This window comes from Schistocerca piceifrons, chromosome 5 (assembly GCF_021461385.2).
Source record: "Schistocerca piceifrons isolate TAMUIC-IGC-003096 chromosome 5, iqSchPice1.1, whole genome shotgun sequence".
Taxonomy (NCBI): Eukaryota; Metazoa; Arthropoda; class Insecta; order Orthoptera; family Acrididae; genus Schistocerca; species Schistocerca piceifrons.
This window is the reverse complement of record NC_060142.1, coordinates 637,313,488-637,385,576: the sequence shown is the minus strand read 5'-3', so window position 1 is coordinate 637,385,576 and position 72,089 is coordinate 637,313,488. Positions and strand designations below refer to the sequence as shown.

Below are 72,089 nucleotides of genomic sequence, written 5' to 3'. Positions count from 1 at the left end.
ATCAGCAGTAGCTTGTATCTGATAAGCCAGCTGGCAAAAACAATCCCAAGCGAAACACTAAAAATTGTTTACTATGGACCAGTTTATCCATTTCCTAATTATGATATCGAACCTTACGGTTGTGCAGCAGCCCTGCACCTGCATAGAATATTAGAACTACAGAAAAGAGCCGTTAGGTTATTGCATGGACTAAAGTCCAGAGAGTCATCTCCTGAAACCTGTCCAACATACATATCTAACAGTAAATTCCTTGTATTTCTATAAACTTATTATACATTTTCTGAATATTAAAAACAAAGTTTCCTCCATTCTGCCCTCTCCAGTGCAGTTCTCCGCTATCCTCAGACTACAAGAGATTTTATATCTTCTTCCACATCAACTATCCACCGTTTTTGTGGCCTTCCTCTCTGTCTTATTCCAGCTGGCCTCCATTCAAAAATCTTTTTAGTTGTTCTTCTGGTATCCATCCTGAGGACATGCCCAAGCCAGGCTACTCTTCTACTTCTTATAATGCTCATGATGTCAGCTTCTTGTATGAGGCGGTCCAGCTCAGTATTCGTCCTAGATCTCTACAGACCATATTATCCTGAATTGCCCTATAGATATTATGCAGCACTCTACATTCAAATATCCTGAGCTTCTGCTCACCAACACTCATTTTCATCCATGTTTCTCACCTGTAGGTTACAACTGACCCAATCATCACCTTATATAGCTGCAGCTTCAGCTGCCTATTTAATAACCTAGAGGGAAACTATTTCTTAATGTGTGGAAGCATCTATTACCACTTAGGATGCGCAGTTTTATTTCAGTTGATATGGAATTTGTGCTGTTAATATTAGAGCTCAGATATTCAAAGTTCTTCACATGTTCAAAATTGAAACCATCTGCTGATGGTCTAGCAAAGTTGTTACTTTCCTTCTTGGTGACATTTGTGTACTCATAATATTAAGATGAATTTATGTACCACACCTGTATGTAAGTGTTTCTGTATTAATCTACTGAACCTATGTATGATGTTTACGAAAGTCAAAAGCTTGATGGTGTACACACAAAAAAATGTAAATAAATAAATAATTACATCACGAGAGGTTCTGTGGCTGTACTCCTTTCAAGAATTAACATTTGTTTCGGCACTGAACACAGCGAATAAAGAAGTGGATGTCAAACATAGTGCGAGTGAACAAAGACAGAATGCAAAGCCAAAGAAAGTAATCAAAGAAGTGTCACTTCAGGTCAGAGACGCCACAATTTTGAACTTTCTGATAAATGTTAAAATGATTTTATTTGTTGATATGTCTATGTAATAAGCTTCAACATAATCAACACAATGCTTATTTAGTTCTCAAAGTGTTGAATCCATACTTCCATACTAATACCGATATTATTAAATGTAAAAGTAACTCTGCATGTTACGTTTTTACAACTCTGACACTGAACCGATTCTGATGAAATTTGGTATGAGGCAGGTTGAACCCCAAGGAAGATCACTGGCTACATTAGAATGTTGTATCTTTTTGATTATTATTAGCATTTCTAAATATGGTCTACGTGAGGGGGATTCAGACAATGCTGGGGTGATGGCTGGCGACTCTTAATGTTCATAGATTATTCTGTGACACTGCAAATCCAATTTTATTGTTTTTGTGGAGCTACAACAATAAAATCTGACAGCAAATGAAAGTTTGCTTTAGCACATAGTTCTAAGAGAGCTCAGGCTGTGGAAGTTACTCAGATCCAACAATCTTCAGAGCAATCTAATGCTCTCTAGAACTCGGATACAAAACGTTAGATGGACATGAGAACTACACAGACTTTAAAACAGTTAAACCCATCTCACAATAGATACTGAGTGTCACACATCTCTCTCAGCTTCCAAGATGCTTGTAGACTCACGACGGCACCATTTGAAGGCTGTACCTTGTGTGGAACATGGGAGGGTTTTGGTGAGGTTGCATTTGATTGTGAACTATTAATTGACTATGTTAATCATAAATTGACCACCTTAGGGAGGCTAGATTAAAAGTGTAGGTGCTGTAATGCAGTACAATATATTTGTACAGTTACTGTGCAACATGTGGTCACTGTAGCCGGTGTCAAAGTTTTCTAATGTACACTTGTCCATATTCACACATTCAAATACATAAAACCCTATTTGTTGCTGTTGTGGTCTTCAGTCCAAAGACTGGTTTGATTCAGCTCTCCATGTTACTCAATCCTGTACAAGACTCATCATCTCCGACATCCTTCTGAATCTGCTTAGTGTATTCATCTTTTGGTCTCCCTCTACGATTTTTTCCCCCCACTCTTCCCTCCAATACTACACTGGTGATCCCTTGATGCCTCAGAACGTATCCTATCAACCGATCCCTTCTTCTAGTCAAGTTGTGCCACAAATTCTTCTTCTCCCCATTTCTGTTCAGTACCTCCTGATTAATTACGTCATCTACCCATCTGATCTTCAACATTTTTCTGTACAACCACATTTCAAAACCTTCTATTCTTTTTTGCCTAAACTGTTTATTGTTCACATTTCACTTTCATACATGGCTACACTCCATACAAATACTTTTAGAACGGACTTCCTGACACTTAAATCTATACTCGATGTTAACAAATTGCTCTTCTTCAGAAACGCTTATCTTGCCATTGCTAGTCTACGTTTTATATCCTCTGTATTTCGACAATCATCAGTTAGTTTGCTCCCCACATAGCAGAACTCATCTACTTGAAGTGTCTCATATCCTAATCTAATTCCCTCAGCACCATCTGATTTAATTTGACTACATTCCATTATCCTTGTTTTGCTTTTGTTGATGTTCATCTTATATCATCCTTTCAAGACTGTCCCTACCGTTCAGTTGCTCTTCCAAGCCCTTGCTGTCTCTGATAGCATTACAATGTAACTGGCAAATTTCAGAGTTTTTATTTCTTCACCCTGGACTTTAATTCCTACTCCAAATTTTTCTTTTGCTTCCTTTACTGCTTGCCCAATATACAGATTGAATAACATCAGTGATAGGTTATAAACCTGTCTCACTCCATTCTCAACCACTGCTTCCCTTTTGTGCCCCTTGACTCTTACAACTGCAGTCTGGTTTCTGTACAAATTGTAAATAGCCTTTCATTCCCTATATTTTACTCCTGAAAGAGAGTATTCCAGTCAATATTGTCAAAAGGTTTCTCTAAGTCTACAAATGCTATAAACATTGGTTTGCCTTTCCTTAGTCTATCTTCTATGAGACGTTGTAGGGTGAGTATTGCCTCAAATGTTTCTACATTTCTTTGAAATTCAAACTGATCTTCCCTGAGGGCAGCTTCTACCAGCTTTTCCATTCTTCTGGAAAGGATTTATGGTAGAACTGATAGTTCGGTAATTTTCACATCTGTCAACACCTGCTTTTTTGGGCTTGAAATAATTATATCCTTCTTGAAGTCTGAGGGTATTTCACCTGTCTCATACATCTTTCTCACCAGGTGGAAGAGTTTTGTTATGGCTGGCTTTCCCAAGGCTATCAGTAGCTCTGACGAAATGTTGCCTACTCCCAGGACCTTGTTTTGACTCAATTCTTTCAGTGCTTTGTTAAATTCTTCATGCAGCATCATATCTCCCTTCTGATCTCCATCTATGTCCTCTTCCACTTCTATAATATTGCCCTCAAGTACTTCTCCCTTGTATAGTCCCACTATATACTCCTTCCACATTTCTGCTTTTCCTTCTTTGCTTAGGACTGGTTTTCCATCTGACCTCTTGATACTCATATCGGTGGTTCTGTTTTCTCCAAAGGTCTTTTTAACTTCCCTTTAGACAGCATCTATCTTACCCCTAGTGATATATGCTTCTACATCCTTACATTTGTCCTCTAGCCATTCCTGTTTAGCCATTTTGCACTTCCTGTCAATCTCATATTTTAGATATTTGTTGTCTATTTCGCATGCTTCATTTGTTGCATTTTTATATTTTCTCCTTTCATCGATTAAATTCAGTATCTCTTCTGATACCCAAGGGCACAAATTACCGAGCACTTGGGTCCCTTCACGTTTGAAGATTAATTATGTTAGCCAAGGATTCGTACCAGCCCTCGTCCTTTTACCCACTTGATCCTCTGCTGCCTTCACTATTTCATCTCTCAAAGCTATCCATTCTACTTCTACAGTATTCATTTCCCCTCTTCTTGTCAATCGTTCCCTAATGTTCCCTCTGAAGCTCTCTACAGCCTCAGGTTCCTTCTGTTTATCCAGGTCCCATCTCCTTAAATTCCTGCCTTTTTGTGGTTTCTTCAGTTTTAATCTGCAGTTCATAACCAATAAATTGTGGTCAGAGTCAACATCTGACCCTGGAAATGTCTTATAATTTAAAACCTGGTTCCGAAATCCCTGTCTTACCATTATATAATCAATCTGAAACCTTCAGGTGTCTCCAGGTCTCTTCCATGTATACAACTTTCTTTCATGATTCTTAAACCAAGTGTTAGCTATGATTAAATTGTGCTCTGTGCAAAATTCTACCAGAGGTTTCCTCTTTCATTCCTTTCCCCCAGTTCATATTCACCTACTATTTTTTCTTCTCTTCATTTTCCTACTATCAAATTCCAGTGCCCCATTATGATTAAATTTTCATGTCCTGTAACTATCCTAACAATTTCTTTTATCTCATCATACATTTCCTCAATCTCCTCGTCATCTGTAGAAGTAGTTGGCATATAAACTTGTACTACTTTGTTGGTGTCGGCTTCCTATCTATCTAGGCTACAATAAGGCATTCACTATGCTGTTCATAGTGACTTATCTGCATTCCTATTTTGTTTATTCATTATTTAACCTACTTGTGCATTACCTCTATTTGATTTTGTATTTACAACCCTGTATTCACCTGACCAGGAGTCCTCTTCCTCCTGGCACTGAACTTCACTAATTCTCACTATATCCAACATTAGCCTATCCATTTCCCCTTTTCAGTTTTCTATCCTACCTGCCAAATTAAGGGATCTGACATTCTATGCTCCGATCCATAGAAGGCCAATTTTCTTTCTCCTGATAATGATGTCCTCCTGAGTAGCCCCCGCTTGGAGATCCGAATGGGGGACTATTTTATCTCCAGAATTTTGCTCTAGCAACTACTGAGAAGGCTGCTGCCCCTCTTCAGGAATCACGTGTTGGTCTGTCCTCTTAACAGATACCCCTCCGTTGTGGTTGCACCTACGGTACGGTTACCAGTATCGCTGAGGCATGGAAGCCTCCCCGCTGATGGCAAGGTCCATGGTCCAATATTTATAAGGGAATAAATAGAACCTATGTATCTCATCCATTAAGATTTTTCCTTACATAAGTAATAGCCTCATAAACAACTGCATTTATCTCATATATCACAGCTTACCTTTTCGCTTAAAACGTTATTTGATGAAAATTGCTTCGTCAAGTTATGTTCTTATTTATATACAGCAGTGATGTCAGCTCTGATCTGTTATTGTAACACCTAATTAATTTTTCACTTTCAGATACATTACCTCGCTTGTGGAAGAGTGCTACAGAAAAATATCCAAGTTGTCACTGAACATTTGCAATTTGCCACATAAGCAAAGCACAATTATAAAATACTGATTAAGAAAACATTAAAGCACAAAATCGACTACTATATAAAGAGTGAGCATGGCAAAAAAGGTTGAATTCTGATGTTAGATGACAACACTGTCGAAACATTCTTTCCAAGAAAGCTTGATGTAACAGCCTGTGTGAATGCTACTACTTAAAATAAATTCTGGAATGTTTTGATATGATGTGACATCACAGCAATGACATCCATATGTCTTCATCGACAGTTTTAAGTGTAGTTTCACAAACAAGTATAATCTACTTCCATTTAATATATTTATGCAACACTTATATCAGTATTGGCAGTGTCCAGAAGGATGAAAAGAAATAAAATCTATAACATTCTCTTTTATTAATTAATATTTGACTAATTACATCAGATTTGCAACCCCGAATATCCTATGATGTTGTCCCATTGTAAAAATCAAGTTCTTTATGATTTCAGTCGTGTGTGTGTGTGTGTGTGTGTGTGTGTGTGTGTGTGTAGTGAGTGAAGTGATATGAAACAATATGTGTATAGTGTGTGCAGTGACATAGTGAGATATGAGTGAAGAATGTGACATTACATTATTTAATAAGTTATTTGTAAACAAAAAAAAGTATTGTATACCAGGAGTAAATCTAATGATTGCCTCTAACTAGAAGTCTGTAAATATATGTGTATACGAATTAGCTTATTTTAAATTGATCTAAATTTGTAAATATGATGTGACTTACCAAACGAAAGCGCTGGCAGGTCGAAAGACACACAAACAAACACAAACATACACACAAAATTCAAGCTTTCGCAACAAACTGTTGCCTCATCAGGAAAGAGGGAAGGAGAGGGAAAGACGAAAGGATGTGGGTTTTAAGGGAGAGGGTAAGGAGTCATTCCAATCCCGGGAGCGGAAAGACTTACCTTAGGGGGAAAAAAGGACGGGTATACACTCGCGCGCGCACACACACACACACACACACACACACACACACACACACACACACACACACACACACACACATACGGACACAAGCAGACATATTTAAAGACAAAGAGTTTGGGCAGAGATGTCAGTCGAGGTGGAAGTGCAGAGGCAAAGATGTTGTTGAATGACAGGTGAGGTATGAGTAGCGGCAACTTGAAATTAGTGGAGATTGAGACCTGGTGGGTAACGGGAAGAGAGGATATATTGAAGAGCAAGTTCCCATCTCCGGAGTTCGGATAGGTTGGTGTTGGTGGGAAGTATCCAGATAACCCGGACGGTGCAACACTGTGCCAAGATGTGCTGGCCGTGCACCAAGGCATGTTTAGCCACAGGGTGATCCTCATTACCAACAAACACTGTCTGCCTGTGTCCATTCATGCGAATGGACAGTTTGTTGCTGGTCATTCCCACATATAATGCATCACAGTGTAGGCAGGTCAGTTGGTAAATCACGTGGGTGCTTTCACACATGGCTCTGCCTTTGGTCGTGTACACCAATTTTGATAAATTTTTCCCACGTGGATTGTTTCCCTCTATTATATTAAATTTGTAAATACTTTGACATGTCCTATATCCTTGTAAAAAGAGATCTACGGATGAACAAAGCTACTACTACTACTACTACTAAAATAATAGCAACCATAAAAAGGAGTCAGCTGAAGTACAGAAAAAAAACATACCTAATTGCAAGATGGAATGTTCTTGAAGTCTCCAATATATGTAGAGGATTAGTTTATCACATTGTTGAGTGACTCCTCGAGCCCTCGGTGAAGAGCAAAATCCTGGATTTAGCAATTTAGCGTAATGAAGTCACTGTAGACTAAAAGGGCTACTTCTGAGCAAGTTACTCACTTGTGGGGGGTGTGTCAACAGGTAAGAGCCCCACACACGAGCAAAAGGTTGCAGGCAGTACTGCCAGGTACATAGCCTTGCAATTGGTTGCTTGCTTTAATTTTGCCACACGAGTGATTTACCAAGCAATTTCATCCAATACTTTGAAAGCCACTGTGTCATGGAGCTCTGCTATGGAAAATGAAGTGCAATGTTTAGAAACAGTGGTAGTTGATTTCCATTTCGAATAATATTGTACATCCAAAAAAATTTAAAATTTACCGAATTTGTTTTGAAATGCTATTCTCAGCACAGCATGCCACTCCTACCCCTCCAACACACACACACACACACACACACACACACGACCCTTGCTGTGCCAGCTGGCCAAATGATGGGACTGCATTTCTGCAGGTGGGCTAGGGTGGGGTGGACGTTGTGTCGGGTGGGTTGGACAATGACAGAGATGCAGGAAGCAAAAGCATTGGGGATTGATAGATAGCAGTCACAGAGAGGCAGCAGGTTTAATGACTAGAAATGCAGGAGGGAGTGATGGCAGGTGCTCAAGCTTGGCATGTGATGTACACGTAATGGCATCAGTGAGGTGAAGCACACAATGATGACGATGTGAGACTTCGACTGGGAGTTGACAGGGCAGAGGCAGGGGTAACTGTAAGATGAGGGTGTGGAGACAGTGGGTTAGTAGAAATTGAAGCCAGCAGGAATGTGGGAGCAAAGGATACTTTGCAAGGGTAACTCCCATCTGCGTAATTCAGAGAGGCTTGTGCTTGAGGGAAAGATCCATATGGCACATGTTGTGGAAGCATGTGAGTTCAAGCATACTGTGTTCAGCTGCATGTTGTGCCAATGGGTGGTCAACTCTGCTCTTGGCCGCTGTTTGGCGGTGGCCATTCATTATAGGGGACAGCTGGTTCATTGTCACACCAATATAAAAAGCTGTCCAGTGATTGCAACAGAGTTGGTATATGACATGCTTGCACTTACAGGTGGCCTTGCCACTAATGGGACTCGATAAGCCTGTGACAGGACTTGAGTGAGAAGTTCTGGTAGGGTGTATTGAGCAGGCCTTGCACCTGGGTCTTCCACAGGGTTACGACACTATTGGCAAGGGGTTGGGAGAGGGATAGGGATAGACCTGGTCGTTGTATAGGTTAGGTGGATGATGGAATACAACTTTAGGATGAGTGGGAAGAGATCTTGGGTAGGATGTCCTTCATTTCTGGGCAGGATGATAGATAAACAAAGCCTTGGCAAAGAATATGATTCAGTTGTTAACAGCCATGTGACAGGTGGTTGCTTTTTTATAGCTCATTCTTGGTAGCGGTGGGAGGATTAGCAATGTGGGAGGATATGGTCAAGAAATTGTTTTCGTACTAGACTTGGGGGAGAGGGGAGGGGGTTAGTGACTATCTGTAAATGTCTTATGAGACCTTCAGTATACTGGGCAAGGGCATTCTCATCACTGGAGGTACACCATCCATGAATGGCCAGGCTATACTGGAGCAATTTTTTGGTGTGGAAGGGATGACAGCTGTTGAAATGCAAATACTGTTTGTGGTTGGTGGGCTTATATGGACAGCAGTGTGGATGGAGCCATCAGAGAGGTGGAAGCCAACGTCCATGAAAGTGGCATGTTGGGTTGAGGAGGACCAGGTGCAGCGGATGGGGGAGATGGCATTGAGGTTGTGGAGGAATGAGGATAGGGTATCTTGGCCCTGTGTCCAGATCATGAAGATATCATCAATGAACCTGAACCAGACAAAAGGTTTGGGATTTTAGGGGGATAGGTGGGGCTTCTCTAGATGGCTCATAAAAAACTTGGCATAGGAGGGTCTCATGCAGGGGCCCATGGCTTTGCCAAAGGTTTTTTTGTATACAGTACCTTTAAAACAATAGTAGTTGTCTGTAAAGATTTAGCTAGTAAGTTGTATGAGGAATGAGCTTGTAGATTTGAAGTCTGAAGTACACTGAGAGATCTGCACCATGGAAATGAGGGATTTTGATGTACAGAAGGTGGCATCAGTGGTGATGAGCAAGGATTCGGGTGGTACAGGAATGGGAACGTTGGAGAGTCGGTGAAGGAAATGGATTTTGTCTTTGACATGAGAGACTACTTTTCAGGCAATTGGTTGACAGCATTGGTCAAGAACATCTACATCCATACTCCACAAGCCACCTGGCGGTGTGTGGCGGAGGGAACCTTGAGTAAATTGAGAAATTCTTTCAGTAGGAGCACAACAACCAGCTGCCTAGTTGACTTTCAGTTTACCATATCCTCCAAAACTCTTGCCAAATTCCAGAACCCAAACAACCCCGACTCACTGTTTTTAATCTTTCTGCCAAAAACCTCAATTCCCCAGGAATTGCAGTCCTATCCAACCACCTCAACTTCAGCCCTACACCCAAGTGTAACCATGTTGGGCTTGTCAAAGACCTGCTCTCCTTCTCCCAATCCCTACAGCAGAAACACAATACTTCTTTGCCACAAGTGCCTCCAACCAAAGCCAATATAAGCCCAACACAGAACCTTGCCTCTTCCAGTTCATACCACCATCCAACCATGACCTTCACCCCCTCCCGCCTAACCACCCTCTTGTCATCTTCCAGGAATTCCTTAGCTCCACCTTGACCTCACCATCCTTTGCTAGATCCTTTCTTATAAACACCAACCTCCCAACTGAAAGGACAGCCATCCACAACCTTAAAACCGACCCGGACCTAATTACCTTCCCTGCAGACAAAGGCTCCACCACTGTCGTGATAAAACATTATGACTACCTGACATAAGGTTTCTGCCAATTGTGTGATTCCTCCAACTATGAATATTGCCATAGTGATCCCATCCCAGAAGTCCAACATAACCCCCATCTTTACTGAAATCCGTAGGCCAATCCCATAAACACATCCCTAGTCCATATCTCTCATCACCCCAACATCTGATCTCACAAACCCATCTTCTACACGCTCTCAAAAAATCCTGGACACCAAATTGTGGCTACAGTAGTTATTGTGTTCCTTCTGAAAAAATTTCCACTCCTGTTGACCAAAATCTCCAGCCGATTGCCCAAAGCTTAGCCTCTCACATCAATGATACTATTTCCTTCACTGACTCCCATGGGGAGATGCTTGATAAGAAATAAGAAGGTACAGGTAAACTAAAATGATGGATAATTACGACCATAGAGGAGAGATTTAATAACAAAGGAAAAGTCTTCAATAAAAATAATTCAACTTCTCAGGCACTAACAGGCAAACATCTGGAACACACAGTGAATAAACACAGTGACACAGGAAGACTGTGCGACTGATAATCATTTAAGTACAGAGCTTGAGCATTTGGTGTAATCGGTTGACAGGCATATCACAGGATATCACTGGAAAGTCCTAGGTCCCAATGCGGTGGCTTCTCACTGGGATCTGACAGATGGGCTGCTATAACCCAGCACATGATTTGGAGCTAACTGCTGACATGTTAGCTTGTGTCACCCTATACAGCCGGACCACAGAGGAATTTGTGCTGCTCCACTTCTGTACACATGACATGGATGAGGAAACAGGTCCTTGGCATGGAGGACCTCTGGTGGTGCTGCTTGTCCTCCCATCTGTCGTCTTCTTATGGTTGATGCATGATGGGGAGGCGACTTGTACATATGCAACCCTGCGATGCTCCAGTATCTGAGGGGCTGCCGATCCCTTTTAAGTGAATGGCAGGAACTTGGCACCTACTCCGCACTTTTGATGCCACCACCTATCCTGTACAACATACCCTCATGCCATAGTTTTGCCACCGTTGAAGACTACCCCTCTCAACACCATTCAGACTTCAAATCCACTACCTCATTTCTCAGATGCCTTATCAACTAGATCCTTACACATGACTACTTATCCTTAGAGGAGAAAGTATATAAACAAATCTGTGCACAGCCATGGGCTCTTTCAAGGCACCCTCCTACATCAAGTTTTTTTTTTTTGTCTGGTTCAGGTTCATTGATGATATCTTCATGATCTGGACTCAGGGCCATGGCACCAAGCCCTCATTCCTCCACAACCTCGATACCTTCTCCCCCATCTGCTTCACGTGCTCCTTTTCAACCCAACGTGCCATTTGCCTGGAAGTTGACCTCCACCTCTCTGACAGCTCCATCCACACTACTGTCCATATTAAGCCCACTAATCACAAACAGTACCTGCATTTCAGCAGCTGTCATCTCTTCAACACCAAAAAATTGCTCAGTACAGGCTGGCCGTTCATGGATGGTGTACAGTGACAAGGATGTCCTCACCCTGTATGTTGAAGGTACTACCCCAAAATCTAGTCTGCAAACAGTTTTCTGTGTCATACCTTCCCTCACCACTAATCCTCCCACCACCCACAAGAATCAATGAAGAAGAGGAAATCCCCTCATTACCCAGTACCACCCCTGACTGTAACAATTGAGCCATATTCTTTGCCTGGGCTTTGATTATGAGGGACATCCTACCCAAGATCCTTCCCACTCCTCCTAAAGTGGTATTTCATCACCCACCCACTCTATATGACATCCAGGGTTCTCCCTATCCCTACCCTACTCTCAATCCCAACCCCTTGCCAAGGGGGTCATATCCCTGTGGAGCACCCAGGTGCAAAACCTGCCCAATCCTCCCACCCAGCACTTCCTACTCCAGTCCTGTCACAGGCTAATCCTATCCCATTAGTGACTAGGCCATCTGTGAGTGCAAGCATGTCATATACCAACTACGCTGCAATTACTTTACAGCTTTTTATATTGGTGTGACAACAACACACTGTCCACCAGAATAAATGGAGCCCTTACTGCCATATGGACATAATGAAATCAAATAAAACTCAACAGCTATACTTAATAGCTAGACAAGTGAGTCACAGCTGTACTGTGATATGTGAACAGTCTGTCATACGCTGCTCATCAGGTTACATGGAACCAGTGACCAATCTCTCTAACATGAACTTGCCCATACACATGCAGTCTATGGACAGACGGTGTGAGTAGAGGATTGTAGTATATTCCTCACTTAAAGCTGCTTCTTGAAACTTATAAGCAGATTTTAATGGGGGTAGTTCACATCTGCCAGTACAACTGTGTTGCGTCTCCGTGATGCTCTCCCATATTGTCAAGATGTCACTTCATATTTTAATTAAGACCTACTTGCATGTATAGCTGCTACTATTAGTTGTATATGATGAAAGCCACCTTGCAATCCTTGGAGATAATGGGACATATAAGAAAGGAAAGCCACTGTGGCAAATGGCTTGATGTTTCCGCAAGCATCTGGAAGATCAATATCAAAATTTAAGAACTTGCCTGGTTGCAACATACCTAATAGCTTAGTTGAACACTTATGGCCATTTAGGGGCAGCAAAATTTTAGAGGCGGCAGTGGGGAGAAAAAATTAATTTCAAATCAAACAGTGAAAAACTGAGCAAATGAGGATAAAAAATGAAAAAGAGAAATAATTAAAACACCGAATTGTTTTAAAAAATGTACTGAACAGTTACTAACCTTAGCAATACCGAAGCATTTTCCACAATGTGTGGTCCCAATTATTTTGGGAAATTTCTAAAATTGGGGATAAAAGATAAGAAATTGAGGACATTTGTTGTCCTCAAACAGTTTTCGAGGAACTGAGGATAAAACACGAAAACTGAGAAGTTTCCCAGAAAATGAGAAAGCCTGTCACCTTAGTTTAATGATTAAAAGTATAATACAAGATTTGCATTGTTCTGCTATTGGATGTTGGTGGTGGTGGGGTAGGTTTATTGCGGAGACTGATGGTAGTAAAACAGAGGGATATCACATTTTTCAATTCTCAGCTATGGCGGTAAAACACCTAGCAATAGCCCTGTGAACATTCATCAGAGTACCTCTATTGTGGTATCAACAATTTAGATCCTCTGCATTGTACCTTCCAATAGGTGTATCAAGCACTGAAAGGAGCATCATTATGTGTCAGTATGTGGTCAACTGGTCAAATTGCACGGTATACAAGTATTCCAGCTGAGATGGAGAAGCAAAGAGACAAGTGTGTGGAGCAAAGGGTGTGATAGATTACCTGCCAGTGGAACTTCATCTATTAGCAGCCTCATAGGCCCCCCATGTATTCCAGCATAGCCTACTACATATATGGACTTGGAATGGACACAAGTGATGAAGAGGGGCTTGTGAATGCAGGGCAGCACTGTTGACAGGTGTTGGAGGAAGTGTGGAAGCGTTAAGAAGTGGTTGGCAACACTGAAGAATACTAGAATGTGACGAGTGAGGTAGCACACTTACTGCCTTTCTGTAAGCACAGTGCTGCCTCAGAGAAGCTCATCAAAGCAGTGTTTAAATGTTAATTGCACTGTGCTAACTCTGAGCACCTTAAAGAAGTGTTTGAGGACATTGGATTTGAGGTGCATTCAGTAGTGTGCATAAAGTCATCCTAAACATACAGTGTGTCCCCAGTCTCTCCTAGTTATCATAACTGATAACCTGGGGAACAGGAAATTCTTTCAGGTGATGCAGGTGACTTACAGTCATCACTGTTGAGCACCTGAGGCACGGTAGGGAGCCATCTTGAGCTCCTGAGGCACTGTAGGGGGGCATCTAAGTGTTTCTGCTGCCGCAGGCTGGGAGACATGGCACATCACTGCTCACACCTGAGGCATTCGTGAGGGGTGTAGGCTACCATGGGAGCACAATCCTTGCATCTGATGACACACGTCCCAAACTGCAAGAAGTGAGGCAGTGAGCACACTGTGAGCTACTGTGGCCGTGAGAAGTTCAAGCTGGTGGTAACACGCCACTGTGGCACACCATATAAGCTGAAAACCGATCTCTCCATTCTATATCTTCACTCAGGTGCACTGACAGCAGGGAGACTGACCAACACTGCCAGCATCACACTGATGTCTGTACTCAAAGAGGCTACAACTGTCTTCACTCCTGGAGACAACAGAAGATGGCACATTTGTGACAAGAAGATTGCTGGGGATTAGGAGTAGTGAGATGATCCTTCCAGGGAGAATACCTGCCACCCAACAAATAGAGAAGACATAAACATCATGGCAAGCAGTATAACTGCCATCCATGCTGAAGCAGTGTCCTGCCATGCTACATAGCAGCTGCTTGCAACCAGTGGCAACTTGGCTTCATTAGTCACCTGGCAGACTGCAGCTCTTGACAAACTTTCACACCTTGCTGTCCTGCACCAGGTCTCTGAGGCCACGATGTAGGCAGCACAAGCAGGTGAGCCGACTTTCCACAGCCATCCACAGAAACACACTCCCGACACAGTCTGTGCCTGGAGTGGTGAAGACAGGCCAGCATGCTGGCCTCCAAAGAGCTGTCAGCCCCACTGCCAGCGACGGAAGAAAAAATCTGAAAGGCGGGAAAAGATGACAACGCAACAAGGAAAGGTAATTTTTCTTACATTTACAGACCCTGGAAGCATAGTGCTATGCGCTCAGACTCCAGTGATATTAGGGAGAGAATCATTCACAGAAGTAAGAGTCTCAGTTGTACAGTATCCAGGCATGATAATTATAGATAAAATCAGGTGTAATACCTATAGATACCATCACCACCCGCTCGAGTCATTTCCAGCTCATGTAGTTAATGCATTTTGCAAAAAATGAAAATTACTCTGAATATCAGCTTGTGGTATTATGACTCAGGAATGATTTAAGAATGGCATGACCAGTTTACAGCTGTACACTGTAGGCAGACCTAAGAATGTAATACGTGACTATGCAAAACTGCCTGATTAATTATTTAACCGAATCTTATATTGGATAGAAAAGGAATTAAATCTTTCTATATCTTAGCATAAAAACAAATTTCATTTATTTACATGTTTTTCAAAGTACGTATGCATCATACAAATTATAAAGCAAAATCATTCATAAATTCTCTGTAATATTAATTTACAACAAAACCTGATTACACATGATATTTTTAATTTCACCTCCAGATTCAAGAATAAATAAATTCTTATATAACACAACTCGCTAGATGCCTAGAGCTGTCTGTGGGTGAAACATGGTAATCTCACACCCATTCCACAATTCTAAGTACTCTGTCCCTGTGATTTATTGACTATGACTGAGAATACAAGTCCCAATGTAAATTGCATTGTCTTGGTATTTAAAAGGACATCCAGCAGAACGAGTGATATCTAAAGAGTAAAAATAGTATCATATTCTTTCTTTTCTGTTAAGATTTTCACATAATTTTAATTCCACAAAATCTGTGTATCATCCATTCCCTCTAAACAGGTTTGCACAGTGTGTGAAACATTTACTACACTGGGTGACCTTGCCTGGACTACTGTAAAATTTTGAAAGAATGGATGTCCAACCTGGATGCATGGTCTATACAGTCAGAGATGTGCCATTAGTGCATATCACACTGTTATTACCTCTTTCATTAGTCTTGTTGTCATCTGTCACAATGACATCAGTCAATTCAAAATGTCTTTTCTGAAAAATATCACTCTTCTTTCCTTCATTCAGAAGCATTCACTTAAAGTTCTTTGAGAAAACCACAACAAGTGTGAGCTAAGAAAACATAAAAGAAATGAATATGGTAGGGGTGTGTAACAGTACTTTGACAATAAGATATGTGATCATATATTACACAGTAATATGTCAGTAAACATCTTGTGACAATGAAAATTAGGAAATATTGCACATAAAGCCCAGTTCTAGAATGAACATAAAAATAATGCGCTATCACTCATCTGTATAAAAGGAAAAAGGAATTTATCATTTGTCCTACACAAACAATTTTTGCATTCAGTTGTTCACACGGATATTTAAATTATGAGCTTTACATTTCACTGATACAAGAATAGTTATGCTTGCTTAATTAATCAGGATGGTAATCAATTTCTGGTATGGTAAATAAGCAAACAAGAACTAACAGTTCAATACTGCCAGAAAATGTATTTGGAACATAAAATGTTTAAGACAAAAATAAAAAAAAATGCAAATGTTGCTTTCATATCAGCTGGATCCATACAGTGCTAGATTGTACACTACAATTCGTCCAAAGAAGTCTGTGCTTGAGTTGAACACAAATTTGACAACTTTTGCAGGTGTCACACGTTTTAGTGAAAATTTCTGTAAAGAATTTATATCCTCTGGATAAAATGGCTCCACATACTTCTCACTTTCAGGCCCAGGCACTATCTCTATTTGGCAGTCTTTTCCAACAAATCCTCCTTGAAACTGTATTTCAAATGCTGAAAGATTTTTCACATCTGGAAACTCAATTTCAATCCATTGTGGTGATCCCTGTAAACGTTTCGAATATGTTAGTTTGTAAACAAAATCAATAAATTGTAGGTACAGTGTAAGATGCTTTAAACATGATACACTAAAGAAATTTTAGATCTCCAGCTCCTTCTACTACTTTTCATTTATATCTTGATTAAAATAACTTTGTGACTGGCTTTAAGCAAGTTGAGTAGTTGGCACTATGTGTCAGTCAACCCAAACTCTTTCTCTTACTCCACATGCTCATTGTGTTGCCTGTTTTGTAGGTACCTTCTGAACCTTGCCAGATGAATCATGTAACCTAGTGTAAGGGAGAGGAGTGGAGCAGCTGTAAATACCATTTCCCCCTCCCCTCCTCTCCCCCCCCCCCCATCCCCACCCCAGACCATCGCCTGCCCCTGATGCCTGTCCATCACAAGTTATTTTATTTAAGATATAAAGAAAATAAATTGCAGAATAGAGAACTGAAGTGGAGTTTGAAAAGGAGCTAAATTACTTCATATGGGATATAAAAGGATTATCAAAAGTGCAGTAGCAAAATTAGGATGAAACAGAAATTAAATCAGGACATTTATTATACTCCAAGGAACAAAGTAGGTAGGAGGTTCAGATGTAATGTATCTTGTGAACCAGAGGATTAAAAACAATATTATAAATAGTTAGGGAACCTCACAGTGCATCAGGACTTGTATTAAAAACAAGAAATAGGAGTCACACACACTTCCTTCAAGCCTATGAACCAATTTGCACTGATTATGATGAGTTAACACACCCCTGTGAAAAGTTACAGAAACTGATAAATCCGCCTACAAGATGAAACTGGGGGCTTTTAATGTCAAAGATGGACAAAAATAATGAACAGTTCTTTAGTTGGAAATTGTGTGTACAATTTCATGAGTGACAGAAGTTGCTGAGAACAACATGTTTGGCCTTAATATGTTGTTCTGGACATAAAAAAGCATAAAAAAAGGACCAAATAGCCCTCACAATGAAACTGATTATTACGCATCAACTAACAAAGAAATTGTACAGGATGTATCAGTAGTAAACCACTTTTGAATTGTAAGTGATATAAGACCTGGAGTTCATGTGTTAGAAAATAACATATAGAGATTATGAGAATTTATTTAAGGAGAGAGCACTACCAAGTTAAATAAACCAACAAGTTCTGCATCTTCAAAAAACAATATCATATAGATACAGACAAAATGGAAGATTATTTTAAAAAGGAACTCATGCAAAGAGCAAGAAATTTTGCAGGGACAAAGAAAGGAAGAATGAATGAATGAATGAATGAATGAAAATCTCAAATGGAAAGAGGGAGCTATTAAATAAATGACAAAAAATTCAACAAACCAAAAACAAGAATATGCTAAATTAACCAAAACTGCTTGAAGATGTCTTTGAGAAGATACACTGAAAATCTGCAAAGAGAAAACACTGAGAACAACAAAAATATTAAGAAAACAAAACAACTTACAGGCATCACATTTCATTACTTAAGATGGCACAGAAATAATGCAAGATGAGGTATATAAAGCCATTTTGAGGTAAGAAGAAAGGAAAAACTTGCAGACAGCAGTGTTTCAGATGAGCTTATTGAAGCTGAAGGAAAATTATACAAGCAAAATTGTTTACAAAATGTTTATGAAAGAAGATAATTCATCAAAACTGGAAAAATGTTGGAATGATCCAACTTCAGGTGAAAGAAATAAAAAAAATACATAAAAAACTGTAGGCATATAAGGCTCCAACAAATAATGTTCAGTGCTTTCAGCTGCATAGAAGAACATTATACTTTTTTCCTGATACAGTTACATTCAATTTTTTTTATTTTTTGTTTGTGGTTACTAGTTTCTGACTACATTGTCCCTTCTCAAACCATAGCCAACAAACAGTATGTAACTGTTAGGGGAATCTTTGAATTTCTTCGCATTCCAGAATACTTTGACAACTCCCATTAGGATTCACACAATTAACATCACATACTATTATTGTAAATGTTAATTTACATTTCCAACATTGCATACATATACAGTAGCCATTACTAATATTTTGGTATATGCACAGAACAGTAATTCTTATTCAGAATTCAGGAACTTCACTAAGACAAGCAGTGTGAGCTCCCTCCAAATGTATGTGGTAGACTGAAGGTCCATGTTATGACCGTATCAAAGTGAGTTCGACAGAGGTCACTAGTGGCTATATGTGATATTCTTACATGCTGCAAAGCTTTACACACTTCACTTCATGCTGTTATAGTGGTAATAATCCACTGCCCATTAAATAGTACTAGTCCATGTACAAATTTCATAACCTCTAATACAATCTACTAAACAATTTTCATGAACTAATTAAAACTGTCAAAATCAGGCAGCATTTTTTTTGTTAAACTATTACAGTCTGGGCATTTAGCAATGCCATTTCCTCAGAAACATTTTCCACTTGAACCTGTAGCATTTCTGACACTGTTTGCTGGAATTTTAATGCAAAGGGTCGAGACTTAGATTCAGGGCACCTACCTTGTGTTGTTATGGTAACCAAAAATGGTGAAATTTCAAGCCATTCACAACTTTCACTGACAGTCTTTGGAAAAGGAAAGATTGCCACTCATCATGAAGATGAACCGTCCAGTTGCAGGCAGGCACAACGAAAAACACACATTCACCCAAGCAAACACAACTCATTCACACATGACTGCTACTGCTGGGAGATTATGGTCAGAGCTGCTGGTGGTACTGGTCATCTGTGCATGAGGTGTGCTTGCTTTTCTGAGGAAGGCTGTGGCCAAAAGATCAATGTAACAGTCTTTTCGTTATGCCTATCTGCAACTCAAAGTGTCACCTTTACAGTGAGTAGCAATATATCCTTTTCAGAATATTGTTGATATTCCAACAAGGACTTTCCACTGTGTTATATGAAAATAATTATGATATAAAAATGCAGATTTTCATTGGCCTACTTATTACTGACTATTTGCCACTTTTATACTTTTAATTTATGTTTTGACAACAGCTTACAGCCACTTCAGACATTTGATTACACCTCATTATGGCATTGTATTTTTAATGCTTCCTGACTTTTGACAGTTTTAATTTTAAATTATAATTGTTTAGTAGATTGTATTGAATGTCATGAATCTGCAACTGGATTAATACTATTTAATGAACAGTGGATGGTTACCACTGTAGAAGCATGAAGCATGTAAGGCTTCACAGTGCATAACAATATCACAACTAACCACAACTGAACTCTATCGAGTTCACTTCAATACGGAGTCATAACATGGACCTTCAGTATATCATGTACTTTTGGAGGGAGTGTAAACTACTTGTCTTACTGAAGTTACTAGACCCTGAATAAGCAATACTATTTAATACATATTTGAAAATAGCAGTTATGGTTACTGCATATGTGTGCACTGGTAGAAATGTATAAGGAGCGATAAAAATGTCTCCATTTGAGGGCACTGCTTCAGTGTATATGCATCATAGTGTGACTCTAAGATGAGTATACAAGCATCAACAAGCAGACAACGGAACAGATCAGTGTGGCATTCTTGTCTTTCCAATATGCCTGCAGTAAATGCAGAAGCGTAAACTATAGAAAACTTGTTACCAAATGTTTCCAAACATGACCAACATGCTGTTATTCTTTTCTTGGCTGCTTAAGAACAAACACCATTAGACTTACATTGGAGAATGATGAATGTGTATGGGGCAGCACGTCTTTTGAAAACCGCTATTGTGAAATAATTTGCCAAGGGGTGGTGCTGCTTCATGGCAATGCATGTTCCCATATCCCAAATGTTGTAATGCAGAAGTTATGCAACTCAAGCGGGAGACACTCGAGCACGCGATCTAAAGTCATGATCTCTCTCCATGCTGTTGTCACACCTTCACTCCCTTAAAAAGGCCTCGAAACGTCCACGAATCCTGTCAGATGAGGGTGTGCAGTAGGCAGTTCAGACTTCTTCATACAGCAGGACGTAGTATTTTACTGAACAGGTATCGTCAATCTAATGGCGATTTTGCATGTCTGTCACACTGATCCTAGACTGTAAGGCCTTTGAATGGGAACTTTTTGATCACCGTTTCTACGAGTATGTTAGCATTTACAATGAAGGTATGGAATGTTAATTATACTAATGGGAGTTGTCTAATTTTGTGTTGTTTGACAAACTGCCTATTGGATCCTGTCTCGGGTTATTCGGCCGACGTTCATCTAATGATTTTACTGACGTTTCACGAGCACGAGTGGCTGGCATTGTCAAAGCTTCACGCTCCATTTCCGGTGGTGAACTGGAGCCAGGCTCCAGGACGCAGACTATATGTACCTGGCGTGCCAACGTCTGAGGGCTTCTCCGCGGCCATTTCCAGTGCGTTTCTCCTCTTGCTACCTGTGACGGTTGTTCGCTGCAATATGAGAAGCCAGGATCCGTTTACCTTAAGGCTTTCCTTTTTCTTGTTGAAACTGTTCGTGTGTGATATTGCTTCTCTAAAGCCAGAACTTCCTTGTCGGCGAATTTTGTTACATGGTCGGTCTCACTCAGTGCGTGCCACGGTCGATTTCTCCACCTGCCCCAACCTGCAATGTCGCTTATGCTCTTTGATCCTGGTGTTAATTGATCGTCCAGTCATTCCAACATTGCAGGTTGGGGCAGGTGGAGAAATCGGTCACGGCAGAGCAAGCACTGAGTGAGGCCGACCACGTAATAAAATAAAATTCGCCGACACGGAAGTTCTGGCTGTAGAGAAGCACTATCACACGCGCTTGTTCAGAGAAGCTGTAGAAATACAAAACCACGCGAACAGTTTCAACAAGAAAGAGGAAAGCCTTAAGGTAAATGGATCCTGGCTTCCTGTACTGCAGCGAATGACCGTCACACGTAGCAAGAGGAGAACCGCACCGGAAATGACCGTGGAGAAGCCCTTGGACTTTGACGTGCCAGGTACATATAGTCTGCTGTCGCGAGCTCGGCTCCAGTTCACCACTGGCAATGGAGAGTGAAGCTTTGACAATGCCAGCCATTTGTGCTGGCGAAACGTCAGTAAAATCATTAGATGAACGTCGGCCGAAGAACCCGAGACAGGAACCAATAGGCAGTTTGTCAACAAGTGGCCACAAAAGCCTTAACAATTTTGTATTGTATGTTGGCTATGGTTTGAGAATGGACAATGTAGCCCAAAACTAGCAAATAAATAAATAAATAAATAAAAATTCAACTGTGACAAAGGACAGAAAATGAAGAAATAATAAAATTTATTAATCCAAGTTGCTAGTCCTTGCTCCTATATTATGCTGGAACTTCATACCTTGTACTTTATTCAAATAATGGAGCAAGCATACTTCAGAAGCAGATACAACATGAGAAACAACTTGCCAATGAATGACACTATAATTATTATCTTGCATGACATACATAGGTTTTGTGTAAGCTTCTTGACTAATTTTATTCTAAGGTTGCTTCAGATACAAGGCACTGACTGCCTCTATCACAGTGGACTGAATAATGTAAATGTCAGTTCTACTGCTTTCATAGCAGTGCGTAGTTCAGGAAGGGAATGGGCATTAGGAAATGTGATGTTATAGAATTAAAATTATTTTCAGCAGCCATACAGGAAGTTTGCAGATTCTTAAGCTGAGAAAATAAAGAAGGCATGTGTTAGTCCTGCTATTCTATAACATTGCTGTAGTGCAGCCATGTTCAAAATTTTGAAGTTCCTGCCAGCCAAGATATCTAAGGCTTTTTTCAAATATATGAACTCAAATTGAAAATAGTAAAAACAAGTCCATCCTTCTGAAAAAGATGGGTTTAGATCTTTTGAAACCATGGTCAAGGTTATTTGAAAACCATCATTTTTTGCAATTGGTTGGCTGTCCTTTACCCCTATTGAAGGCACGTGCGTTACTGAAAAGTATCTGAACCACCTTCACCTTGCTGTTGATATCGTACTGTTTGCCGCTAGTATATACAAATGAAAGAGCTTAACAGAACAAGTTTGAAAAATAGCCTCAAATTAATTGCAATAAGACAAATCATGCAAATAAATACTACAAAAAAGGAATTCGTACATACTAACAATGAAACATTTGACCAGCTGAGTTTTTGTATATAGAACAACTGAAGGCATCTGGACTGTCTGGGGGACAAAAATGGAAGAGTGAAAGTGGCCTGGAGTGCTTATGATAAACTGAAAGCTTTTCAAATTGAAGGTATCAGCATGTCTGACACTGGCACATTTGTTGAGAGGTGATGGTCTAATGGTTAATTTTGTGTTACATCATTACCATCAGCAACTATTTTTATCAAGTACCTCCTCTAGACTTTTCTCTGTGTTACAGTCTTCAGTAATATGCATTCATGGTGTTTCACAATGTTTTCTAATGCTCCCTACCTACTTTCTATTAGGTTGAAATCTCAATCTTTTCCTCTCTTTTGGAAGTGCATGAGACAGGAACATGGTGCTGCACTTCCTGCCTCTCCTGCCCAGCTGTCAGTCTCCTTTTCTTCCAACCCTCCCTCCCCCACCTCACACTCTTTCTCCCCTCACCCATTATAGCTAGTATAATACATCACCTCAGATGAACTACAGTGCAGGTAAAATGTACTATGTTCGTATAATGTATCCTGTAGTTAGCTCTCAAGAAAGATATTGACCAAATCCTTAGAAATATTCCCAGGTTTATTTATTTATTAACAGAGCTCTCAACACATCAGGTATGGTGGATTGTTACCTTTAACCCCTCCCCCAATGTATGCCAGCAATCAGTGATACCAAGTTGTATGCAACAGCAATGAGCCTCTGAGACAAGACGGTCTGTATCCAACTGAAGAAATTAATTGAAGACATAAAGTCTGAAAATGAGTCCATGATCATTTTTTTTGGCACTTTTATTTTATAGGTCCGTCTTGAGCAGCATCGAGCGCCCCAGTGGATTGGCATGTGGTCGTGTGTGCCAACCGCCAGTGACGAGTAGACTGGGCCTCCCTCTGCTAGTTCCACCGCAGGAAAACAAGAACATCATACAGAGAAGCCTCGACTTGCCACCATTGAGACCACATTCTCGATGTATTATCGACTATCGATTATTTAATTTTTAATTAATAGTCACGGCTTCATTAATTTCAAAATTTTAAACATGGCTGAAGCAGTAACTATTGAAAATCTTCACAGTAAATGATAACAGCCAAAGAGTTGCAGGACAAAGATTTATTGAAATCCTACAGAATGTGATTTTAGTGTATGTTTGCTTCTGATGAAGGTATATTTAGATATACTGAAACCGTGGTCAAGGATTTCAATAAATCTTTATCCTGCAACTGTTTGACTGTTATCATTTACCATGAAGCTTCATTAATTACCTTACAATTATGTTTATGGTAACCGATCTGTCAAGCTGGAAAATTTTATTTTATGGGTGTTTTTAATCTTATACTTTTTATACTGGATTTTATACAACTGTATGTTTTACCTTGCCAGGTTAGAAGCTTCACATTATTAATATTTACACTTTTTATGTGGATTTTAACTATGGATCCAATGCCACATGGAGTATGTGAGTGCATGGTTTATTATCAGATGCTCATTTTGCCATGTGAAGTAATTTTTAATTAATGACTATGCATACCACATTTTAACCATTACAATTGTGATACTGGTTAATCATGTAGCCTAGCTACAGTGCCCTCTGCTGGCTCAGTTTCATTGCATAAATACCAGATGCATTCTGATCATCACCAGCACTTACTATATATCTACACATTTAGTTTGACGATGATACTACATCAGAATATTTTATGGTATTTATAGCTGGTATACATGTAAACATTTTATTTTTCTTATGTAGAACCAGGACTTTTATAGATTTAGTGTCAGCAAACTAGGTCAGTTGGTTACACACTTTTTGTTTTTGCAACAGATCTGAAGATGGCAGTGGCCGAAACCGGTCATAGTGAAATGTAAAAATTTATGCGATCAAGATGGACCTGTAAAATAAAGAAGCAACTGAAGGAAGTTGAACAATAGATTTTGAGAGACATATGGGACATGAAGGAAAGGTGAAGTCTGGATACCCAGATCAAGACAGAAGCTGTATGAAAGTGGAAAAGCAATTTAATGCATGAGATGGAAGAGGTAATTGATATTTGCCAAGCACATCATTACAATAGCTGACAACATGTTGACCAAAAAGATATGGAATGCAATGTGCTTGACAGGAAACACTGAAAGGAAAGAATCAGGTAGTACTAGAACACTATTGGAATAGGTGAAAAATATCCATATGCAGCAGTGCAGGGTAGCTCCAATTTAAAAAAAACAGGGGAAAATCATATTTGGACTGATCGCAGGATCAAAATGAAGGTCATAAAAGCCGAGAGTATCAGGAAGAGTGAGAGAATGAATCAATATTATGAAGAAAGAAGACATACTAAACTATTCACTTGTGTTTTAAAGTGATTACATGAATCAGATAACAACAACAATAAAAAAATGAATAAATAACGCAACGGAGGTATCGACTTTTTATTCCACAAATAAAAATCTATTAGTGGGAGAGTAGAGAAAAACCATTACAATTTGCAGAAGGCTTAGTAAAATGATGGAAGATTTAGTAGTTCATAGTTTGGTGAGACAATGTTCATTTTGTATTAAATTTTAATTACATACCAGGTTACCAGTTTAGTGACAAAACAGGAAATGTTTTCATTTTTTCAATATGAAAGAATGATTCACAATAATCACCTGTCTGTTAAGGGAGAGCTCTAAGAATTGTAATCTTTTTATTGAGATATTTACAATTACTGCATATGATCATATTTCATTACAGAGTCTGAACTCTGAAAAAGAGGAAAGACTGGAGTTATGGAAAAAGATTGCCACAAATTTCATTACAAAAGGAGAAAAGAGAAACAATGACAGAAATCAACAAAATAAGGAACTCTTCCATTCATGTCTTTCTTTCCTCAAGAAGTCATCAGTTATTAAAATGGTCTTATTTGTTTTCCATCTTTTCTGTGTTTTGCCAATTTTTTCATCTCTGAATATATACTACACTTAATCTCCTTCTTCACAAAACAAACGTCACTGTGAGTGTATGAGAGGGGGTAGAGGGGGATCAGCACAACAGGGAACAGAAAGGGAAAGATAAGGGAAGGTTGGGTCCTTTTCATTCTGGGGTCTGAATCATATGCCCTTCCTCCACAACCTTCCCCAATATATCTCTCCCCATCCTGAGGAGCTAGGTTAGTTCATGTACTTTTACACACACACACACACACACACACACACACACACACACACACACACACAGAGGACTGCGTCTGACAATGACCGCTCTGATAGCAAACTCAAATCAAAATCAGTCGGTATGCCTGCGACAGCATACGTACCTATTACATTCCAGAATGGTGCACATAGAGACAGGATTTTCTGGTGCTTACATCACAGGTTGATAAAAAGGTAGATATAAATGTTTTTGCTAGCTCTTATGAGAAGGACCATTTGTATACCCAACAGAAAGATTGTCTTAGTGTCACTATCCTACAGTAAACGATCAAAGAACGAATGTTACACACTTCCTTCTGCTTCGTCAAATGGAACAAATCAATTAGTTCTTCTTGCATTTGATGTGGTCTATGGCGGGCCTGATGGGCCTATTAGTTCATCAGTGTTTCCTCAGAAAACCCCCCAAAAAAGGTTTTATTTACTGTATTTTCACTGTCACCAGCAGATCAAAACCCAGCCATGTACACCAAGACGGTTATGCACTGCAAATGGTTGCAATTCTTATGATATCTTCCTAAAATCTTCTTGACAGCTTTATCCACTTCCAAGATACAGATGTTCAAAGTAACCCTACTTCTACATGTAAAGGGTGACAAATATTCAACTATATGGAAAAAAACGTAAATTAGTTACAAACTATGGCGTGCACACACTTTATTCAACATGTGAATGTCAGATTTAGATTATGGCATATTCGATATGCTTGGCATCGTTGGCGATGATGTGGCAAAGACGAATAGCGAAAAATCTGCGTGACCCGCTGAAGTGTTGGAATATCAATGCTGTCGATAACCTCCTGAATGGTTGTTTTCAGGTCAGCAACGTTTTGGAGTTATTGCTGTACACCTTGTCTTTAATATAGCACCACAAAAAGGAGTTGCATGTGTTCGGGTCTGGTGAATATGATGGCCAATCGAGGCCCGTGCCAGTGGCCTCTGGATACTCCAGAGCCAGAATGTGGTCCCCAAAGTGCTCGTCCAGGACATCACATACTCTCCTGCTGGGATGGGGTTGAGCTCTGTCTTGTATGAACAACATCTTGTCGAAATCAGGGTCCCTTTGGATAATGGCAATGAAATCATCTTCCGAATCTTCACATACCATTCAACAGTCACCATGCCATCAAGGAATATCGCACCGATTATTCTGTGACTGAACACTGCACACCGCAGAGTCACCCGTTGAGAGTGAAGAGACTTCTTGATCGCGAAATGCAGATTCTCAGTCCCATAGATGCGCCAATTTTGCTTATCAATGAACCCATCCAAATGAAAGTAGGCTTTGTCACTAAATCAAACCATGCACATACGCATACTAATTCCCACAATGCTCCGCAGCTGACTGTGTAGTTTGAACATTCTAACACAAACTGTTAAGAAGTTATGATGATTTTATTTCACATAGTTCAATAATTGTCACCCTGTAAAATCCTTAGGAGGCAAAATCTAAATAATAGCTGCAGCAGATTGCTCAAATTTTAACAGTATACTCTCTAACAGTGATCTCCTCATTTTCAAAAATGTTTGTGTGCTATTAACAATTAGCCCAAAAACTTGTTTTTTGGGTGCCAAAACTCGGCTGCAGATTCCAAGATGGCTGTGCACAGCAAATAGCTGTAATTTTTATCATTTATTCCTAGAAGCCCAATCTCAAACTTGAAAATGTTTTCATATCTTTATTGATTTCCAGCATAAAGAGGTTCAAAGTTACCCTGCTTGTACATGTAAAATACATACACAAAATCCAGTGTGAGGTGAAACTGTAGTTTCTAAAGTGATGTACTATGAAGAAATCATTTCTTTTCATATGAGTTACATCCCCCCCGTGAACCATGGACCTTGCCATTGGTGGGGAGGCTTGTGTGCCTCAGCGATAAAGATAGCCGTACCATAGGTGCAACCACAACGGACGGGTATCTGTTGAGAGGCCAGACAAATGCGTGGTTCTTGAAGAGGGGCAGCAGCCTTTTCAGTAGTTGCAGAGGCAACAGTCTGGATGATTGACTGATCTGGCCTTGTAACATTAACCAAAACAGCCTTGCTGTGCTGGTACTGCGAACGGCTGAAAGCAAGGGGAAACTATAGCCGTAATTTTTCCCGAGGGCATGCAGCTTTACTGTATGGTTAAATGATAATGGCGTCCTCTTGGGTAAAATATTCCAGAGGTAAAATAGTCCCCCATTCGGATCTCCGGGTGGGGACTACTCAGGAGGATGTCGTCATCAGGAGAAAGAAAACTGGTGTTCTACAGATCGGAACGTGGAATGTCAGGTAGGTTAGAAAATTTAAATAGGGAAATGGATGGGTTAAAGCTAGATATAGTGGGAATTAGTGAAGTTCGGTGGCAGGAGGAAAAAGACTTTTGGTCAGACGAATACAGGATCATAAATACAAAATCAAATAGGGGTAATGCAGGAGTAGCTTTAATAATGAACAGGAAATTAGGAGTGGGGGTAAGCTACTACAAACAGCATAGTGAACACATTATTGTGGCCAAGATAGACACGAAGCTCACGCCTACTACAGTAGTACAAGTTTATATGCCAACTAGCTCTGCAGACGATGAAGAAATTGAAGAAATGTATGATGAAATCAAAGAAATTATTCAGATAGTGAAGGGAGACGAAAATTTGATAGTCATGGGTGACTGGAATTTGGTAGTAGGAAAAGGGAGAGAAGGAAATGTAGTAGGTGAATATGGATTGGGGGTAAGAAATGAAAGAGGAAGCCGCCTGGTAGAATTTTGCACAGAGCACAACTTAATCATAGCTAACACCTGGTTCAAGAATCATAAAAGAAAGTTGTATACATGGAAGAAGACTGGAGATACTGATAGGTTTCAGATAGATTATGTAATGGTAAGACAGAGATTCAGGAACCAGGTTTTAAATTGTAAGACATTTCCAGGGGCAGATGTGGACTCTGACCACAATCCATTGGTTATGAACTATAGATTAAAACTGAAGAAACTGCAAAAAGGTGGGAATTTAAGGAAATGGAACCTGGATAAACTGACTAAACCAGAGGTTATACAGAGTTTCAGGCGGAGCATAAGGGAACAATTGACAGGAATGGGGGAAAGAAATACAGTAGAAGACGAATGGGTAGCTTTGAGGGATGAAGTAGTGAAGGCAGCAGAGGATGAAGTACGTAAAAAGACAAGGGCTAGTAGAACTCCTTGGGTAACAGAAGAAATATTGAATTTAATTGATGAAAGGAGGAAATATAAAAATGCAGTAAATGAAGCAGGCAAAAAGGAATACAAATGTCTCAAAAATGAGATTGACAGCAAGTGCAAAATGGCTAAGCAGGGATGGCTAGAGGACAAATGTAAGGATGTAGAGGCTTATCTCACGAGGGGTAAGATAGATACTGCCTACAGGAAAATTAAAGAGACCTCTGGAGAGAAGAGAACCACTTGTATGAATATCAAGAGCTCAGATGGAAACCCAGTTCTAAGCAAAGAAGGGAAAGCAGAAAGGTGGAAGGAGTATAGAGAGGGCCTATACAAGGGCGATGTACTTGAGGACAATATTATGGAAATAGAAGAGGATGTAGAGGAAGATGAAATGGGAGATATGATACTGCATGAAAAGTTTGACAGAGCAATGAAAAATCTGAGTCGAAACAAGGCCACGGGAGTAGACAACATTCCATTAGAACTAGAGCCAGTCCTGACGAAACTCTACCATCTGGTGAGCAAGATGTATGAGACAGGGGAAATACCCTCAGACTTCAAAAAGAATATAATAATTCCAATCCCAAAGAAAGCAGGTGTTGACAGATGTGAAAATTACAGAACAATCAGTTTAATAAGGCATAACTGCAAAATACTAACGCGAATGCTTTACAGACGAATGGAAAAACTAGTAGAAGCCGACCACGGGGAAGATCAATTTGGATTCCGTAGAAATGTTGGAACACATGAGGCAATATTGACCCTACGACTTATCTTAGAAGCTAGATTAAGAAAAGGCAAACCTACGTTTCTAGCATTTGTAGACTTAGAGAAAGCGTTTGACAATGTTGACTGGAATACTCTCTTTCAAATTCTGAAGGTGGCAGGGATAAAATACAGCGAGCAAAGGGCTATTTACAATTCGTACAGAAACCAGATGGCAGTTATAAGAGTCGAGGGGCATGAAAGGGAAGCAGTGATTGGGAAAGGAGTGAGACAGGGTTGTAGCCTATCCCCGATGTTATTCAATCTTTATATTGAGCAAGCAGTTAAGGAAACAAAAGAAAAATTCGAAGTAGGTATTAAAATCCATGGAGAAGAAATAAAAACTTTGAGGTTTGCCGATGACATTGTAATTCTGTCAGAGACAGCAAAGGACTTGGAAGAGCAGTTGAACGGAATGGATAGTGTCTTGAAAGGAGGATATAAGATGAACATCAACAGAAGCAAAAACGAGGATAATGGAATGTAGTCAAATTAAGTCGGGTGATGCTGAGGGAATTAGATTAGGAAATGAGAACTTAAAGTAGTAAAGGAGTTTTTCTATTTGGGGAGCAAAATAACTGATGATTGTTGATGTAGAGAGGATATAAAATGTAGATTGGCAATGGCAAGGAAAGCGTTTCTGAAGAAGAGAAATTTGTTAACATCGAATATAGATTTAAGTGTCAGGAAGCCATTTCTGAAAGTATTTGTATCGAGTGTGGCCATGTCTGTAAGTGAAACATGGACGATAAATAGTTTGGACAAGAAGAGAATAGAAGCTTTGGGGATGTGGTGCCAAAGAAGAATGCTGAAGATTAGATGGGTAGATCACGTAACTAATGAGGAGGTATTGAATAGGATTGGGGAGAAGAGGAGTTTGTGGCACAACTTGCCTAGAAGAAGGGATCGGTTGGTAGGACATGTTCTGAGGCATCAAGGGATCACCGATTTAGTATTGGAGGGCAGTGTGGAGGGTAAAAATCGTAGAGGGAGACCAAGAGATGAATACACTAAGCAGATACAAAAGGAAATAGGTTGCAGTAGGTACTGGGAGATGAAGAAGCTTGCACAGGATAGAGTAGCATGGAGAGCTGCATCAAACCAGTCTCAGGACTGAAGACCACAACAATAACAACAACGAGTTACATGCCCTGTTGCAAGGGAGATAAAAACGGAACCGGTGAAAAATGCTCCTATCAAGAGCATAAAAAAGTGTTCTTGTTTATTTAAAAGACTGATTGAAGAGTGGGGTATTAGCTGCCTCATTCTACCTTCCTCAGCACCTTCAAAAAAATTACTAGTAATTTTCGCATGTGAACATATTTGCACTTTTTTATGCTGTGAGAGAAGAAGACAATGGCAGTGGCAAAAAGACAGATAAATACCGGAAGATAATAGACAGTGGTTTGTTATAGAAAGAGTGAAAGAGACAATGACAGTATGAGAAAAAGAGAGGGACACAGTGGTAGTGGGACGTAATTGATAGTGACAGAACAGTACTAGGAAAAAAATGAAGGAGACAGTGATTGGGGAGAGGGGGGAGGGGGAGAAAGTGGAAGTGGATGAGAGCCAGTGACAACAAGAGAAAGAGTATATGACAATGAGAATGAGGAAGAAAGAGTTAGCAACAGTGAGAAGAGACAGCAGCAATAGGAAGGAAGGAATGAGATATTAGCAATAGGAGAGAGCAAGAGGGAGAGAGTGACAATGAAAGGAGACAGTAACTTTTATAATTTCAGCATATTTTTTTAAAGAGGATGAGGGTTTCAATTCACATAGGATAAGAAGAGAAAGCATGAGAATTATGTTATAGCCCCAAGCGACCAGTGAGCGGTGCACGGTAGAGAATAGAGATGTGAAGCCGCCAGGCAGTGAAGCCACTGAAGGTATCGCTAACAACAAACAGACAGGGCAGATGAACAAGTAGGGGATGGTAGACACTACGACCGACCACAACACAACACGAGGCCAGCAAGCAAGAACTGAGATGATAAACACAGCGAGACAACAACAGTGCAGGAGCACTCCAAACAACAATAGTATGTATCTCAACATACAGAACTGGAATGCAGTACAGCCGAGATGCACACGCAAACTATGGCGAGTATCAGATTGTCGGGGTAGTGCCACCCATCTGCTTAAATACACGATCGCGGGAAATGCAATTGGCCGCAGACTTCATGTGGTACAGAGAGTGGCGCACTCACATGGTAAGGCTTGTGGCGCAGGCACGTGCTGGAGCACGGAGACCCCTAGTGAGTATCTAGGTCCATACCTTCTGGCGCAAGTTCAACTTCTGTGCCTTCCGATACCAAAAATTAAATGGAAAAAAAATAAAAAATAACATTTAGTTGCCACAACAGAAAGCATTTCTACTTGCATTCTCTGCTGTTGATTTACGCAGAGTTCTTAAAAAACTTAACACAAAGATAGATGCTAGTGACCTAACATACATTCATCTGAAAGACAAGCAAGATAATTACTTTGATTTGCAGATACATGTAGCAGCTGATAGACATAGATTTTTTGGCTGTATTAAGAGAAGTGGGCAAAGTTACCATGTGTGTATATCCAGCCCCATTACAGAGCTTACCGTATTTACTAGAATCTAAGCCGCACCTGAAAAATGAGACTCGAAATCAAGGAAAAAATTTTTCCCGAATCTACGCCGCACCTGAAATTTGAGACTCTAAATTCAAGCGGAGGGAAAAGTTTTAGACCACACCTCCAAATCGAAACAAAGTTGGTCCTACGTAATATGAGACACAATTTTGGTCGAATAAATGACGATACAGCTACAGTAGTTTGGTTCGAGTCGTAAGCTTAGCAGTTAAGCTTTACCAGGTAGCCATTGCTATGCATCAGACGCTCCGTCCGTATTTATACGGGCACCCTTCCTTTTTCACGTGCTTCGTCTTGTTTGAATTGATTGCTTATTTTTCTTTGATCTGATAAGTGTCGTTCTCTTTGTTATAGGTGTTTATGTCACTCTGAGCTGAAAATGCATTACTGTACTGTGTCATGCATTGTTTGTCGCATTCTGATAATGAGTGTTTACGGCCTGTCGCCGCTCGCGGCATGGCTTGCTTTTGAGCGCGCTACCGCTGCTTACAAATTTAAAAAAGAGAGAGAGAGAGAGAGAGAGAGAGAGAGAGAGAGAGAGGAATCGTCTCATTAGCGAAACAATGGCAAGAGGCTGCTATTTGTTGTTACTTACACTGCTGCTTTCTTTGATAATGATCAACAAATAATAGGCTGCGTATGATAGAAGATGTTCTGAACGAGAGTTTAGCAAAAATTTTACTCCGTTTGAAACTCTTTGCAGACACCTCTTTAGTGCATTATATTCTGCACAGAAATTAGAGTCATCTTAGATTTAAAAATCTAGTCAATTGCCATGCTTCAATTCTGACTGTATCACTATTAGGCATAAGAATAATACGAATATAAACATGACATGATATGTATATTCTTCCGCGTTTGCTGTTGTCTCACTCTAGTTTCGTAGTTTATTAGGCAGACAGGATTTAAATGAGATAGCAAACACGAAAGAATACATAGCAAAATGTTTATATTCGTATTATTCTTATGGTGAAAAGAATACTGCGTGTGATTCACAATTCATAAAAGTTCCTATTAGCAGCCATCTCTTCTCACAAGTAGGAAAAAATTCAGAACGTAGAGTTGGCCACATTGACGAACATCCCAAACAGCTTTGCCAGTCGGATTTTCGTAATACATTGAAATGCTGCTACATTCGAAGATGAACAATACAGAATTTGTATTTACTTCGTTGGATAATGTTTGAAAATGCAGTGGTCGAAACTCGGGGCGGAGAAAAAAAGCTTGTCTTCCACCTTTTTTTTTAATTTTTTTACTGACGCAGAGGTTTTGGCGCCAGTATTTATCTTTGTGCCTGCAAAGCATGCCTGTGTAGCGCTACATATATTCGACAGCAGAAGTTAGTTGTGGCGGCACCTACCAACATTTTTCAGAACTTTCTCAATTCTAAGCCGCAGGCGGTTTTTTGGATTACAAAAATCGGAAAAAAGTGCGGTTTAGATTCGAGTAGATACGGTAACACAGGACTGTGAATGCCTGTGTTTCAATGAAAAGCGTGAACAATCATATGGAAATTCATCAGTGCACGACATGATTTTAGAACATTCACTGCACAAATGTATGAAAGATGACACATTCAAGTTGAAAAAAACTCTCATTAGCTATTTATTTATCACTCATCTGTGCTTTTGAACAAACAATGACAGTGTGCAATATTACAGAAACCTCTTACCCCCATCAAATTTCAGGCTAGTAAACAACACTGAAGTCCGGAGTGATCTCGCTGGCCTGGTGCACATGGCAGGCCGAACATTGCTGAGGTTCCCCGATACGTCATACTCGTGCCTTAAATGTTTTGGGGTTGGGTTGTTTGGGGGAAGAGACCAGACAGCAAGGTCATTGGTCTCATCAGATTAGGGAAGGGCAGGGAAGGAAGTCGGCCGTGCCCTTTCAAAGGAACCATCCCAGCATTTGCCTGGAGCAATTTAGGAAAAGTGCTGTGTCCTGAGGTGTATGCTCTTCCATAATACAGACACATTGCCTACCCAGTAGGCATAAACATCAAAATAACAACATATTTATAGCCTGGCTTTCAGAAGGCTCCACTTGGCCCGATGGTACCAAAGTCACCGCAGGTGGTGCCAAAGTCACCGCAGGTGGTGTCAAAGTCACCACAGGTGGAACCAAAGTCCCCAGACTGGTTCCCTACACTGATAATGTGTCCAAAAAAGAGAGTGGGACATAACCTACCGCTCAGCCTGTACTTATGAGACTGCTTGGATCCAAGTCAGCAGCTGCGGTTGCAGCGTCACTTGCACATTTGTTTGTACATTTTAAAAACATTTCTCAGATATAGTTTAACATGATATGATCAAATATGAAGTTTATCATGCAGTGTCAGAGAGCTGAGTATTAGCAAATTGACATATGTGTGGAATGAATTTAAAACAAGACTTAACAACTGCTAAAATAACTATGGCTAGTAAAATCTGTCTGTTCACTCAATATAGATTCAAGCTTTTTGATTTTATGGACCTATCTTTCCAGTTACTTTCTATCTGGTGAATAATGAGTTTGGGTTCCAGCATGTGCTGTGCAATAGTTGATTTTTCCAAGTGGTTTAGACTGAAACCACTTATGTATTCCCAGAAGTGAATTTTGAAATTTCTGCTTGTTTTTGCTACATAGTAGTCAGGACAACTGTGGCATGATTCTTCATACACCACATTGCTGTTGAATGTTTGAGTATCTGTTTTATGTTATGGGTATCCAAACTTTTTATTAAAGGAGAATGCAGTTGTTACATTTACAGAAAAAGTCTACACACAATCATCAAATTTAGGTTTTTGCAGTTTCCCTGAATTCATTAGAGCAAATGCCAGACAGTGCCCTTCAAAAGGATAAGGGCAATTTCCTTCCACAGCTTATCCAAGATGAGCTTGTGCTTATACTCTAATGACCCTTTCCTTCCTGCCATCCTTCCTTCCAATGATGATAGAAGTGATTGTTCATCTAATTTCAAACAATGGAAAATCCAGGATGGAATGTCTCTCTCTCTCTCTCTCTCTCTCTCTCTCTCTCTCTCTCTCTCTCTCTCTCTCTCTCCCCGCACTGCAGTTTCAGTTGTCTGCGTGCGCACGTACGTGTGTGTGTGTGTGTGTGTGTGTGTGTGTGTGTGTGTGTGTGTGTGTGAGAAAAAAATTGTAAGAGAGCACGAGCAATCAATATTTATCTGATTTCAAGTATCCTGCTCCAAAATTATAGTCTTCTTTGGCCTTAACAGTTTTGAGGAGACCAACAATGTCATAAATTTTTATTGAGAATCTATCAGGATTAAATTAATGTGCAAAACCCACCACACAGTTATGACCTAAAGAAATATATTTATCGATCAACTGCTCTTGCAGTCAACAGCAGTGGGAAGAATCCTGATGAAAATTGTTAATACATCTACTAGCTCGTACAACCAGACCCATCAGCAAATGAGTCACCACATATACAATCCAAAAATTAATAGGACACGACCCTGAATGGCCTGCATTTTTAACATTATCTTCACCCTCATAGTGCAACTGATCTATAAATGAGATGAGAGGTAGCTCAAAATTCTTACACACAATCAGGGTCATTAGTCAAAGAATTTCCCACAAAATCATTAAGATATTTATTATATTTTGGCACTGACAACAATATTTATAATAGTATAAAAATGGAACACTATTTCACTGTGGTACCGTTTTCTTTGGAACCACTGACTGCACAGCTTGGAAAAAGAGTCAGAGTACAAACAACATTCACATAAGTGTTTTATGCCTCCAATTTCCTTCCATGATGCTGATCTGTGAAAAAGGCAAGTAATTTATTTTACTACAACAAAAATATTTAAAAATGTAGCTCAAGTATCAGTGACATCATCATCATGTTAAAAATGTTTCAGTAAATAGTAGGCATGGAAGGTAGAGCAGGTCATTCTAAATATCTGTACCAAATTTTGTGAGTTTAACTTCAGTCATTTAGGAGAAAGTGTACCTGAGTGAGGGAAACTCAAGTTTTCGGTAAATTGAGAAAGGAGATTTACAGATTTATTAACTTACCACTATGCTCTTTAGAACATTCCAGCTGCAAACTTCAGTTGTCATCCTGTTTCCTTATCCTCCATACTTTTTCTCCTCAGTATTTTCTTTATCTTTGACTCCTTGGTAGCAGCTTTGGCAGCTGTCTCTGCTTCAGTATCCCGCCAATTATCAACAGCAGTCAGAGGTGAAGCCATATTCCTCCCCGTCTGGATGTTCAATTTCTTCATAACATTGATTCTTGAAATTGCACCATCACAGAATGTTATTACTGCATTCATTACACCAATCTTCAGCACTTTCAGCCCAACAAATAGAGTTCTGGGTATTCTCTCTCACATACAGCTGTTGAAGCTTTCATTTGCATTCTGAGAGAGAGCATGCATACATTTCCTAAGTAGATTTTTATTTGCCAGATTGTTATCTATAGGCCTAATTGCCTCCATTACAGCAAGTGGTAAGGAATGTTTGTGGGCATATTGTATGCCCGTAGCATTGCTCAGCCAGTACTTGCACCACGAAACTTCCCCTTTTGGACACAAAATATGTTGTGGGGGTTCACCTGTTGACACTCCGTGTGAACCATATTGCCCAAACAGCTCATCTTATGTTCTCCAAATCTCCTACATTTCTCCTTATTGCTAGTACATAATATTTAATCAAAGAATCAATTTCACTTTTTGTAAGATGACCTGTAACACCTATGTGTTTTCCATCAGACAGTTTTTTTCCACTGAAGTCTTTACATAATTTTCTCAGCTGAGCTACCATTCTTTTTTGTACATGCCCACCACATTCAAGCTTTTTTATCAGAGTATCCCCATACGGTCTGTCATTAACAACAGAAGTGTGTCCTTTACAGTCTCCATCCCCAACGTAGCCTACATGCCTCACACCCACGACTGGTCTCAGAGCTTCTAAAAATGTTTAGAACTCCTTTCGTTTCCATGTTTCCACTTGGCCCATAAAAGTTCTTTACACAAACATGGATGCCAATAAATTTACTTGAACAACACTGGCAGTTCTTTGTTAGACATTCATAATCTAGTATCTTACCAGTTTCAATAAATGTGGCAGTTACAACCCCATTCAGAGAAGTACGACTTCTCTTCTGCCAAGATCCATCAAATGCTGCTACAATGCCTATTCTCAGAAGAGGCTACTGCTTCTTCTGCTGCTTTTTTAATTGAATGTTCACTTACACCACATAAAGCATTATGTATTAATTTATTGTACTTGTCAAACCTCAGTGGAGGTGGAGGGAAATCCATTGCTGCACAAAAAGGGCTCTCCTTCCTCTTCCAATACATTGCTCTGCATAGGTAAGCTGAATATTTACACTATAATGTTGACTATCAGTTACTGATGATGTAACAGTATCACTCTGCACCTTACACAAGTTACAAGCAATCACTAACCGATTTGAAAGACCCTTCTTTGCTAAAGTGTCCTCAGAAATGTCAATACTATCTTCACAATTGCAGTACTCACATTTAACAGCACTCTTCAAAAGTCTTGACAGCATATTTAGGTTCACAATAAAATTTCTGTCGCTATTGCTGCTCACAATACTACTAGGCTTGTTCTTATTACATTCAGAAAGCAAAAGTTTACGTCTAGAAGCACTGCCTGTAGACACAGTTTCTGTGGGCGACTTTTGAAGCAACTGATGTGTATTATTTGGTTGTGTTTGGAACTGGTTGCCATGAAACTTTCGTTTGGGAATAAATTTCTTTACTCAGCATTTGTAGCACAGGAAACACACACACAGAAACAAAACAACACAGAACAACTACAAAACCACATGAGTATGAAATTCCGAAATCATATATTCTCAGATTTTTGTTGACATATAAACCATAGCCTTCTAGACATGCCCGTACTTCGGTTCCGGGAGTCAATGCCTTCTAGAATACACCTGTGTTAATGATCTGTAACTAACGATGGAAAAAACGAAGGAACAAAATAATACAGCACGTATTTGGATGCACTTCAAACTGACAGATGGGTGTGGCCCCTGTGCAACATTACATTCAACCTCAATTTTAGAATGAACAGAAAATGATAATGCCCATAAACTATACATTTTTGAAATCAGAATGAAATGCTCTTTTCTATAGGCCAAGAAAACTTTCAAATTTTTGGTCATTTTCAGGAGCATGTCCCCTTAAGAAACTAAACAGCTGTTAATTAGTTTTGCATAAGACAGACCTAACAGAATGACTACAGAAGAGCAAGCCTCTGTTGGTTATCATACACACATTGAACTACGACACCTGGAGCTGAGTTAAATGCAAGATAATCACATGCACACCTGCCAACAAAAGTGACCACTTAAGAATTTATTATGCATTATCTATTCAGGGACACAATGTGTCTGCATGTATATGAATGATATGCCATGGTATGTCCAAATGCAGACCTCCCAAGAAAGGTGGGAGTGGGGTGGAGGTGGGGGGCGGGATGCATATGCTTCCAAGAGGAGAAGATTCCGGACTTGAAACTAAGAGCAAATCTTTTAGGAGATCACCTCAAAAAAGTGCAAAGAATATGAGATGGTACCCATACATCATGTCAACCTATGCAAACTGCAATGGAATGAACATTTGGACACTGATGTCTGATACAACCAGAATATTCAACAGGTAATACCAAAGTTGCTGTCACAGCAACAGCCTATTAAGACAAAAGACAAGAACCTTTTGTCTGGTTAGATATACTGGAACCCCAATAGTGATTCTATCACTTAAGATCTGTTTGTATTATCAATCAATCAGTCATATTTGCTAATCTAAAGGAAACTACTCTTGGCATTAAAGAACTTCTTTGTGGTCACAATTAACCAAGTATTAAAATGAAATTTATTACCTGGTCGGAGTTCCAACATGTTTCATCATTACCATCAAAAATGTGTTTCTTCCCATACAGTTTAACATCTCGATTTAGTACAGAACTGACCCTGAAATCAGTATATTTGCATTGTAATTATTAGTACTTCATAAATGGCTACAGAAAGAACAAGGAAACTTTACAATTGTGATAAACATCATGAATTCCAAATAGAAGACACACATAAATAATGAGTATGGAGTGGAGGGAACAACATTAAAACTCACAGATTAGTTGACTTTTAACTCAATCTGGACAGTGTTAACAAGTTATTAGGAGTGGGTAGTATATAGGTTAGTTACAAATGACTTAACTAGTTTTATTTATGTACTATAGCTCTGCATATTGATGTAATTTGTGGAGCTTTAATATCAAACAAACAAACACAACAATGTCTGATTACAATTGCTCATTGTGTTCCTTCTTAATAATTTTACTGATTCAGCATCTGTAATAAGTTTCTTTCAACAGACTTCATAGTGTATTCATACTAGCTTGTTTGTGGGGATTATTTAGAAATTTCATGCAAACATATGCATTAAAATGGAACAATGCCTAATGACACTAACAGTCTAGAAGTAAGGTAAATTAGAATGTCAGTGCTGTTTGTAGTAGGTCTACAGGTCTTGGGTGACGTTAGTTGGTGTGAAGACACAAATTTCTTCCCATCAACTACACTATGACTGATTTCTCAATATCCCTGCCGCATGTTTAACAAATCACAAATGTTAAGATCAGTTGTTGTTGTTGTGGTCTTCAGTCCTGGGACTGGTTTGATGCAGCTCTTCATGCTACTCCATCCTGTGCAAGCTTCTTCATCTCCCAGTACCTACTGAAACCTACATCCTTCTGAATCTGCCTAGTGTATTCATCTCTTGGTCTCCCTCTACGATTTTTACCATCCACGCTGTCCTCCAATGCTAAATTTGTGATCCCTTGATGCCTCAGAACATGTTGTACCACTCCTAACAACTGGTCCCTTCTTCTTGTCAAGTTGTGCCACAAACTCCTTTTCTCCCCAATTCTATTCAATTAGTTAAGTGATCTACCCATCTAATTTTCAGCATTTTTCTGTAGCATCACATTTCGAAAGCTTCTATTCTCTTCTTGTCCAAACTACTTATCGTCCATGTTTCACTTCCATACATGGCTACACTCCATACAAATACATTCAGAAACGACTTCCTGACACTTAAATCTATACTCGATGTTAACAAATTTCTCTTCTTCAGAAATGCTTTCCTTGCCATTGCCAATCTACATTTTATATCCTCTCTACTTCGGCCATCATCAGTTATTTTGCTCCCCAAATAGCAAAACACCTTTACTACTTTAAGTGTCTCATTTCCTAATCCAATTCCCTCAGCATCATCCGACTTAATTCGACCACATTCCATTATCCTCGATTTTCTTTTGTTGATGTTCATCTTATATCCTCCTTTCAAGACACTGTCCATTCCGTTCAACTGCTCTTCCAAGTCCTTTCTGTCTCTGACAGAATTACAATCTCATCGGCGAACCTCAAAGTTTTTATTTCTTCTCCATGGATTTTAATACCTAATCTGAATTTTTCTTTTGTTTCCTTTACTGCTTGCTCAATATACAGATTGAATAACATTGGGAAGAGGCTATAAACCTGTCTCACTCCCTTCCCAACAACTGCTTCCCTTTCATGCCCCTCGACTCTTATAACTACCATCTGGTTTCTGTACAAATTGTAAATAGCCTTTCACTCCCTGTACTTTACCCCTGCCACCTTTAGAATTTCAAAGAGAGTATTCCAGTCAACATTGTCAAAAGCTTTCTGTAAGTCTACAAATGCTAGAAATGTAGGTTTGCCTTTCCTTAATCTTTCTTCTAAGATAAGTCGTAGAGTCAGTATCGCCTCACGTGTTACAATATTTCTACGGAATCCAACCTGATCTTCCCCCGAGGTCAGCTTCTACCAGTTTTTCCATTTGTCTGTAAAGAATTCACGTCAGTATTTTGCAGCTGTGACTTATTAAACTGATAGTTCGGTAATTTTCACATATGTCAACACCTGCTTTCTTTGGGATTGGAATTATTATATTCTTCTTTAAGTCTGAGGGTATTTTACCTGTCTCATACAGATGGTAGAGTTTTGTCAGGACTGGCTCTCCTAAGGCAGTCAGTAGTTCTAATGGAATGTTGTCCATTCCCGTGGCCTTGTTTCGACTCAGGTCTTTCAGTGCTCTGTCAAACTCTTCATGCATTATCGTATCTCCCATTTCATCTTCATCTACATCCTCCTCCATTTCCATAATATTGTCCTCAAGTACATCTCCCTTGTACAGACCATCTATACACTCCTTCCACCTTTCTGCTTTCCCTTCTTTGCTTAGAACTGGGTTTCCATCTGAGCTCTTGATATTCATACAAGTGGTTCTCTTTCCTCCAAAGGTCTCTTTAATTTTCCTGTAGGCAGTATCTATCTTACCCCTCGTAAGATAAGCCTCTACAGCCTTACATTTGTCCTCTAGTCATCCCTGCTTAGCCATTTTGCACTTCCTGTCGATCTCAGTTTTGAGATGCTTGTATTCCTTTTTGCCCGCTTCATTTAATGCATTTTTATATTTCCTTCTTTCATCAATTACATTCAATATTTCTTCTGTTACCCAAGGATTTCTACTAGCCCTCGATTTTTTACGTACTTGATCCTCTGCTGCCTTCACTACTTCATCCCTCAGAGCTACCCATTCTTCTTCTACTGTACTTCTTTCCACCATTCCTGTCAATTGTTCCCTTATGCTCTCCCTGAAACTCTGTACAACCTCTGGTTTAGTCAGTTTATCCAGGTCCCACCTCCTTAAATCCCACCTTTTTGCAGTTTCTTCAGTTTTAATCTATAGTTCATAACCAATAGATTGTGGTCAGAGTCCACATTTGCTCCTGGAAATGTCTTACAATTTAAAACCTGGTTCCTAAATCTCTTTCTTACCATTATATATAATATATATAATAAGACCAGAGTACATCCTAATTGTAGGTCAAGTCCACATTGTCTGTCTCTTCCTATACAAGTGTCCTATAGCACTGTGTTTTCATGATGAAAAAGGATCCATAAACTTTGAACTAGGAGATGAACAGATCTCATTAACTTTTAGTGTGCAGTTAACATGCTGCTTGAGAGTTATTTTGTAGTCTGGATTCACATATTCTCTCTTTTCAATGAACTATCTGCAAAAAATGTTGTTTCAGCATTAAAGATGCATTTCACAATTTGTGTCAATTGCAAGTTTTCTGCTTCAATCTGTTGTGACACTACCCAACATCACTATGCAAACTGACTACCTGGTGCAACATTACTGCCAAGTGCCTCGACACCACCACACAGATGGTGCTTATCATCACGAGCACATATGGCAAGACCACGCCAGACTTCTGCATATAAGACAGCCCAGGGCCAGTCTGAGTCAACTGTAATGCAATTAGTAAAGTGTGTGCCGGTTGGCATATTGGTTTGGTTTATGGTGTCTACATTGTGCCCTCTGGTTATTATTACTGTGTGAACTGGACTTGGATTGAAATGCTTACTTAAAATAGATTGAATGCTTTGGAAGTGTGACAACTCGGGAACTGCGATGCATACAAGTCAGACTTTGAACTTTTGTAATTAGGCTTGAGTGTTGTTTCTTCAACTGTCGAGGAACTAGAATTACTACCACAAACTGCACAGAGTTATCATGAGCTAACAGTAGCAAACTTAAAGGCAGTGCAAGCAGTAGCGAGTGTAACAAGTACATCTTTTGTGACACCTGTGTTTATGGTTATCCCAGCATTTAATGAACAAAGTGAAGAGACCAAGACTTAATGCCAATGACTGCAGTTATATTTTATGGCTTGCCAAATTTCTGCAATGGAAAGACAAAAGGCTATGTTCTTGTCAGGAAACCCCAAACCGTATCACCTAAACCAAAAACTAGAGCTTACCTAATACAAAAGCTAGAGCCATTAATGATTCCAGCAGGACTTGAGTTGTCTAGAATATTTTCTTTATGGAAGCACATTTTTTGAGGAAAAAACACATTACTGCTGCCCAGTTAGAATTTTGACTGCGCAAAAAGGGTCCCAATCAATCTTGTGCTGACCAGGTCATTGACCTACTGGGATTAAGTAAAAATTGCAATTTTAATTTTCTGTGAAGGCAGAACTATGCAGAAACTTTAATCATGAACGTTATTGTGCATCTTGTCCTCCACTCTGAAGTGAGGAACCATGCATTGAGGAAATTGGATCTGTCTCTGAAGGAAGTAATGTGAATATTTCAAACCTGTGAAACTGTCCATGCAGCCCAGAGTTACTTTTTGATAGAAAAATATGTCATGGCAGATAGCTCTACAGAAGTGGTTGTAAGGACATCAAACCAGTTCTGATGGGGTCCTCACCTGCTCTGTGACCTACACCAGCAGTCATGGGCAATGTCAGCAGCAGCACGGTTGTTTGTCTTTAAACATTCAGTCCTTCATCACACATGCAGCATGTTCCCCCATCAACGCACAATACGCTACACATTCAGCAGAAACGGGCTCCTGCTAGAGGTATGTTGTAGCAGTTCCAATACAATCACACCCCAATCTATGAACATGAACCAAGAGTGATAAAACTACACAAGTGCAGACTTGTCAGCACACAGCCTAGCAAATGTACCTACATGCATTTATAGTTAAACATTCAGTGAAGTTACTCCTGGACACCATTTGCTTCTATGTCATTGCCTTCCAATCTGCATACTTGAGCTTGTTTCACTGCAGAGAGCCAAGTCAATTCTTTGGGACTATGGAGATCAACATGTGCCTTGCTATGAAAGTTGTTAGTTTTACTAACTCACAACCTAGTCACCCATCCAGTAAATTTTCTTGTGGTAACTAATCCCAAAATTGATAATGTTTTTGGAATAGACTTTTCCATGCTTTTGAATTCATGATTCTTGAAACAGTATACATGCCACATAGTCCAAATGGCCTTGCACTGCTCTAAAGAGTCTACGAGAGATATATTCACTTTTCTCATCTGGATTAGGGAGGGCAGCTGATTTCAAGGTTCATGTCACTCTTAAGGTGACACTTATCCTGCACTTTTTCTGAGCTCATCTGGTGTCTCTGTCTCTAAAGAATGCTCTTACAGGAGAAATGGATCAACTAACTAATGAAGAAGTGTTAATATCAATTCCTCCTGGTCAGTGGGCCACTCCAGTGGTAACAGTACATAAAGTCAACAGCACTTTAAGACTCTGTTGGGATTTTGAAGTAACATTAAGCAAAAATAAAGTGGGAACTTACCACTTGCCAATCTCAAATAAATTCTTTGCGAAACTAAGCCATGCCAATTTATTTAGTAACTGACCTCACAGAGTCACAGGTCCAAATTCCCTTGAATGCAGCGTTGTGAACATACCCACTCCTCAACAAGGCACATGGCCTCTACCACTCTAAATGATGGGCCATGTGCATCACTATTGCCCAGTTTGGTATTAGCACCTACAGGTTGGCTCTACTTCCTACAGGTTTGTGCTCTTCCCCTCTGGTGGCAAAAGTGTTTATAAGGCAGCAGGTAGCGTGCGGAAGTCATTGGTTGGAGCCATGAGAGGAAAGGCAGTCACTTGCTGAATCAGGAAAAACTGTTCCGCAAGCTGTCAACGAGGTTTATGTGCTGGCCATACACATTGAGTAATTGCGGGCCTGCAGTAGTGTGGTGTCTGGAGGTGCTGCAGCCTGAGCTTCTGGCAGTGACTGTAGTATGTTTCCTCAAGTTTGAAGTATGAAATAAATCCATGTATGCTTCTCACTGAAACAGGTACTCTGTCCTGGTGTGGATATAAACCATTTTCTAGTTAATATTTACAGATTGTGTGCCAACAGAGTGATTTAAACTGTGTTATCAGATCTGACAATACATTCTCTCCTCTGGTACGGCTATTGACTACACATGATGGGCAGTTGTAAGAGTACCTTTATCATCTGTGAATTTAACACATATTTTGATGTTATTTTGTAACTGTAGCCTTGTAGGAGAGAACATGGTTGTTGTATTAACAGTCAGTTGTTTCAGTGTAGCCTGTGACCTATCCTTGTGTGTGTATTTACTGATGGACAGACGTACCATACCAACATCTATTCTGAGTGGAAACAACTGAACTTCTGCCAGAGGAAAAATCATTCATAATAACTCTTGTTATTGTAATTATTCTCTTTAATTACTTGATTTATTTTTCTTTTGAAATGGTTAATTGAAAAGTTAATATTCATCCTTCCATTTCAATGCTGTTGGACCTCAATGCCCTTCGTGGGTTAAAAGCAAGACCACCTTGATTGAAGGCTGCAGCTTGGCAGTGTGGCTACATGGCTGTCCACACTGTACCTACTTATCTGTGTTTCTTTGCTCCCAGCTCATGTCATTGTTGAGGCCTGTTCCTCCTGGGTGCACACCCTTGGTAGGAGACTTCAAGTTTGGCTGCCAATTAGGCAACAGAACACCATCTCAGCTCTGGCAATGCCTTCATACACTAATCAACTCAAATCACATGCCACTCCATGCACTATGGATGCTTGTGCCATCAAACAACCACCAAAGATACAATTGGCAATGATCTCGCAAAAAATAAAAAATGAATAAATAAAATAAAAAATAAGAAAATAAAATAATAATAATAATAATAATAATAATAATAATAATAATAATAATAATAATAGAGTGACCCAGTGGAGTCCAAATTACTTCTGGCTGACAGACAACGAGGGTTGTCCAGTTGTCCAGAAAGTAATGCACCACACTTTTTCTTCAGCAATTCTTTACTGAACATAATGAGAATTACACACACAAAAGAATGGTGTTTTATCTACACACACTATTTTTCCACATAATCTCCATCCCATTCTATGACCCTATGGCCTTCCTCCAGCGCGAAACAAGGTGGTGTATGCACTGTCAGTACCAATCCTTGTCCTGGTGGTGGAGCCAGTACTTCACTGTCTGAAATCCGCTTCTCATTGCTCTCAAATTGTCTTCCATGAATGGCATCTTTTAATGGCCCAAACAAGTGGAAGTTTGAGGGGGCAAGGTCAGGACTGTCTGGTGTGACAGTTGTGGATGGTCTTCCTGACTGCTACAAATCGTTGAGCTCTGCCGAACCACCTTCTGATGACCTCATCCTCCATACCCAGTGACTAACTGTACTTCTGTCGACAGCAATGCTCCATAGACATTGTACAAACTGCCGACAATTTCTTTCTCCGCAGAGAGAAATTCAATGATGGCACATTGCATGTAATGTACATTACCTAAATGTGCCATTTTGAAACTTCCCTGCAGCTACACTGTCTCACTATCTGTCATAAGTGACAGAAACTTGGCATGCTCACTCAGGAGACTTCAAATAATACGTGTATAATGTTTCGCATTCATAGTATTGTTTTTGGCTGAGGAGATTGCTGCAGTTGCTTGTCACCTACAGTTTAAATATGTTCTAGGTGATACCGGTGAATTCTACATGCTACATCACTTCCCAAATCAACACTTTCTGGCCGACACCAGCTAGCAAGCATGCAGCATCCCAAGGGAGAATCCAGCAACAGAGATTCCTATACTGGCCACCCAACTACATCTTGCCTATCAAATGTTATGGGACTATAACACAAACCATAGGCCTCGGACTCTACAAAAAATTTTCATGCCAGTTCTTGAGTGCAGATGTTTGGGAACCAATCTCGGGCAGAGATTTCCTCCATCACTGTGATCTCTCCCCGGGTTTGACATGAGGTACCCTCCACCAAACCAACAGCGGAGAATCAGTAAAAGGTGTCACTGGTAGTTCACCTTTATATGCACAGCTGGCTTCATAGAACATAACTCCACAAGCACCTTCCTTGTGCTCCACACACAACAACCATCTACAACCACTCAACAATAGCGCAAGCACCAGCTACTAAGGAACTAACTGCTCTTATCAACTGTGTGAAACAGCACAGCGCACAGCTTAGAATACCTCCAGCACAGGCACATAGCTCACCAAAAATTTAGCAGATTATGAATGTCACGCTGCGAGACGATACTATCAGACCTATGCTGCCGCCACCATATTTGGGTCCTCGCAGTACGCTAAAATGAGGAACCAATACCTACAATATTTTGTTACATGGCAAGTCCACTACTGTTTCAGGTACCTGATTTAAACTTGCATGAATTTCCAGGATATGGTTGGCACAATGGATGCGGGGAGTGACACCACTACCTACGCCACGTTGAAGCACAACGAAACATCAGACATTCTGAACACAGCTCGTTGAGGTCCGTGAAGACAAACATTCCCGGCATAGCTGCCCCCTCTGATCTCCAGCCAACCTCCGCCAAGATCACCTGCACTGAGACAGGTCGAGGATCACAACTTCAAGTCCTTTCTCTTACCTATGACCAAGAAACGGCTCAGCCTTGCCCTGCGAAGTAGCCAGCTGTGGTAGGGTTGGTGACATGCACATTTGCGAAAACAATGTTGGTAGCTGTGCCCTCTGATGATGCCTCCCCACAGTGCCCCACACTCATGGAAAGGGGGTGGGGGGGGGGGGGGGGGGGAAGAAGGCAGCGGCTTCTGTAGTGACCTCACAATTGATAACGCAAGTGCGAGTAAAGAAGACTTTTTGGGCACAAGGTTGTGCTGCTGCACCGCAAGTATCCTTAACATTTTTAGTTCATTGTGAACAACTGTCTAGTCTCTACAAATTTGAGTTGTATCTTACTGTGGTTAATAAAGTGTATTATAACAGCATCAATCTACTCTCAGCATTGCACTACAACTATTTCCTCACGGAAATTCCACATATATTTTCATTAAACTAGATAAGGATGCAGTAGTTGCATATCGCAATATGGAATTAGAAACAGTTCTGGAGAGAAGAAATTAGGAGAATTATGACTCAGGTTTAGAATAATAGTAGACCATGCAATTGATAAATATGTACCTTGTACAAAAGTTAATGATGAGAGGTAGTGTGTATGGTATACAAGCACTGTAAAGAAGCAATTACTACTACATAATAGGTGTAAAATACAAAATATCACTAGAGATAAGGAGATGGTGAATGAAATGGAACACATCTGGCTGCAAAAGGGGCAATGCTGAATCCTTCAGTAACAGTTGAAGCTGATTTTGTTGAAGGATACCTCACAGAACCTAAGGAAGTTTTGCTCATATATAAGGGCTATTAGTAGCACAAAAGTTAGTTTCCAGACCTTCATGCATGAGACAGGAACTGGAATTGAGAATAGCAGAGCAAAAGCAGAAACAATGAACTCAGGTTTCAAATGTTTCTTTACAAATGAAGTTAGTAGAGTTGAGAAAAGCTGAAACTGCTAAAATTTAACAAAGTGAACCAAATTAAAGACTGAGTTAGCCCCTCTTTAACAATAATCTGCTGTAGACTGCTTGAACAAAAAACCATGCCCAGTAGTTGGAAGTGTTGTATCCTCACTAATGGATGCAACAGGAGCTGACATGCTGAGACAGTTTCCAACTGGCATCCCAGGCAGGTTGGTTGGTTGGTTGGTTTAAAAGAAGGGGATCAAACTGCAAGGTCATCGGTCCTCCGGGCAGGGCTTTGACGTTCGCCGCTCAATCAGCAATCTCCATGCCAACATCAATGAAATGGACTTCCATGTTGTGATAAGTGGCAGCCATAAGCAGAAACACACAGTTCACTTTTAACATTGGTGTGTGACAGTTCTAGTACAGAGTTCCGGGGTTGCAGTCCATAGCTACAGTTCATAGTGGAGATCAGCCTGCGTGACTGTCTACAAGTGGAGTCACCTATAGCCTTCACATAGGGACAACAGTGATTGACAACGTGGTGCCCAGGAAGGACATAGTGTTGTTGACACTGTATTCGGTAATGCACACCTTGACAGGCCACTTCTTAGTTGTATCTGTCCGCAACCACATCTAATGAGGTGCTGTACAACTTAAGTTCCATACTGCAGGACAATAATGTGTATGTTTGTGTGTCACTAATTCATTTGCACTGTCACTGTTCCTCTGTCTACCATGGAGCACCTACACCTAATACGATGTGTGCGAGCCTTTCTACCCAGATGACCCGTACGTATCAGGAAAAAAAAAAACAACGCAGGTCACCTCTGGCTACAAAAAGGGTAGCCACAAGGATTTTAATGTCACTGCCAATATTTTGTGTTGCCAGTGTATGGGACAGTGCTTGAAACTTATGAATTAACGAATATTTTCCCAGAAATGACTTTTAACTGAGAAAAGACTAATTATTATATTGTGACTTATTATTATACTGTGAAATAGCAACAATATGTTTTATTATTTTGTAACCAGTTTCCTACAAAGAATAACCATATAACAAAAGATTATATCACTAAAAGAGTGTACTGGCATTGTATTGTCTGTGGAATTTTTGCTTCTTCTGTTCTTCTTCTCTATGATGTATGAAGCAGATGAGATCAAAGATAAGCTGAGGTCTGTTGTTTTAAATATTGTGAAAGGTAGTCATAAATGAACAAAGGAAAAGTATAATGTAAAATTTACTGATTGGAATTCTAGTGTTCGGCCATTTATTTGTAACTAAATAACCAACTATGAATGTTTTAAGTTTTGTGTCCTCAGCAGGTCGGACTGTGCTTTGTTTGCCGCCATTATGTGACGCCATTATGTGAGTGTATGGAGCTGCAATTTTAAACTGCAGAAATAATCAGACACTAACTCTTTCGATCATTATTACAATATTTGAACTCTGAGGACAAGAACCCACAGAAATTTATTATTTTTCTGTTTTAAAAGTGAAAATAACATTCAGTAGAACAATCTGAGACGTTACATAAATGAAATAATTTTATGGCTGGTGTGTAAGATTAATTTTTCCCAAACTAATTCATCAGTGACTTTAAATAAAAATATTTACGATACCAGTGTTGTTATGGATAGAGGTTGTGGTGCAATGTGTTAGTTATTTGGTGCATACATTTTAATGTCAAGTATACAATTATTGAAACTCGTTATAGTCAGGCTCAGCAGCACATAAATAAGAATCAACAAAGTTTATTTATGTCTTTCAAACAATACTGTTATTCTTGCTCCTACATTTTCATACGTTTTACAATAACACGTACACACCACCACAACAACATTAAATAGAACCTCATTACCCATTACAGAATCCACAAAACAACCGTCCAATAACCTTGACATCCATTTGTTTTATATCTAAGAACATATTCTGAGCTCAAAAATAATGAGGCATCTCAAACAGAATGACCTTCCCATGCCGGTCACTGTGGATTCCGAAAACATTGACCATGTGAAATGCAAATCTCACTTTTCTCAAATGACATCCTGAAAGCCATAGATCAATGCAATCATGTAGATGGAGTATTTCTCAATTTCTGAAAAGCTTGCATCAGTACCACACCACACTTCTTATCAGTATAGTTGTATGAGGTAACAAGAGAAATTTGTTACTGGTTTGAGTACTTTTTGTAGGAAAAACACTGTATTTCCTTGGATGGAGAATCCTGTAGAAGTACCTTTGGGTGTGCCTTGGAAGTGTGTTGGGAACCTTGCTGTTCACATTGTGTATTAACAATCTTTCAGACAATGTTAATAGCAACCTCAGAATTTTCGCAGATGATGCAGTTATCTGGGAAAAGCTGCACTTATATTCAGTCAGATCCTCATAAGATTACTAAGTAATGCAAAGATTGGCAATTTACTTTAAACGTTCAGAGGATAAAAATTATGCACTTCACAAAATTGAGAAATATGGTATCCTACGGCTGCAACATCAATGGGTCACAATTGGAATCAGTTAACTTGCACAAAATCCTGGCTGTAACAATTTGTAGGGACACGAAATGGCATAATTAAATGGGCTCCATCATAGGTAAAGCAGGTGGCATACTTCAGCTTACTGATAGTACACCAGGAAAATGGAATCATTCTGCAAAGGAGACTGATTACAAACCTCTTGTGCAACTCATCCTAGAACATTGCTTGAGTGTGTGGGACTGCAGCCAGATAGGATGAAGATGGGATATGAAGGTACAGAATCATGAGGACGAGATTGGATTAATTATAGTGCACACACAATAATTTAAACAGTCAGTCTTCCCACACTCCATACATGAATGAAATGCATAGGTGCCCTGACAACTGGTAAAGTGGGAAATACTGTCTGCCATACACTTCACAGTGGTTTGCAGAGAATGGATACAGATGTAGGTGTAGATTTTAGTTGAACCATACAGGTTAAGTGAAAATATCAACACAAATTTTACTTCGAAATTCATTACTTTTTTTGTACAATGTTTTTTCATGATAGGTGGCTACCAAAGAGTTCAGTTTAACTTAAATTTTAGTTGAAGGCAGTAATACAAATTTTAGAGTGGAATAGGCTTGTAACTGTGTTTTATTGCTAATATTGTTGTTTTGTGGTTGGTAGGCTCCACAGAGAGCAATTTAACTATTAGATTAAGTGAAGGAAAAGATCACAATTTCACAATGAAATCAGTTTTTTTGCATTTATTAATGTTATGTTGTTTGTGGGTTCAGTTTAGCCACATTGGTTAATCCAAGACAGAAATACCAGTCTTGTGGTTATTTCAGAGGCATTGTTCGGTGAAAGGCATGTTTTTTTTCTTTTTTTTCTGTAGCACTCTCTCCCTGTCTAAAAACCTAGGTGTCCTTTTAAGTACACAATATTTTCAAACTGTGTATTGATATCAGGACATTGTTTTGTGTTTATTAGGGCTGCATGTCTGAGATTGTAGTTAGCATATTCGACTTAGAGGGCTGATTATGTCTGCCATTTTGATGATGAGATGACAATTCAAAGATGACAGTTTATGGAATAGAATGAATGAACCTGCAACAAGACATGTTGCTCTTGTTTGAATCTTCACTATCAATCCCACACAGAATGCTATACTGACTACCAATATCCAGAGAATTAGTTGAAAAGGGGTTTATAAATACTTTCTACAGAGATGAATTACATTTTAATATGATTATTACAACAAATGAAAGTCTGTCTTACATTATTCCTGCTACTGTTATATGTTTAAAACTGCTAACTCACATGTTCCTATAGCCACGATCTTGTCACAATGATATTTAGGTCATTGTATGGAATGTAAAACTTCTTTTCATTTCCCTACTCCACAAAAAATAGATGTACCAGTATATTAAATTGTAACATTATAAGATGCATCTGTTTATACATAATATTAATGTACTTATAGATTTTTTATTTATTTTATTTTACACGTCTAGTTCTGTAGACCAAACTGAAGAGCAAATCTCCATGGTCATGGAACGTGTTAGTACATGAAATTACAACTGAAAAGTAATAACAGATAATATAAAATGTTTATGAAGTCTAAAAAAATGACAAGTTGTAAGAGTATATAAACACACTCAACAATAGAACACAAGAATCTCCTTACATTTCAAGGAACTCCTCAACAGAACAGAAGGAGTGACCCATGAGAAAACTCTTCAGTTTCGATTGGATTACTGCTAAGATTTTTGAATTCTTGTGGTAGCTTATTGAAAATGGATGCACCAGAATACTGCACGCCTTCCTGCACAAGAGTCAAGGAGGTGCAATCCAAATGCAGATCGGACTTCTGCCTAGTATTACCCGAGTGACAGCTGCTAATTCTTGGGAATAAGCTGACACTGTTGGCATAAATGACATTAAAGGAAGTATATATACATATACAAGGGCTGTTGAAAAAGTAAGGCGAGTTTCCACATTGTACAGGCAACGTACATTTAAATTATTGCTCTTTTTTTGTTATGTTGGTACACATGTCCCGAACGTATGTTCACAGTTTCAGGTATATAACATACACACAATTTTTTTTTTCTTTACAGATAGAAAGGTTTAGATGTGTTTTAGTGTGCTTGGCAATTTTCAATTATTGTAAAAAATGGAGCAAAGGATTGCATCAAATTTTGTGTGAAAAGTGGGATCAAGTGCTCTAGAACACCTGAAATGTTGACAGTGGCACACAGAGTCTACTCTAAGAAAAAAAAAAAATGTTTACAAGTGGTACAACCTGGAAGATGGCAGATAAGATGCCAATGATGATCCTCACTCTGGACACACCAGCACATCAACAACAGATGACAACATCAAAGCTGTGAAGAAAATTGTTTTGGAAAATTGTCAAATTACCGTAAGAGAAGTTGCTGAGAATGTTGGCATATTGGTATGCAAGTGTCATGCATTTTTTTCAGATGTTCTGGGCATGATACATGCGTCAGCAAAGTTTGTTCCAACACTTCTTGATTTTGATCAGAAGAACCGTACCATGAGCATCGCTCAGGAGCTCTTGAATGACGCCAATGATGATTCTAATTTGCTCAAAAGGGTCATAACTGGTGACAAAACATCATTTTCGGGTTATGATCTTGAAACCAAAGCTCAATTATCCTAATGGGAGCATCCTGGACAGCCAAGACTGAAAAAAGCAAGTCAAGTTCGATCAAATGCCAAAGTTTTGCTCACTGTTTCTTTCAACTATCGTGGCGCAGTGCATTATGAATTTGTGCCTCCAGGTCATATGGTCAATAAGGAGTATTACGTTGATGTTATGTGCTGTTTGCAAGAAGCAAGACGCAAAAAACATCCAGAATTGTGGAAAAACAATTCATGGCTTTTGCATCACGACAATGCACCTGCTTATTCATTGTTGCTTGTGAGAGGTGTTTTGGTTAAAAACATGGCCATCATGCCTCAGTCACTATATTCACTGGGTTTGGCCCCCTGTGACTTTTTCCTGTTCCCAAAACTAATGAGACTTATGAAATGACAGAGATTTTCAATGACTGAGGAAATAAAAACTGCATCGCTGGAAGTACTTCAAGGTTGTACCAAAAAGTGCTTATGAGAAGTGCTTCGAGGAGTGGAAGAAGTGTTGGCACAAGTGTATTGTATCTGAGGGGGATTACTTTGATGGGGACAACACGAATATTGATGTATAAATAAATATATTTTCATAAAAATATAAAGTCACTTTACTTTTTGAACACACTTCGTATATATATTTCTTGAGAGGCCAATATGTGAATACCCAGACTAATGAACAGGGGTTGACAAGAGGTTCACGAACATACACACTTATTGCCCAAATTGGTTGTTTCTGAGCCAGAAAGTGAGATGAGTTACCCAAAAATATAATCCCATACATCATAAGAGAATCAAAATAAGTAGAGTAAACAATGTTTCAACTGAACTATCACTTACTTCAAATACTGTTCTAACAGTAAAAATGGCACCATAATATCTTTCAACAAGATCCTGAACATAGGCTTTCCACGACTGTTTACTATCTGTCTGAGCATCTAGAAATTTGAACTGTTCAGGCTCACTAACCATAGGCTCACTCTGTACAATTAAAAGACCACGTTTTGTTGAATTTTGTGTTAGAAATTATTGTGTAATTATGGATAACATTTGTTTGAGTACAAAAACCTTTTAGTGTTAAAAATTGTGCCTAAGGGACTGAAATGCCATTCACCCTTTCACTAACAGAATGCTCGTCTAGTAATGAAGAATGAATCAAAATATGGTCTATGATTGTGTTAATGTTCCCCTGCACCCTGGATGGAAAAAAAAAATACAGTCTGCATCAGATCACATGAATTTACGAGATTTTCCAACATCCTTTTTCTTGCATAATCACATACAAAATTAATGCTGAAGTTATCACATACAATTAAATTTTGGCACTTTCTATAAAGTGAACCAAGAACCCTATCTACCCTGAGCAGAAATGATCTGAAGTCCGAGCTAGTAAACCTATAAATAACAACAATTACAAGTTTAGTTTCACTAAATTCAGCTGCACCTGCACAACATTCAAATGCTTGTTCAGTGCAGTGCTTTGACACATCTATGGATGCAAATGGAACACGGTTTTTTATGTGCATGGCCACTCCCCCCAACAACTACAATCTTATTTGGGCAGAATTCTGGAAGCAAACAGACTCTATTAGGAAAAACACAGATGCACACTTCAAGTCATTTAAGTAAACCCAGGTACACCCACATTACAATATTCAGGCGAGGACAGGAGCCTTGCACCTCATGTGTAAATATAAGCTTATTAGTCACCATAGATATAACCAAGCCTTGTACTGTTTCTGTCATGACTGGCCATTTAGCTACTTAAAATTCAACAATGGAAAATCAAGAACGAAATGTAGAAATGTTCTGAAAAGGATAGTTGCTACTCACCATATAGCAGTGACGATGAGTTGATGATAGGTGCAGAAAAAAGACTATCAGAAAATGAACTTTTGGCCAACAAGACCAATGTTGGAGATGTAACATACACACACAAACTCAAGCAAATGCAACTCACACACATATAACCAGTCTCTGGCAGTTGAGGTCAGCAACTATCCATTTCATAATATTGTTACATTCAGTTAGTTAGTCGGTTACATGTTCCATGGATCATTTTGTACGATCAATTGTAATGATGTGGAACAAGTCATTCTACATTCACATCACAAAATAATCTGTACATATGGCTACATTTTGAACATTTCTAAGTTTTTTTTAATATTCCAAAAAGAAATATATATAAACATGTGAGTTAGTAATTCCTACTCGCCACCTTTTACACATTACAGTAACAGAAATTCTTCTACTGATAGTTGTCAAGGAAATACTTTATCAGGTTATTTTCAAATTTTATTTTCCTGTCTGCAAGACATTTTATATGACTGGGTAAATTATCAATTTGTTGCAGCGTTGTACACCCTTGTCGTTTTTGTTGTTGTGGTCTTCAGTCCTGAGACTGGTTTGATGCAGCTCTCCATGCTACCCTATCCTGTGCAAGCCTCTTCATCTCCCAGTACTTACTGCAACCCACATCCTTCTGAATCTGCTTAGTGTATTCATCTCTTGGTCTCCCTCTATGGTTTTTACCCTCCACACTGCCCTCCAATGCTAAATTTGTGATCCCTTGATGCCTCAGAGCATGTCCTACCAATCGGTCCCTTCTTCTTGTCAAGTTGTGCCACAAACTCCTCTTCTCCACAATTCTATTCAATACTTCATCATTAGTTATGTGATCTACCCATCTAATCTTCAGCATTTTTCTGTAGCACCACATTTCGAAAGCTTCTATTCTCTTCTTGTCCAAACTATTTATCGTCCATGTTTCACTTCCATATATGGCTACACTCCATACAAATACTTTCAGAAACGACTTTCTGACACTTAAATATATACTCGATGTTAACAAATTTCTCTTCTTCAGAAATGCTTGCCTTCCCATTGCCAGCCTACATTTTATATCTTCTCTACTTCGGCCATCATCAGTTATTTTGCTCCCCAAATAGCAAACTCCTTTACTACTTTAAGTGTCTCATTTCCTAATCTAATTCCCTCAGCATCACCCGACTTAATTCGACCACATTCCATTATCCTCGTTTTGCTTTTGTTGATGTTCAACTTATATCCTCCTTTCAAGACACTGCCCATTCCGTTCAACTGCTCTTCCAATTCCTTTGCTGTCTCTTATAGAATTACAATCTCATCGGCAAACCTCAAAGTTTTTATTTCTTCTCCATGGATTTTAATACCAATCTGAATTTTTCTTTTGTTTCCTTTACTGCTTGCTCAATATACAGATTGAATAACATCGGGGAGAGGCTATAAACCTGTCTCACTCCCTTCCCAACCACTGCTTCCCTTTCATGCCCCTCGACTCTTATAACTGCCATCTGGTTTCTGTACAAATTGTAAATAGCCTTTCGCTCCCTGTATTTTACCCCTGCCACTTTTAGAATTTGAAAGAGAGTATTCCAATCAACATTGTCAAAAGCTTTCTGTAAGTCTACAAATGCTAGAAACGTAGGTTTGCCTTTCCTTAATCTTTCTTCTAAGATAAGTCGTAAGGTCACTATTGCCTCACGTGTTCCCATATTTCTACGGAATCCATTCATCTGTAAAGAATTCGTGTTAGTATTTTGCAGCTGTAACTTATTAAACTGATAGTTCGGTAATTTTCACATCTGTCAACACCTGCTTTCTTTGGAATTGGAATTATTATATTCTTCTTGAAGTCTGAGGGTATTTCACCTGTCTCATACATCTTGCTCACAAGATGGTAGAGTTTTGTCAGGACTGGCTCTCTCAAGGCCATCAGTAGTTCTAATGGAATGTTGTCTACTCCCGGGGCCTTGTTTCGACTCAGGTCTTTCAGTGCTCTGTCAAACTCATCACGCAGTATCGTATCTCCCATTTCATCTTCATCTACATCCTCTTCCATTTCCATAATATTGTCCTCAAGTACATCGCCCTTGTATAGACCCTCTATATACTCCTTCCACCTTTCTGCTTTACCTTCTTTGCTTAGAACTGGGTTTCCATCTGAGCTCTTGATATTCATACAAGTGGTTCTCTTTTCTCCAAAGCTCTCTTTAATTTTCCTGTAGGCAGTATCTATCTTAGCCCTAGTGAGATAAGCCTCTACATCCTTACATTTGTCCTCTAGCCATCCCTGCTTAGCCATTTTGCACTTTCTGTCGAACTCATTTCTGAGACGTCTGTATTCCTTTTTGCCTGCTTCATTTACTGCATTTTTATATTTTCTCCTTTCATCAATTAAAGTCAATATTTCTTCTGTTACCCAAAGAGTTCTACTAGCCCTCGTCTTTTTACCTACTTGATCCTCTGCTGCCTTCACTACTTCATCCCTCAGAGCTACCCATTCTTCTTCTACTGTACTTCTTTACCCCATTCCTGTCAATTGTTCCCTTATGCTCTCCCTGAAACTCTGTACAACCTCTGGTTTAGTCAGTTTATCCAGGTCTCACCTCCTTAAATTCCCACCTTTTTGCAGTTTCTTCAGTTTTAATCTACAGTTCATAACCAATAGATTGTGGTCAGAGTCCACATCTGCCCCTGGAAATGTCTTACAATTTAAAACCTGGTTCCTAAATCTCTGTCTTACCATTATATAATCTATCTGATACCTTCTACTATCTCCAGGATTCTTCCATGTATACAACCTCCTTTCATGATTCTTGAACCAAGTGTTAGCTATGATCAAGTTATGCTCTGTGCAAAACTCTACCAGACAGCTTGCTCTTTCATTTCTTAGCCCCAATCCATATTCACCTACTGTGTTTCCTTCTCTCCCTTTTCCTACTCTCGAATTCCAGTCACCCATGACTATTAAATTTTCGTCTCCCTTCACTACCTGAATAATTTCTTTTATCTCCTCATACATTTCTTCAATTTCTTTATCATCTGCAGAGCTAGTTGGCATATAAACTTGTGCTACTGTAGTAGGCATGGGCTTCGTGTCTATCTTGGCCACAATAATGTGTTCACTATGCTGTTTGTAGTAGCTTACCCGCATTCCTATTTTCCTATTCATTATTAAACCTACACCTGCATTACCCCTACTTGATTTTGTATTTATAACCCTGTATTCACCTGACCAGAAGTCTTGTTCCTCCTGCCACCGAACTTCACTAATTCCCACTATATCTAACTTCAACCCATCCATTTCCCTTTTTAAATTTTCTAACCTATCTGCCCGATTAAGGGATCTGGCATTCCATGCTCCGATCCATAGAACGCCAGTTTTCTTTCTCCTGATAACGACATTCTCTTGGGTAGTCCCCGCCCGGAGATCCGAATGGGGGACTATTTTACCTCCGGAATATTTTACCCAAGAGGACGCCATTATCATTTATCCATACAGTAAAGCTACATGCCCTCGGGAAAAATTACGGCCGTAGTTTCCCCTTGCTTTCAGCTGTTCGCAGTACCAGCACAGTAAGGCCGTTTTGGTTAATGTTGCAAGGCCAGGTCAGTCAATCATCCAGACTGTTGCCCCTGCAACTACTGAAAAGGCTGCTGCCCCTCTTCAGCAACCACACGTTTGTCTGGCCTCTCAACAGATACCCCTCCATTGTGGTTACACCTACGGTACGGCCATCGGTATCGCTGAGGCACGCAAGCCTCCCCACCAACGGCAAGGTCCATGGTTCATGGGGAAGTGTACACCCTTAATGTGGAGTAATGTATGCCATTTTTGATTCTGGTATTATAATTATGTATATAATTGTTACCTTTTGAACAGCAGTGGATAATGTACAACAAACTTCATGAGGGAATAAATATACTGCGAAGCACCAGTCAGAATACCCAACTCCTTAAACAGATGTCCATAACATGATTGTGGGTGACCACCACATATTTTTCTAACAGTATGTTTTTGCACAACAAAGACTTTCTTTCTTAAAGGTGAGTTACCCCAGAACATTATTCCTTACGACATTACTGAATGAAAATATGTCAGTTTACCTAACTGTCTGTCCTGCAATGATTCTAAGTGCAAATGTGGCTGAACTAAGTTGTTTTAGAAGTTCCATATTGGGTTTTTTCCATGTCAAATCAACACAGGGTCTAACCTCACCATCTCAGACTTTCTTGAAATTTGGCACAGGTGTACCGTTGGTATACACTTAGGAAAATATGAAATTTTCCTTAAAGATGTCAACTAGTTCCTGAATTATAGCTATGAAGTTATAATAAATGGGACCATAAACAAGTAATGGCAGTTTTTAGAATTGCTGTCGAAGATTTCCTAATTGAACTATGGACTTGGGATAAATGTCATTTCACAGCATTTTCCACACCATTTTGTGTCACACACAATAATATTTAATGTAAGAAAATGTTTCCAAAGCAAAATTTTAATTTAATCTTTTTCAAAAGTACATATTTTAAAATTTCCAAATTTATTCCATCATTAGTATTAAAAAAGAAGACTGAAGCTCTATTTTCTATAATTCGACTGTGTACCCATGTCTCACTGTCAGAGTGAGAGCAGCCCTTCCAGAATGGATATATTCTAAGTTGCCTGTGTGTAATAAGTTAGTTGCTTGTGAACTTGTATTGAAGATCAAGATTACTTATTGCTTAGGTCAAATATACAGTGCTTCAGTAAAACAAGGTGTTATCAGAAGCTATAAAGTGACTTAAAGTCAATCATTAAAATGTAGAAGCTACTGGCTAATTTTTAACAAGTGATTTTCTATTTTAACATTAAGTGTGTTTGTGTGCCCCCCCCCCCCCTTTCAAGATGTAATCTGACACATAGTCCCTAAAGATGGCAGCAGACCCAATGGGAATACAGTGTTGCAATTCACTACAGAAAACAAATCACTCTGTTAGAAACAGCAGGAAGATCAAAAATTTCACACCATGGATGCATGTATTGTATTTACAAACAGTCAGTGGTTCAAAAATCTTTGATATATATAGGAAGAAAATTACGATGTTAAAAAATGCACAGTCCTTAAGTGACAAAAATGTACACTTATCACTCTCACTCAGAAACATTATTGCACAGTGATACAGAATTTATAACTACTTCAGAGGTTGTTCAGTCACTTGGGGGAGTCACCCATTTCTAACAGAAAAATGAAATACAAGAAGTATTGCACACTGGAAGTAAGAAAAATTTCCTCATCTATGAAATGTAAACGTTTTCTGCTTTGCTGAAAGTTTGTCATAAGAAAACGATCACAATGATGAGAAACATGAAGTTGCAAAAAATCTGAAAAGCAAGATTTCAAATAGGATGAAAAGGCTAATGCTTCCAACACGTTCCCCAGATAACCGCAGCTTTAGAAATAGAGACAGTGGGGATTGTATAGTCATTTTACAAAGATGATGTAGCTAGTAGGGCAATGCCAGGTCTTAAAGACTGTGCAACAGGTACTGAATCAGACAGAAGTAAATCGAAGATTTTGAAAAGGGTCATATTGTGTGACATTAAAGCAACATACAAAAATTTTAAAGACAAGTTTTACACCATAAAAAGAGGTTTGTCATGTCATTGGAAATGTCTGATTCCACCCGTCTGCTTTGACCCGTGACATATGGTGGTATTTTGTTTGATTTCAATATCGAACAGTGTTTTTGAGTTTGTTCGTGTTTGTAGATGTTGTCTTCTTGTATTTAATGGCACCCTCTGGTATTGGATGTTGACGTGTTGAGTTCATTGTGTGGTATTGGGTTTATTTGAGTCTTGGTTATCACTGTGGTAAATGTGGGTTTATTTGAGTCTGGATAGTCAATGCTGTAATGTGGATTTGGAAGTGTTTGCTGTGTTTTCTGTCAGTTGTTGTTATTTTTTTGCACCTTGTTTATGTGTGTGGCGTTTTCATTAGATGTGGTTAGTTTGGTGTTGTTGTCTTTTCTCCCCCCAACAACCCCGCCACCCTTGTGTGTGAGTGGTAGTGGGCAACCTTGGCTATTTTTGTCATAGGTTTTTGCTGGAAAGTAATTTTTATTTTAGTTTTATCCTGTAGTAGTTCTAATGTTTTGTCTGTTTTATATTTATGGTATTTCAGTCGTGTTTTAATTTAACTAGACAATTTTTTTTTTTTTTTTTTTTTTGAGGTTTCAGTTTGAGTGGAATTCTGTGACTTACGTAGGACTGTGAAGTTCTTGGTTGTGGATTTTATATTTGTGGTTTGCCGGTATATATAAAGAGGTGAATTTGAGCAGTATAAGTCAAGGGAAATGTCCAATTGCATTTTTCGAAGTTGCAGGTGTTGGTATTTTGGTATCGAGGGCTGCGTTTTATCTATATTAGGTCAAGGATAATGTCCGACTTGGCTTTTCGGAATTGCTGATGTTGGTCTTTTGGTATCACGTACTTGGTCTGAGCTATACAGGTCGAGTGAAGTATACGATTCCGGGTGGTCCTGAAGTTGTAGCATTATGTTGTAGGTTGAGTTTAGCTTGTTCCCGCCCTATACCCCCTATTGCCTGCAGTTATTTCACTATCTTCATTTTAGTGTTGGAGTGAGGCGTTCTTGTGTCATTTTTATTTCTGTTTGCATTTGTTGGCATGTAGGTGTAGTGATGTTATTGTTTCCATTTTGTTAACACTAGAAGTAGGCGTTTCTGCCATATTGATGATGTCATGGGTCAAAGCAGATGGGTGGAATAGGATGCTTCTCTAATGCTAGTTTCTCTAAATTTGCTGAACTCTGACCAAAACAATGTATGTTAACTGGTCAAAGTGGCACACACTGTTTGTGTGTGTACAAATCATCAAAATGTGAAACCAATGATAGAAAATACTAAATTGAAGACTGCTACAAAAGATAAAAATCAAAATTACACACAAAGCCTTGCAAAGTACTTTGTAATCCATCGTCTATTGATTGCAACATGGGGAAATGTAATTACTGTCCACGTGGAACTAACTCGTTAAATTATGGAAGAATCCTTTGCTGACAATTCAACTGGAAAAGTACAATTTCATTGAATCTTGCCTCAGGTGTGGATTACAGCATAGGCCCAGAAGAAGCAGCTCAGAGTTACAACTGGACAAACCAACAGGCAAGAATCCATCCCTTTGTTAAATATTTCAAAGAGGAAAACAAAGTTAAACATCTTAGCTAATTGTTTCTGATTCATGAGAGCACAACACAGTTGCTGTACATACTTTAAAATAAATAAATAAATACAAGACTCGTAACTTTTCTGACAGCCAAATTTCAAAATCTTCCAAAAATTTATTCTGTTTTTCAGATGGGTCTGCTGCCCAATACAGAAACAAAAGGAACTTCTTAAACCTCTGTTTCCATGAGAAAGATTTTAAAGTGAAAGTAGTAGAGAGGTACTTTTTTACCACAGCACATGGCAAAGGGGCTTATGACAGTGTTAGAGGATCTATAAAGAGACTGGCAGCTTGCGCACCCAGTTTCCAAAGATGATGAAAACCAAATACAAACCCCATTGCAACTTTTTGAATGGGTAGCAGTAAACATTATCAATGTAGACTTTGCATATTACACTCAAGAACAGTATATTGAATCAGAATGTTTCTTGAAAAATCACTTTGAGCCTGCATTGACTATCAAAGGAACACATCAATACCATGCATTCATTCCAAAAACTAGATAAAAATATTGGTGATAAACTTTTCTTTGGATGCACAACTTTGCAAAAAGGAAGTACCAGATCTCCTGATAAACTAAAATTAGCAGACATATCAGGCTATGTCACTGTTGTCTATCAAGCAAACTGGTCATGCAGGTGTGTTGTACAGAAAAATTGAACAACATGATGATGTGAAAATAACTTTTCTTCATCCAACTGGGCCACCTACATTCTTCTCATACCCAAGAAATGCTGATATTCTGTGGGTATCAGTAATGGATGATCTGGTGAAAGTAAATTCCGTGACTCCTACTGGAAGAACTTATACTTTACCTGAAAATGATATGTGCCAAACAAATTAAGCATTTTCAAATTTAAAATGATTAATAGATCCTGTTACTTAACAGTTTGTTTTACTGTGGTCTATTTATTTCGATCTTTATAACAACAGTATTCACGTTTATTTTCATGAAAATGTCAATATTCATATTGATGTAGTAATTAACAACTGTACATACTCGAATTATTTGAGGTAGAGGTTCAGTCTTCACTTTTTTACTAATGAAGAAATTATCATCCCAAATTTATATTTTCACCTGTGATTCAGAACAATACTAGCTGCTCATGGAAGAAATTTGGAAATTTTAAAATATATACTTACTAAAAAAATTAAATTAAAATTTTGTTTTGAAAGGAAATTTCTAATATTAACCTAAATATTATTCCACACCATTGAAAGGGTGTCATAAATGCTGCAACACTATTCATCCCAAGTCTGTAGCTCAATTAGGAAAGCTTCTACAGTAATTTTATAACAATTTTTCAGCTCTGTAATACAGAGATGAGATGACATATCTCAGAAAAATTCCATATTTTTCTACGTCTATACCAACAGTATAATCTGAGACAATGAGTAGAAAATTCTCTTTTTCTGTGTTGATACGACATGGAATGAGCCAAAAGTGGTTTCTCCAATTTAAATTCTCATCACCAGGAATTCTGAAATTTCCACCCTACTTAATATTTCTTCACCATGTGTTACATGTATCATTCGCCTAGGTGTACAGGACTTAATACATTGCGCCTTTTTAAAATTAAGGGCGAGACCAATAGAAAATCTGTCAACGATATTTTTAACAACATTGATTACCATTTCTTCTGCTTCTGTACATATACTTGAATTGATTGCAAGACTACTGTCATCTGCAAAAAGAACTAATTCTGCTTGTTATATATAATATGGAAGATTGTTTACATATATGAGGTGCAATGACAGACCTAAGATTGAGTCTTCAAGAACCCCATATGTGACTGCTCCCCAGTCAGAATTACGTCTCTGAACCTTATTGGTTCAGAGACGTAATTCTGGCCCCCCCCCCATGCACCATGGACCTTGCCGTTGGTGCGGAGGCTTGCGTGCCTCAGCGATACAGATGGCCGTACCGTAGGTGTAACCACAATGGAGGGGTATCTGTTGAGAGGCCAGACAAACGTGTGGTTCCTGAAGAGGGGCAGCAGCCTTTTCAGTAGTTGCAAGGGGAACAGTCTGGATGATTGATTGATCTGGCCTTGTAACACTAACCAAAACGGCCTTACTGTGCTGGTACTGCGAACAGCTGAAAGCAAGGGGAAACTACGGCCGTAATTTTTCCCGAGGGCATGTAGCTTTACTGTATGGTTAAATGATGACGGCGTCCTCTTGGCTAAAATATTCCGGAGGTAAAATACTCCCCCATTCGGATCTCCGGGCGGGGACTACTCAAGAGGATGTCGTTATCAGGAGAAAGAAAACTGGCATTCTACGGATCGGAGCATGGAATGTCAGATCCCTTAATCAGGCAGATAGGTTAGAAAATTTAAAAAGGGAAATGGATGGGTTGAAGTTAGATTTGTGGGAATTAGTGAAGTTCGGTGGCAGGAGGAACAAGACTTTTGGTCAGGTGAATACAGGGTTATAAATACAAAATCAAATATGGGTAATGCAGGTGTAGGTTTAATAATGAATAGGAAATAGGAATGCGGGTAAGCTACTACAAACAGCATAGTGAACACATTATTGTGGCCAAGATAGATACGAAGCCCACGGCTACTACAGTAGTACAAGTTTGTATGCCAACTAGCTCTGCAGATGACGAAGAAATTGAAGAAATGTATGACGAAATAAAAGAAATTATTCAGATAGTGAAGGGTGATGAAAATTTAATAGTCATGGGTGACTGGAATTGGGTAGTAGGAAAAGGGAGAGAAGGAAACATAGTAGGTGAATATGGATTGGGGGACAGAAATGAAAGAGGAAGCCGCCTGGTCGAATTTTGCACAGAGCACAACATAATCATAACTAACACTTGGTTCAAGAATCATAAAAGAAGGTTGTATACATGGAAGAAGCCTGGAGATACTGACAGGTTTTAGATAGATTATATAATGGTAAGACAGAGATTTAGAAACCAGGTTTTAAATTGTAAGACATTTCCAGGGGCAGATGTGGACTCTGACCACACTCTACTGGTTATGACCTGTAGATTAAAACTGAAGAAACTGCAAAGAGGTGGGAATTTAAGGAGATGGGACCTGGATAAACTGACTAAACTAGAGGTTGTACAGAGATTCAGGGAGAGCATAAGGGAACAATTGACAGGAACGGGGGAAAGAAATACAGTAGAAGAAGAATGGGTAGCTTTGAGGGTGAAGTAGTGAAGGCAGCAGAGGATCAAGTAGGTAAAAAGACGAGGGCTAGTAGAACTCTTTGGGTAACAGAAGAAATATTGACTTTAATTGATGAAAGAAGGAAATATAAAAATGGATTAAATGAAGCGTGCAAAAAGGAATACAAGCATCTCAAAACTGAGATCGACAGGAAGTGCAAAATGGCTAAGCAGGGATGGCTAGAGGACAAATGTAAGGATGTAGAGGCTTATCTCACTAGGGGTAAGATAGATACTGCCTACAGGAAAATTAAAGAGACCTTTGGAGATAAGAGAACCACTTGCATGAACATCAAGAGCTCAGATGGAAACCCAGTTCTAAGCAAAGAAGGGAAAGCAGAAAGGTGGAAGGAGTATATAGACAGTCTATACAAGGGCGATGTACTTGAGGACAATATTATGGAAATGGAAGAAGTTTTAGATGATGATGAAATGGGAGATACGATACTGCGCGCTAAGTTTGACAGAGCACTGAAAGACCTGAGTCAAAACAAGGCCCCCGGAGTAGACAACATTCCATTAGAACTACTGACGGCCTTGGGAGAGCCAGTCCTGACAAAACTCTGCCACCTGGTGGGCAAGATGTATGAGACAGGCGAAATTCCCTCAGACTTTAAGGAGAATATAATAATTCCTATCACAAAGAAAGCAGGTGTTGACAGATGTGAAAACTACAGAACTATCAGTTTAATAAGTTACAGCTGCAAAATACTAACACCTAACACGAATTCTTTACAGACGAACGGATTCCGTAGAAATATGGGAACACGTGAGGCAATAGTGACCTTACGACTTATCTTAGAAGAAAGATTAAGCAAAGGCAAACCTACGTTTCTAGCATTTGTAGACTTAGTGAAAGCTTTTGACAATGTTGACTGGAATACTGTCTTTCAAATTCTGAAGGTGGCAGGGGTGAATTACAGGGAGCGAAAGGCTATTTACAATTTGTACAGAAACCAGATGGCAGTTAAAAGAGTCAAGGGACATGAAAGGGAAGCAGTGGTTGGGAAGGTAGTGAGACAGGGTTGTAGTCTCTCCCCGATGTTATTCAATCTGTATATTGAGCAAGCAGTAAAGGAAACAAAAGAAAAATTCGGAGTAGGTATTAAAATCCATGGAGAAGAAATAAAAACTTTGAGGTTCGGCGATGACATTGTAATTCTGTCAGAGACAGCAAAGGACTTAGAAGAGCAGTTGAACGGAATGGATAGTGTTGTTTAAAGCTTTCCCGGCGTACTGATTGTTCCATAAAAACACGGGAGAACTGCCGGATATCAGTAACTTCCTGCCACGATATTTCGGCGCAGAGTCTTCTGGCCATCTTCAGGTGAATGCCAGTACTACTACAGTGGCATTCACCTGAAGATGGCCAGAAGACTCTGCGCCGAAATATCATGGCAGGAAGTTACTGATATCCGGCAATTCTCCCGTGTTTTTATGGAATGGATAGTGTCTTGAAAGGAGGATATAAGATGAATATCAACAACAGCAAATCGAGGATAATGGAATGTAGTCGAATTAAGTCGGGTGATGCTGAGGTAATTATATTAGGAAATGAGACACTTAAAGTAGTAAAGGAGTTTTGCTATTTGGGGAGCAAAATAACTGATGATGGCCGAAGTAGAGAGGATATAAAAGGTAAACTGGCAATGGCAAGGAAAGCGTTTCTGAAGAAGAAAAATTTGTTAGTGTCGAGTATAGATTTAAATGTCAGGAAGTCGTTTCTGAAAGTATTTGTATGGAGTGTAGCCATGTATGGAAGTGAAACGTGGACGATAAATAGTTTAGACAAGAAGAGAATAGAAGCTTTCGAAATGTGGTGCTACAGAAGAATGCTGAAGATCAGATGGGTAGATCACGTAACAACAACAACAACCTTATTGGCTGTATTACGAAGTACAACTTTCTGCATTCTCTTGGTTAGACCTGACATTAGCCATTGGTTGGCTGTACCCTCAATAGCATTAAACTTCATTTCATCTTGGAGACAACTGCAATTCACATGGTCAAATGCCTTCGACAGGTCCTAATAAAGTAACAAAAGGCGCTACATTATGTAACGTTTGTAAAACCTGGCCAGTGAATATGTACGGATGGTGTTCTCGGTAGAGCAATACGTCTGAAACCCAAACGGTGATTTGCTGTGGATATCATTTTTGCTACGGTGAAATACTAGTCTAGAATCCATCACCCTCTAAAAAATTACGGAAAACGATGTTAACAGTTAAACAGGTCGGTAGTTATTGACATCTCCTTTATCACTTTTTTTTCATGTAGGATCGTGAGGATAAGTTTATAATAATAACAGCACGCACAAAGACATTCAAACACTCTTGCCTTCCTTGCGCTCAATAAGCAGGAGGAAATCCTAACAACTAGTAGAATAGGTCTTATCCTCTGCCAAGCACTTCGCAGTGGTTTGCACAATATAGATGTAGATGCAGAAAGGGAGGTTTAACAACGCCATACTTCAGTCTCTCTGGAAAAATCTCTTCAATTGGTGAAGCATTACATATTTCGGATAAGACCTGGTTTATTACATGGTGGGAAAAATCTCTTGAAGCCGATTGGAAATCTCATTAAAACGTGCATACAACTGCTCTTCCTGTTACCGTTAGTTAGTTACGTGTTCCATTGATCAATAGCACGGAAAAACCAGCATGATGTGGCACGTGTCAAATGCCCACAGGAAACAAAGGTTTTTTTTTATTTTTTATTTTTTAAAAATTGAAAACCGTTGCATTACAGTACGCGTAAACGTCATTAACAAGACAAATGTGTACTTAATTTCTTTAACTAACCTGCACTGTAACTGAGATGGGCTCAGTGAAATGGCCATAATTAATGTCAGTCTATTCTTTATTCGTTTCACCGAAATCTTAAACAATTGACATCATGAAGCGAACACTTATATCCACGTGGTAACCAATTGTTTACATCTGCCACATGTGTCTAGTGTTTACTGTTTACTTGGTATTGTCAAAGATTGTACACCTTGACTAGGGAGAGTGTCTCCCGACAGTACGCACTTGGCTGTTTTGACGTTTGGCTGCCGGAAGTCACGTGACTTGGCTGCGAGGACGGTTTTCATGCAGTTGCAACCGTGAAGACTGAAGGAATTAGTTAAGCTTGAAGTAATTTCTATCTTATCTTTTAGTCCTTCATGTTCAATAAACAGAATAGTATAAAAGTTCCGCAGTAGGCCCATATTGAAATTTACGTAAATGATATATGTGCGTACAGATACGCCGAAATATTTAGACGATTAGTGTCGGTTTTTTTTCTGTGGTTCTTAGTTGTTATAACGAAATGTGCGTTAAATATGGAAAATAAATGTGGTTAAAAACTTAACACAAGGCTATTCTGCTCATAAGTTTGCTACCTCGGTTTATTTAGCATTCACATGTATGGGGACCAAACCGGGTAATATGAAGTATTTTTAATATTTTGGACGACGAAAAGCGGCTTTTAAGTAGCCATAGTATAGTTCCAGCCCTGTTGAGAACCTGCATAAGGAATGCTGTATGGTGAAAAAAGATCATGGCTACACCTGAACAGTCATTAGCTTCCAGCAAAATAAAAAAAAACTTCCGTAAATATTACAACTTGACAGCTGAAAAGCTTGAAAGTGTTTACTCTGAGCGTAGATATAATGTAATGGATAATGCTACATGGCCCAAAAATACTGTGATCTATCGTTCTATCGTTTTTTTATTCCAGTGACATAATCTTTTCTGTGACAAACAGAAAGAAGAATTAAGTGTAAACGGATCACATACTGCTCAGAAAGTTACTCCCATAATCGCAAGCAGTGCCTGTGTCTTAGAACTAAGTGTGTTATCACTCTTTATAGAAGTGAAGCCAATTTTACTGTGTCTGTGTAAACATTGGTTATCAGCACAATAAACATCAACATGAATGGCGTCTTCGAACAGGATGCCTCGTGACGTGAGACCAACTTCCGGTCAGTAAACGTCAAAACAGCCAAGTGCGTACTGTCGGGAGACACTCCCCTTGACTAGGCAAGTTATTTCACGAAGACTGTATTACACCACAGACTGTGCCTACACCATAGACTCACTAAAAAGTACTATACCTTGAAGTTCTTGTATAACAAAGCTGCCACGTGCACTTGGATCTGACACGAATATGAATAAGTAACAACTATTACTCCTTAAGTTTAAATCTAAACACACATTCAGCACTCTTTTCACGTTAGTAAGTGTCCAAAGCACCATCTATTAAATATAGTTTGCAATGTAATGGTATTATGATAATCGGCACTAACGTCGATCCACATTTGACAGAACGGGATGGAATGACGGTACGTCGAAACAGTCCACTATGCATTTTAAATGGCGGCATTCACACAGGTCGTCAACGGAGTTGAACTCGCACTATGGAACGAGTCGTCAGGGTGTAAGTTTGACTAGGCTAGGCTATATGTTTCGAAAAGAAAGTTTTAACGTTGAGTTGATGGGGAAAAGGAGTCGACTGCTATCACCGGAAGATCTAATTTCGTCGCATTCACGCTTGTTACAGTAGAGGATTTTGTGCTTTTGCGTCTCCTTAGTCTTTGTTTTTATTATTTTGTTATGTTTTCAGAACTCATTTGAAATTTTCCATGAGATCTTCTAAACTTTTTACATTGTTAAATATTTAGCTGTACTGATGTAGTTAATTCATAGGCATACATTAAATTTATTACATTTAGATTGTTCACAGTCTTTCATATAAATCCAATCATCTTACATCAGTATATGTGAATAATTTCATTTTTTCATATTCCGACTTTTTCCAACGGTATAAAAGCTATGTGTTTTAAAAATTGCTTCAGCTCTACTTTGAATTTATGGAATTATTTTCTTTTCTTTATTGCAGCAGGCATTGCACTAAAACATATTTTGGGTTGATAATGTACCCTTTTTTGGTGAAGGCTGTATTTTGAGTATCTGTGTGTAAAAATCGCTGTTTCTCGTTTTTTAGTTATGAACTTCATTGTCGAACGCCGAAAATTCCTGATGGGTTTTCAGAAAGCACACAGTTCATTAATGTATAGACTAGAAAGTGTCATTATTTTAAAGTCTTTAAATATTTATGATGTATATATGCAGACTGAAGTGATGAATGAAAATTTGCACCAAGGCTTGGAGTCGAATACGGGTCTCCTACTCACTAGGCAGATGTTCCAATCACTTCGCCGCTGTTGCACACTGGCTCTGCTTAACTGCCCTGACTACCCTAGCGGGCCTCCCTTCTAAATCCAAATTGTCTTTCACACTGTAGCTGACTTGGTATTCCCCCAAACTCGAACAGCGTTGCAGAGGCTCGCCAATTGTATTGGAATAGCAGCTCAGCATCGAGCGAAATGGAGAATACTGGCTGAAATCAAGGCATAGATGCTTTCATCAGATGAAACTATATGCTTCCAGAGACCTTTTCAAGTCTCAGACATCTGTGTTGTATATATAGACAGACTGATATAAAGATTGAAAATTTGTACGAAGACCGGGATCCGAACTTATACTCCTCCCTGGCACAATGGCTTTGTGGAACTGAATTCCCATTCACACCTCAGCCAGTTGGTGTTTCCATTGTGCCAGGGCAGCATAGTGGATAGCACAGCTGCCTAGTGCACAGGAGACCAGGGCTCGAATCCTGGCCATGGTACAAATTTTCATTCATTGCTTCAGGCTGTACATATAATAGATGTTTGAGGCTTAAAAACGTCTCTGGAACAATATTTTTAAATTTGAGTTTAAACATTTCCCTGCATTACTGTCTATGAAGAACTCCTTCCACAAGACAGGCACAATACCCAAAGCGAAAAATTATTTACATTCTATAGTGACTCAATAGATATTATGCCTACACCATGTATAAATACGATAGTAAAGTGCTGACGCAATGTTCGTTAAATAATCTTTCTCTAAGTTAAAAAATTAAGTTCTATTGAAGGACAAAAATACAGTTGTTTCT

At 39.2% G+C, this 72,089-nt stretch overlaps 1 protein-coding gene across 1 annotated transcript; it reads right to left on the bottom strand.

Annotated features, from left to right (window-relative positions):
- Nucleotides 1-15,267: 15,267 nt before the first annotated feature.
- Nucleotides 15,268-69,108, bottom strand: LOC124798407 (nuclear receptor 2C2-associated protein). The gene is made up of 3 exons (XM_047261801.1): nt 68,912-69,108; nt 39,419-39,509; nt 15,268-16,701 (listed from the first exon to the last, which is right to left on the bottom strand). The coding sequence occupies exons 1-3, from the start codon at nt 68,947-68,949 to the stop codon at nt 16,411-16,413; spliced, it is 420 nt and encodes a 139-aa protein (XP_047117757.1). The 5' UTR covers nt 68,950-69,108; the 3' UTR covers nt 15,268-16,410.
- Nucleotides 69,109-72,089: the final 2,981 nt, after the last annotated feature.

Excerpts from the sequence above, each read along its gene's own strand:
- LOC124798407 (XM_047261801.1), bottom strand. The coding sequence starts at position 68,949 with ATGGCCATTTCACTGAGCCCATCTCAGTTACAGTGCAG. Across the intron at positions 39,510-68,911 it reads CCATCTCAGTTACAGTGCAG|GGTCAGTTCTGTACTAAATC; the intron begins GTTAGTTAAAGA and ends TACTGATTTCAG. Across the intron at positions 16,702-39,418 it reads CATGTTGGAACTCCGACCAG|GGATCACCACAATGGATTGA; the intron begins GTAATAAATTTC and ends AAACGTTTACAG.